The 69399-nt window shown below is 47.6% G+C and overlaps 5 protein-coding genes across 5 annotated transcripts in view; all 5 read left to right on the forward strand.

Annotated features, from left to right (window-relative positions):
• The first annotated feature begins 7916 nt into the window (after window positions 1-7916).
• On the forward strand, window positions 7917-11090 carry HOXC9 (homeobox C9). The gene is made up of 2 exons (XM_043967125.1): window positions 7917-8483; window positions 10447-11090. Exons 1-2 carry the CDS (start codon window positions 7946-7948, stop codon window positions 10689-10691), a joined length of 783 nt encoding a protein of 260 aa, XP_043823060.1. The 5' UTR covers window positions 7917-7945; the 3' UTR covers window positions 10692-11090.
• A 4794-nt stretch (window positions 11091-15884) lies between these two features.
• Window positions 15885-20675, forward strand: HOXC8 (homeobox C8). Its single transcript, XM_043967170.1, has 3 exons — window positions 15885-15910; window positions 18447-18886; window positions 20383-20675. Exons 2-3 carry the CDS (start codon window positions 18451-18453, stop codon window positions 20673-20675), a joined length of 729 nt encoding a protein of 242 aa, XP_043823105.1. The 5' UTR covers window positions 15885-15910; window positions 18447-18450.
• A 19066-nt stretch (window positions 20676-39741) lies between these two features.
• Window positions 39742-42134, forward strand: HOXC6 (homeobox C6). Its single transcript, XM_043968709.1, has 2 exons — window positions 39742-40141; window positions 40929-42134. Exons 1-2 carry the CDS (start codon window positions 39742-39744, stop codon window positions 41234-41236), a joined length of 708 nt encoding a protein of 235 aa, XP_043824644.1. The 3' UTR covers window positions 41237-42134.
• Window positions 42135-44637: 2503 nt separating this feature from the next.
• Window positions 44638-47385, forward strand: HOXC5 (homeobox C5). Its single transcript, XM_043968710.1, has 2 exons — window positions 44638-45210; window positions 45952-47385. The coding sequence occupies exons 1-2, from the start codon at window positions 44757-44759 to the stop codon at window positions 46164-46166; spliced, it is 669 nt and encodes a 222-aa protein (XP_043824645.1). The 5' UTR covers window positions 44638-44756; the 3' UTR covers window positions 46167-47385.
• A 21180-nt stretch (window positions 47386-68565) lies between these two features.
• HOXC4 (homeobox C4) overlaps window positions 68566-69399 on the forward strand; it is a 1834-nt gene continuing 1000 nt past the window's right edge. The window contains exon 1 of the mRNA XM_043967004.1: window positions 68566-69067. Within this exon, the coding sequence (XP_043822939.1) occupies window positions 68629-69067 (439 nt within the window). The 5' untranslated portion in view covers window positions 68566-68628. The remainder of the gene's footprint in view (window positions 69068-69399) is intronic.

A 69399-nucleotide genomic window follows, 5' to 3' on the forward strand; every position in this document is an offset into this window, starting at 1 on the left:
TTGAAACTCCTCAGAAACCAAATGGAAGCTGGAAAGGAAAATGAAAGTCTCTCCTTTCACGGGCTGAGCTTGTCTGTCCGTCCTTCTGTCTGTCTGTCTGTCTGTCTGTCTCCTCTTCCTGCCCAGGAATCCCGCTTCCCTTTTTGGGATTGGGGGATCACCCCTGACATTTGGATGGATCCCTGTGAAGGAAGTGGGGGCAGGGAGGAATTCTGGAAAGTGAACAGAGGCCCGCCTCAGCCTGGGGAGAAGCAAGGGGCTCTCCTGGCCTGGGAGTTTTGCTTGCTGACTTTGCTAGTTCTCTCAATCCTATTGCTAGTTCGTTTGGCTGTGATATTGGGTTGAGAAATGGGCAGAAGATGGGCAGTCTCTAGTTCCTCAGAAGTACAGACCCTGTGTATTTTCCTGGCAGAGGGCCCCAACCCCGTGCTGCAACTAGAATGAGATTTTCCCAGATGGACCGAAATGCTCAAACGACTTGCTTGGTTTCTGGCCTTGGGACTCCCCATTTCTCAGGTCCTTCTCTCGGGACCAGGGAAGGGGTGGCTATGGGGGTGAGCTATGGGTCTGTCTCCCCCAGCATCCCTAGAAAATATCCTGGAGAAGTTCCAGGGCCCAGACGAGGGCCAAGTTTCGCCTCCTGAGTTGGTGGCTCTCTGGCCCTGGTTCTGGAGGTATTCTCTAAGATGGTGATTATTATTTATTCGCTTCGCTCGAAGGGAGTCTTGCGAAAGAACAGCGTGAAGAGGAGGAAAAAAAAATTATCTCTCTCGTCTGCGGATATTAAGATGGATTTTTATTTCTTAAAGGACCCTCCCCGCCGAGAGCGCATAAGCGTAAACTTAATATATGCTCCTCAGCCCAACTCCAGAAATCGCAATAAAAGTTAAAACCTCCCCTACTGGTTTTTTTTAATTATGATATGGGAAAGAGGAGCCAGGATTTATAGAGCTGAACTCTCCGCGTGTGTGTTTGAGACTTGCGGGGGGGAAGGAGGCAAGGAGAGAGGGAGAGGGAGAGAGAGGCTTGGTCATAGACACACAGCCAGCCACAGTGGGCTCGCTTCTGCTCCGGACCCTTCCTATCTAAATTGGCGCTTCCCCTCTGGCCTCTGGTGGGCCCCGACTCTGGTACCCTCGCCTCGTCTCTATCTCTTGGGATTGACAGACGATCTCTTGAACAGGTGAAAACGGCAGTGCAGGCTATAATAGGGAGGGGGAGGTGAGGATGAGAATGGGAGTGAAAGAGAAACTAGGGCTGGGGTCTTTGTGGGGCTTTTTTGTGGGTTAGAGGTTAGGGTCCTTAGAAGGATTGCCCAGGGGGTAGGGGGAACTGCAGAGGCTGATAGTGGAGCAGAAGCTGAAGGGAAGGAGAGGCAAAGGACCACTGGTACACAAGTGGTCTAAGGAGAAGGTGAGCACAGCTTTCCTTTTTGCACACAGGTAAGGCTCCCCTCTATGAGATGGGGAGAAGAGCCGACCTTCCTATTTGTCTAAGGGAACTTTCGGTCAATTTAGTGAATGGTGGAAAATTAGGGGATAAAGAGTCAAGTGTAGATCTATTTGTGCTTGCGCATTTATATGTATATATATATGTATTTATATGTGCTTTGCTTATTTAATATGTGATATATAGCATAGCATATGCTCTAGACTTCTCCCCCTTGTGAATGTTGGCTGAAAATCTTGTGCTCTGATGACTGGGTAATTTCCAGGAGGTTCTACCGATATGGACCAATGGCCTGAGAATGGAAAATAAATAAAAGTTAGGGTTTTCTTTCTTCCTTTTTTAAAGGGCCAGTTTTTTTTTCTAGTTGGAGCTACCTGGACAGGGTCCAGAGCAGGTCGCCCGCGGGAGGGCCCAGAGAGGAGCGGGAGGGAGGGGAGGGAGGGAGGGAGGGAGGCTGCGGCTTGCTGGGGGCTTCTCCTCTCCCCGGCGGCGGGCGGGGAGGGGAGCCGCCTCTGGAGGAGCCGACCCGGCAGCTGCGGCCGCCGCAGGGAGACAGACCAGCAGGTAAAGAAGGCTCTTCCTAGAGGCAAAATGGGCCCATGGAAGGAGAACCATGGCGTCCGGGTCCTTGGCATAGGAGGCCACAGAAAAAGAAGAAAAGGTAGGGAAATGTGTCTGCGGCGTCAGAAGGCCCCATATAATGTTGAACCTGTATTTGATTTTATACACACAGATGAGTGTGTGTGTGTCTGAGTGCTTAATGTCTCTGTTGATGTAAGGTCCACCACCGACACAGTCATCGCTGTCGGCTTTAAATCGCTTTGCAAAATCTCCGGAATGCAAGATGAAATTTCTTTTTCTTTTGTACTGTTCAGGATTGAACCTAAATATAAGAAGTTTGAGGGCTTCTTGTTTTTGTTTTTGTTTTTTTTCTTCCTTTCCGTGGTGATCGAGGGTCCTCTGTTGGGCTTGGGGCTTCTATGTCGCCTGGAGATTTCGGGCTTGCAGGCAAGCTTCCATCCAGGGGAGGGGGTGGGGTAGGTGTAGGCGGGGAGGGAGGGGGAGAGAACAGCAGCTCAGGCTCCTTAATTGTACTTCGGGTTGGTTGTATTGTCTCTCCTCTCGCCACCTCGACTTCCTAGTCTAGAATCCAAAGTCACTGCAAAATCCTTTGCAACACAAACACGACACAAAGAGGCAGGTAACACAACTCGATATGAGGGTTGTAGAGTAGGCGGGGGCGGACAGATGCCTCCAGCCCTGGGTCTAGCTCCCCAGTTCTTTCCCTCTGTTTCAGGTCCCCCACCCCACCCCCAGCCCGTGCTCAGCTTCCATGGAAAACAGGCCCTATGTGGGGACCTTGGAACAAGTTCCTTAGAATCTTAGACTCTTGGGCTGACTGGGAAATGTCTCTTGATAGGAAGGCAACCCGAGCGGTTTGCTTTGCTCTGTGTGTGTGTGTGTGTGTGTGTGTGTGTGTGATGTTGTGTTTGTGTATGTTTGATAGTGCTGGTGTGCATTTTCCTCCATTTTCTCATTGGAGACCCGAATTCTTGTATTGATGGATCATAGATACTGACCTGAGGAGGACAAACCAGTTTCCTGAGTGCAGCCAGGACGCCTGGGTTCCCTCCCTAGTCAGACCTGCTGCTCCAGACTCAGTTTCTTCTTCCAAACCAGGCTTTAGAACGAACCTTTCCTCTGGAAACAAAGAGGGAGACAGGAGAGAGAAGGGGCGAAGGTGGAGGGGAAGCATGAAAGGGGATAGGAAAAGGTAGGGGGAAAGAACGTACTCGAGTACGTTAAAAGAGCCTGCATCTGGAGCAAAGAAGAATGAAAGCAGATGGACCGAGGACAGGAAGGGAGAGTCTGGGCTGGGTAGTGGGTGGGAGGGGAGCTCCGGGCGGAGTGAGGGAGACGGGCTGAGGGCGCCCGCCGCTAGGGAGAAGAGGAGGGCAGGGAGGGGCCGATAGGGCTGACGGTAGAGAAAAGTCTATTTTACTTTTAATCCGAACTTGACGGTGTGGATTGAACTGGACTAAATTCAAAGCATGAGGGAAGAAGTGGGGGGGGTAGAGAGCAAGAATTGGGGAGGGGGACGACAACTCTCTTGCCTGTCTGTCTGTCGGTCCCCCAGAGCTGGCTTGGTCGCAGCTGCCCAGGCCGGCGTGGGTGGGGGAGTGGTAAGGAATGATCGTCTCCTCCTTCTCCAAGACCTCCAGCGATTTGGGGGTGTGCATCATATTCCTGGAGAAGAATTATTGGGGGAGAGAGACCCTTAGGTAGAAGAGAGAAGGCCAGAGAAAAAAATTAAAAACAAAACAAACTGGTGAATGTTTCCCCCTCCTTGCGTGAGGATTCTCCGTGGCCTCAGATTCATCCAGCTGTATGCTGTGTCTGTCCTCTTCAGATCTCACTCAGAGCGAAACTGAAAGGAAGGGTGGTGGGCGCAGAATCTAGCAGGAAATCCGAATAACTAAGCACAAGCCAAGAAAATGATCTAGTCCTTTAAAGTGATCCTCTCCCCTTCTTCCTCTGTGCTCTTCTGGCCTCTGAAGGCTAGCTTGTTTCTGAAGAAGAATCTCTGTTCCATCTCCCTGGCCTTCCACTCCACCCCAAAACACGGGACCTCAGAGGTTGGGGGCGGGCAACAAAATCAATGGGAAGTTGCTGGAAGAAAGAGACAAGCATTGTAGGGGAAGGTTCTGTGAGACAAAACTTGGACTCAGTAGGTTTGCACCCTATACACTCCTTCCAGTCCTCAAAGAGGTATCTCTCAGCAGAGACTTTAAGGAGCTAAATATGCCATTTAAAAACTAAGGTGTGTGTGGTGGTGGGAGACTGCCTCCTCCACTTGTTTGGAAGCGGAGGAGGAAGTGCCCAAGTTAAAACCCCCAAAGAAGGAGGCGAAAATCCCCTCTCAGTTTCATGGGGGATTTAGCTCCTGAAGAAACTCGGAGGCCAGAAGAGAAGTCAGGGGACTTGGACTGTCATGGAATAATTGGAAGAGTAAGGAGATTGGAAGACAGCTGTATGAAGTTGAAAAGGGATAGTGGGTGTCTAGAGGGGCAAGAGGGATGAAGGAGATGGCAGTTTATAAAAACAATTTATATTTCAGGGAGACTCTCCCCCCTTACAGCAACTCCCCCTCCCAATAGAGAAGAAAGCTTCAGGATATTCTTTTTCCCTGCGAAAAACCCTGAGGGAAGGGTACCAGTAAGTCTGAGACTGAGGGCTGAGGTAGACTCGACTTGAGACTGACTGGGATGTAGGACTGGGTGGGAATGGGGTTTGGGGGAGGTGGTGTTCAATTTTTTCCTTTCCTCCATATTCTTCTTGAATAGAAAGTGGGTTGGATCCTAACTGGCCTCTCCAGGCTTTCAGGAGGGGTATGTTGTATTCACTTGCTCCCCACTCCTCAATTTGGTTTGCAGTAGCCGCTCAGACAAGAGCAGGGCACCCCTCGGCCTGAGCAGAGAGGAAGCCCCCTATCCGCCGTTCCCTCCTTTGTGTCCTTCCATCCGGATGGAATTATACGCCCTGCATCCGGGGAGGGGGCCGGGCCGGGCCGGGCGGCCAACAAGCCAGGTCCCTGCCGGCTGCGGGGCTGGACATGCCTGTCTGCACAATGGCATTTCTCCTCGGAGCAGCTCTTCCGCGATTCTAGCCCATCCTTCTTTTCTTCTCCAGGCTGCGCTCTTCTGTATTTCTCTTCTTTCCTTTCTTTCTTCCTCTTATTCTCTTCCCCCTCTTCCTCTCTTCCTGCTTCCGATCTATTCTTCCTCCCTTCCTTCTCCCCTCTTCCTTCCCTCTTTTCTTTTCCTCCCTCCTTATTCCCGCCTATGTCTCTGAGTCTGTTCCCAGGCCGCCCCCCTTCTCTGTAGCTGCTTCCTAGTTCCCCCATTGTAAAGGACATTTTCATATCCCATTGCTGCTGTCACCACTCTCGGGACAGAGCCAGGGTTGTCGACCTGCTCCCCACCGAGGCTGGGGCCAATCGCCAGGGCGAAGTTGTTGGATAGCATGGAATTTTGAGGAAGCCGCTGCCTAAGGGGCCAATATCTGGTCTTTTCCTTGAACTAGCCGGTGGATATTTTTGATTGACAGCTAAACACCACACTCCACCAAGGCCAAAGGGATATTTATATTTCTTACTGAGATTTTTCCGATTCTCCACTCCCCACCGCCACTCTCCTACCGAGATTCATTTTCATCCACCCCACTAGAAGGGAAAGGGAACGAGAGCCGAGAGATCGCGGTCGGACTGAGGTACTCGGCCGCATACCCTGTATGAGAGCTCATTCTATCCCCCCATGCGTCGAAAATCAAGCCCCGCTCCACCGAAATTGAGAACTCCTCGGAATTGGGGGGAAGTTGGAGGAAAGAGGCAGAGTAGCAGAGAGTGGGCCTACAGACCTGGGGGCCCTTCTAAGGTCTTCTCTTCCCTTCTTTCTCTGTCCCCACTAACTTTCTTGTCCCCCCAACACTCTTTCCCCTCTCTTCTCTCTCTCCTCCTCCCCCTTCTCTCTCTCTCTCTCTCTCTCTCTCTCTCTCTCTCTCTCTCTCTCTCTCTCTCTCTCTCTCTCTCTCCTTTTCCTCCCTTCCCTTTCCCCCTTCTTCCTCCCTCTCCTGGACACATTTCCCCCGTCATTACCAACACAGAGGGGGTCAACAAAAAGAAAACCATCTCCTTTCCCTGTTTGGTACTATCCTGTGGGAGACGGAGGAGAGACAGTGTGAAATGTTACTCTGTTTTGGGAATCCCACTTTCCCCATCTCTACTCAGAGACTCATCAAACTCAATCTCTTTTGCTCCCTTCCCCTCCCCCCCTCCAATAGATCCTGGGTCTCCTCCACCGTGACCCTGAAATGTTACCCTCCTTTCTCTCCTAAGTCGTTCTATATCATTTTCTCTGCGCCAGATCCGATTTGCTCTTGGGGGCATTGCTCCAACCCCAGACTTCCCTCCCTTCCCCCTTCTTCCATCCCTGGTTCCCTACACATCGAATTTTCTATGCTTGTCTAGATCTCCCCTTACCTATTTCTTTCAACAGGCAGACTGACAGAAGGACAGACATACCGACAGACACACAGAAGTAGCATGCAGAAGGGTCGTGAGGTAGTGGAGATGAGCATCTAGTTCAAAACATAAGAGAAAGGGGAATGGGGAAAATCAACTTCTCCATTGGATGTAAATAAAGTTGCCTACCTTTCCCACGCAACCATATTACCCCCTCTCCTGGACTTCTGTTTATACCCCTTGAAGAAATTGCCTTCTCCCAACACAGCATTGCCTTTTTCTCGTTCCAAAAACAGCCTACACTTTTATTTAATGAAAGACACATTTATGAACAATCAAATGATCCTCATAAAATTTTTATTGACGGACGTAAAAACAAGCTACTTGCCGACGACCAAGGGCTCTCTCCGTGTATCTCTCTGTCTTCCTGTGTGCAGACAGACAGAATGACTTTTCGGGGGGGGGGGGAGAGGTTAAGGAGAAAGAAAACAGAACAGAAATGCTGGATTAGGCGAATGCACTCAAGTTATGTAGGCTTCTCCTCCACTTCTTGAAGCTGGGAAAGAAAGATAGATACAGACAATAAATTAAAAATAAAGACTCTTTTATCTATGGCAAAGGCAAAGGATTTCCGAGGCTACACAATCAAGACTGATAAAGCTGGATGCATAGTTTCTACCCCTCTCCATTGCTGTACCCCCTTCTCTCTCCTCCCTTCTGCCACAGTTTTGGGGTGTGCAGCTCGGGCTAGGAAAAGATCCCTTTACTTCCTGTTCCATCTCACTAGGTCTCCTCACTCCCCCTTACAATGATGATAATATTGAAATAGACACAGATGTATATGCTATTAAAAAAAACATGTTTAAAACCCCACGTTAAGAACTGACAATCGCCTGATCTCTGCTCGCACACAGACTGCGGGAGCTTTGGAGCCGACAGAGATAGATTACGTCAAGAAATAGTTCCTCAGTCTTACCTCTCCCATCTCCTCCCCCTTCAGGGCACCCCTATTCTCCGCCTGGGGCGGGGAAGGGACTGGGATGAACTGACTCGGGGGAGATAGTGAAAATTTTTCACCTGGGTAAAAATTGTGGGGGGATAGGACCACTTAGGGGGTGGCCTTGAAGAAGTGGTGGGGTATCTCTAACGAGATGCGAGCTATCTTGGAGAAGAGAATGAGGGGGGGAAGCCCGTTATTTCTAGAGGTTTTTTCCCCCCTCAGTAAAACGCAGGTCCCGGGGATCAGCTGAGGGCGGGGGGTGGGTAGGAGAGGGGGGAAAAGCAGGGGAAAAAAAGCCCCTGCGCATTGATCCGCGCCGTATTTTTGGGTAAATACGATCACGTGGGGGTCGAAGAGCCAATAGGATGCGGGGAAAAGGCTGGAAAAATAATTACCTGCCTTGATTGTTCTGTGAGCAGATAAAAAGTACATATACAGTTCATACAATAATCTTATGTATGTAAAACCCTCTAACGATGTCGGCGACGGGACCCATCAGTAACTATTACGTGGACTCCCTGATCAGCCACGAGAATGAAGATCTCCTAGCGTCCAGGTTCCCTGCCACTGGGGCTCACCCCGCAGCCGCCAGACCCACCGGCTTGGTCCCGGACTGTAGCGATTTTCCGTCCTGTAGCTTTGCCCCCAAGCCGGCAGTGTTCACCACGTCCTGGGCTCCGGTCCACTCCCAGTCGTCTGTCGTCTACCACCCCTACACCCACCAGCCCCACCTTGGAGCGGACACGCGGTATATGCGGACTTGGCTGGAGCCCCTGTCCGGGGCCGTCTCCTTTCCCAGCTTTCCAGCTGGGGGCCGCCACTACGCCCTCAAACCCGACGCCTACCCGGGCCGCCGGGCGGACTGTGGCCCGGGGGACGGGCGGAGTTACCCAGACTACATGTATGGCTCTCCCGGGGAGCTTCGGGACCGGACCCCGCAGGCTCTCCCCTCCCCGGAGTCGGACGCGCTGGCCAGCAGCAAGCACAAAGAGGAAAAGACAGAACTGGACCCGAGTAAGTTGGGAGGAATTTTCCTTTACAACCGGCACAGGAGGGGAGGGGGTGGGAAGGAAGAGCAAGATTACAACCTCTGGGAGTGGGGGGGGGGGGGGAGAGGACTCAATAAAAGCGAATTACCTTGGGGGGGGGGTGCTTTCAAGGACCGGAATGTCTGGGGAAATGTGGGGAGACAGACTAGGGTGAGTGTAGGAGAGGGGAGAAGGGGCAACTCCTCACTTGCTTTGGCTTTCATGAAAGTCTTTCCCTGACCACCACTTCCTTCTCATCCCAAGCTTTTTGGCTCCATCTTCACTTTCCAAGAAACAGAGTCAGGGCCAAAGATTGGGGCGAGGGCAAGGTTCGTTTTCTAGTTTGAAGTAGGGAGGGGGAAGAGGTGAGGAGGATGGAGTGAGGTGATAGCAAAACCCCCAAGGGAAAAAAACCAAAGCCTCCCTCCCACCCCAGTCACCCCTGGGTTCCTTTCTTCACATGAGGTTCATAAAACAGAAAATTGTATTTACTTCCTTACCACCACCATCACCACTAAGCGAAACAGAGATAAGGGATCTGAAATGGGATGGGGGGTGGGGAAGAATAGGAAGTTGGAGGTGTCAGGGTAGCCAGAGTTGTGAAACAGGAGATAGAAGGAGCAGGGATCTATGCCACCTTAGCCTTGAAGAAGTGTGGGCTGAGGGAAAGCTGAGGGAGACGGAAACTAGGGGGTTCGTTGATGAAAAAGCATCTCTCTGTGTTAGTGGATTGACTACCCCCTCCTCAGTTAGGGATAGTTTGGCTATTGGAAGTACAGAATGAGGTGGAAGGACAAACTGGGTTTGGGGTTGGAGAGGGACAAGCAAGAAAAACAGGGCCAAAGTGGGGAGAATGAATGAATTCAGTGACTGAGGAAGGAGTAGTAAGATTATCCAAATTGTCCCTGGGGTAGGAGCAGCATGTGGGGAAGTATGGGAAGGAGGCAGCAGGACTCTCTTTCTACAGACTCACAGAGGGTTAGTGATGGCTCCAAACTAGGGCCTAATTATAGCTCTGAAACATTTCCCCTTGTACCTCCCCCAGCTACCTCAATAAACCTGAAATTGGAGGCAACCCTTTCTGAAAGCTTGTCTTGGGGTTAGAAAAGAGGAGGTGGGGAAGATGATGAAACCAAAATTGGGGAAGAGAGTAAAATTGGGCTGCCTCTTTCCCCTCCTCAGCCAGGGTACTCTCCAGGAATGTTCCTGAGTTCTGCCTCCCTAGCATCATCCTGAGAATTCGCCTCAGCAGGGTTCAGATCGGAGCCAGAGCAGGGAACTGGGAGTGAGGAGGAGAGCTGGGAGTTGACTGGGGCTAGGACTGGAACTGAGGCTGGAGCTGAGACTGGTAGCCCTACTAGGCTAAGGACTACTCAGGGTCAGGAAAACAGAGCTGCTGAAATTTCAGGACTTGGTCGAGGACTGGGAGGATGGGAGGGGGGAGGGGGGATATGGGGAGGAGAGAGACCTCGCTATAAAAATAAAAAACAAGAGAGAAGCGTTTATGGGCCTATGAAATGGTTGGGAATTTGGACTTTTTATGAGGATATTCTCGAATTACTCCTTCTGGAGCTGGGGGGCGGGAGGGGGGGAGGACTATGGGCTTCGATAGCTTGGGATTTCCTATAGCTTTAGGTGCGAGATCTTAGAAGGAAAGGACTAGGGAAAACCGAGAACAGCCCCCCCAAAAGTAACAAAAATGTGATCAAATTCAGGTTCAATTATATATATGTGTGTGTGTGTGTATGCATGTATGTATATATAATATATGAATATACACACACATATATATATATATATATATGAATGTATGTATGTTATGTATTAAAGGGCCTGCAGCCTTTTGATCTGGGACTAGGCTTGGACCTCAGGACATGGAGGTGGGCTGGGGGTGGAGGGAAGTGAGCTGGAAGGAGACCCTGACCCTGCTTTGTGCCTGGCCCCCCTAGGTAACCCAGTAGCAAACTGGATCCATGCTCGATCTACGAGGAAGAAGCGATGTCCCTACACCAAATACCAGACACTGGAACTGGAGAAGGAGTTTCTGTTCAATATGTATTTAACCAGGGACCGTCGGTACGAGGTGGCCCGGGTCCTCAACCTTACCGAGCGTCAGGTCAAAATCTGGTTTCAAAACCGGAGGATGAAGATGAAAAAGATGAACAAGGAGAAAACCGACAAGGAGCAATCCTAAGAGCCAGCGACCCAGCGGCAGCCGAAGACGGCAGCACCGCCACCAACAAAACAACAACAACAACAACAACAAAATCCCCCACACACATACAAAAATACCCCAACCGGGGCGGGAGTGAGATCGAGAGAGCGGGCAATCGAGAAAGGGAGAGCGAGCGAGAGAGCGAGCAAAAAAAAATGCAAACCACCTTAAAAAACAAAAAATCAAAAACAAAAAACCCAAAAAACAAACAAAAAAACCTAAACAAAAACAAAAAAAACACAAAGAAAGAAAAATGTGATTTGGGGGAATTTCAGTGTTGAAAATTTGGTGTTTAGAGTTAGTTCGCCCCAGCGACAAAGTGGCGGGGAGGAGGGAAACAGTGTTCTCTCCTCCAGCTCAACGGCATAGCTCACACACACGCACACACACACACACAAACACACACATGTGATTTTTCTTCCTCCTTTCTTCAGAGAAGCCAGTACTTGAATCTCTATATCTCTATTATTATTATTAATATTATTATTGTTATTATTATTTTAGTATCTTATTTTGTTTGTCTCTCCTCCCCCTGGTCTGGGGCGCCCTGCGTGCAGATTTTGTATAACAACCAAAAAAAAAAAAAGGAAGGAAAGGAAAGACACAAAAGAAAAAAGAAAGAAAAAGAGAGGCCACGCAGACAGCGGCCTCGCAGCACCAGCGGCCTGGGCTTGAGCTGCAGTGGAAACCAAGCAGGGCTCCCTCCCTCTCTCCCTTTCTCCTTTCCTCCCTCCCTCTTTCCCTTCCTCCACCCTTCCATGGAGCCAGGGCTAGGGCCCGAGCCAGAGCCGGAGCCAAGGCCCGGAGCTGGCTCGCTGGCCGCCAGGCGGCTTTGGGGGCTTGTACATATTCGTGGGTTCCCTTTTAGTCACACAAAAGTCCTGTATTGTCGTTCTGTTTGTTATGGTAGAACAGCTCTGTGTTAATATATCGAAGTCACTTAAAAAACAAGACATTCAAACGCATCCAGACCTCTTTATTTCTTCTTCCTCTGACCCCCGCTTTGGAACTCGTAGGCAAACCTACTCATTTCTTTTTTTGTGGGGGAGGGGGGCAGAGAGAAGGGAAGATGAAAATGGAGAGGGTAAAGACGGTCTGACTGGGAAGAGCAAGTGACTAGTTTTGTTGGAATGGGGGGAGGAGGGGGCAGGCAGGGAGACCAAAAAGGAGGCCAGTCTCTTCTACTACTTCTAGCCCGCTTTGGCTGGGGCACGGGGGTGGGCGTGGGGTGGGGGTGGGGAGACATGCCGTAGAATGTTTGCCCTTGGCGTAATGAATTGTAATAATTTATGACTACATGAGATCGGAGGGGGGTGATAGGTGAAGATGAAAGTTGGGTGCTGGGAGAAATCCCAACCTGGATCCTTGCCTAGGAGAGCGCCGGCACTTCGAGGAATAGTTGAACGAAAAGCAGGGAAAGAAGAGGAGAGGAGAAGGGAGGGGGCAGTTTCAGGTTCAGTCCTTGGGTATGGGGGTGATGAGAGAAGATGTGAGGGAATTGGGGGATGACAAGGAGAGAGGGAAAGGCAAGCCGAGGTAGGAAAAGAGGGGAGGAGAGGAAAAGAGGCTGAGGTACAGGGTGAGGTGCAAGTAAAAGTGAATTTCATTTCGATTTTCTTCCGTATGTACCACTGTAATTTTATAATGCTCTTTTTTATCCCTGTGAATTTCACTTTACACTGTTGTTCCCAAAGGGGTTGGGCCCCAGGAGGTGGTGGGAAGGTGCCTAGCATGAATTCCTCTGGGATGGGGAGTGGTGGGAGAGCATCTCCTGAAGTGTCGAGGGTCAACGAGGTCTTTTTATAGGGGTTTTCATCGGGTCAGGTGAACTCAGAGTGTCTGTCTGCAGGGACCCCCAATATAGAATTTGTAACTGCCAGAGGACATGTTCTGGGGGCACCTTACTGTTAGGAGCTCCTTCCCTTAAAGGAAAAGAGTGTTCATCCAGCTAATCAGAAGCAGTTCTGAGCAGGCAGGGACAAGCCTTGGTCTCCAGCTCAGCTCCCCTTTTCTTGGAAATCCCCCAATCTGGAAACTATTAAACTCAGCTTGTGTGAAATATGGCCCTTTAATATCTCAAGCTGTCCCATTCTGGTAAGGGTGGTGGTAGTGGTGGAGTTGTCTTGATATGTCCCTAGGCCAAAAATTTAATATAATCTGAGAACTTTTTGTCTTCCCCCCGAAACCAATCTTATCACTTGAAATGGAGACAGACATGACTTGGGGCACCTCTAGCTTCTCTATATCCCAACCCACCCCTCCAAAAACACAGTTCTAGTTCAGGCAGAGTGCAGAATGTTAAAAAGTCATAAAGGTTTTAATGCACAAAGTTTGAGGAGTAAAATCTGACTCCACAAATTTATCATTCACACTAGGGCTTCTCTACTCCACCCTCAAACAGCTTAGCTTCCCAATTTTCTGAAGCCTTTTTTTCTTAATCCTGTGAAGGGTGCTTTGCTCCCCTCTTCTCTCTCCTTTCTCCACCCCAGCTCCACCATCACCACCTTGTCCAACTTCCCTGCCCTTGTTCCTTGTCTAGGATCCAGTTTCATCCTTTATCCTACCATAAAACTTCATTGGAAGAAAGACTGGTCCTTGATCTCCATCTTTCCTTCCTCTTTCCCCCACCCCACTCCCCTAGGCCCAGAAGAGATATGTGTTCCCCTACAATCCTCCCTACAAAGTAGCCACTAATCTTGTCGCATTTCCCTCATTCCCCAGGGCCCACTCCAACCCCTGAACTGCATTTCTGCACCCGCCTCTCTTCTCTGCATCTTCCACTTCAGTGTGGCTCCAGCCTGGAGCTGGCTTCCCTGCTCCCTCCCAAGAAGGAGAGAGGAAGAGAGGCTGGGGTAACAGTAACTGGTTCCTGCAAGACCCGGTTCGAACTCAGTAGTGCCGTGTCTCATAATAACGCTCCCCTTAGTCCTTCCTGGGGTTTCTAAGCTCAATTCTGTGATTTGATTTACTGTAATTTATGGGTTTTTAAAATCATCTGTGGGAGGTGAAGGGAAGGAAGGGAGAGTGGGGGTAGCAAACTCCCTCCTTCTCTAACCTTTCCCCCCTCCCACATCTTCCCCTGTTCCTTTGTATGGCTAACAAAACCCTGAAGGTTGTTCGACTTCGGGAAGCAACTGATAGGTACATTTCCGCAGCTCCAAAATGCCACTTTTATGACGCTGTTTGTCTCCCTGAGCTGGGTCCTGAATAGGACTGAACAAAACAGCATCGCTGAGCTGGCTAGACGTCTGGGCTTAATTGTTTTATGGTTTAAATAAGGTGGACGCTCTTTCCTTTGAAATCGGATTATAGGAGTGTTTTGTCTACGGGCCACAGAGAACAGGACCTCACTGGCTGGAAGTAATGGGGGGTGGGGTGGGGGTAGATTAAAAACAAGGAGGGGGGACACCACAGAGGATTCAGTGTCCCACCTTAGAGCCAAGCCTTTGGAGGAATGGGACATGAAAAGAGGGTAAGAAGCGGGATGTGGGGGGAAGACGTCCTAGTGTGCATGTGGCTGCCTGAAATGGGAGATGGCTTAAAAAAACCCAACAACCCTCAATTCACACTGAACTAAGCTCAGAGAGAAAGGTTTGAAGGGGAGAAAGTAAAAAAAAAATAACAAACATTGAATTTTTATTAGAGATATTTATTTTTAAGTGCTTAGAGATCGGATACGGAGAAATCCGGAAGCTCCATTTCCGACTTAACTTCCCCAATTCCCTCACACTATTTTTGAGACTTCTTACCCCTAACCTTTCTACACTATTTCTAACCTGAACCTAGCCCGAAGTCTTTTTTCAACCGTCCCCCCAACCCCGACTGTGTGCATCGATGCAATTGAACGCTAGGTGGCGCTGTTGCTCAATGTTAGAATTCACTTCGCCTGGTTTTTCGGCCCTGAGCTAGCTACACTTTAGGACTGTTGTGGGGGATTGGGGGAAGGGAGGGGGAAGCGGAATCAATCTTACCACCAACACACAAATCTAAACAAATATGTATAAATTCTCTCACCTATGATTTGTAAATTAATATCTAATGCAAGCTGGAGAGCGAGGGCCCTCGGCCTGTCAGGGAGCCCTCGCAGCTCTGTCTCAAAGGGAAAATAATCTGTTTCCACCAGGAGATAAGAAATAAAATAGACTGCATAATTAAAACACAAACCCAGGATGACCCGGACAAATAGACATAAATTCGTGGTACCAAAGGCGGGGTGGGGGGTGGAGGACGGGAGAGAAAAGCATGGAGAGGAGTGACGTCCAAATATTTCCTTTATTACTAGTCTAGGATATCCATAGGATCAAACTAAATGCTCTCTCTATTTTAAAGGAGAGAAATCACAAAGACCACAGGTCCATTAGAACCCGGTGCCGACCCATGGCACTCGAGCCCACACGAACACACATGAACACACATGAACATACACACACACATACACACACACACACACAGACCTTTGCTAGCGGGAACCTTCTAGCTCACCACCCACCCTCGGGGGATCCAGTCGCATTCCAAGACACAAAGCCGGAGAAGAATGCGTTTATAGCGGTGATTTCTCTGGACCATAAAATGTCGAGTGAGATATTCTCCCCCCCCCAAAAGATAAGGCAAAGAGTCTAAGAGCTGATTAGGTTGGCCTGGTCTCCCATGGGGCAGGAAGGTAAAGTATTTATGACATTTCCCTGGAACATTGTCGTTCTCCCCCCCCCACCCCCTGAAAACTGTGGAATTCGAGAAATGTCTCATTTTGGGGAACCTGCTCTAAGAGATCTCGAGAGGGAGAGTACCCACCTATGACCTACTCCTCCCCCACATGCACCAGCCTTTTCTCTTCACCCTAACAACTTCAGTAATCACACCTTTTAATCATCTCTCCTTTCTTCCACCATCCCAAGGCTGGGGATAGGTGTGGAGAAGTAAGGAATCCTATAAACTCCCTCAAAAGAGGCACCTTTCAGAGTATTTCCTCTCCGCCGTTCTCGCTCCTCAAATGTGCTCTTTTGGGTTGCTGTGTGTTGTGTGGGAGGGAGAAATGTTAGTGCTGGTAGGAACCAGGCTTAATCAGTTTAGTTTTGAGTATAATGGGGAAGGGGTCGCAGAAAATACCTGGAGTGAGTTTCTGATGGAGATTTTCTGTGGAGATAGCACAGATTTTTTTCAGAGAAAAGCTATTTTCTAAATCCTTCCTTTTCAAGCCAATAGAATTTCACATTTTCGGGGGTTTGCTGACACCGTAATCCCTGAAGAACATTGTAAAAATGGAACGAATCTGGGAGCTCCGAAGGAATTTCTTCAGCCGTCTTTTTCTATCAATTGGGCACTTCCTACCGATTTCTCCATTCTGAGATTCTGCTTTTGGGGAGTGGGCAAAAAAAAAAAAGTCAAGATTTCCAATGCTTCCTCATATAATCCTAAATCTATGTGGGGTGGAAAATAGGAAAACAAATTTCTTTGAATTGCAAAGGTTTAAAGGTGGCTCTCTGTATTGTCGTAAGGTGGGTGTATATATTTGTGTATATTAATGTATATTTGTACATATATAACATGTGCACGGATGCAAACCGCAAGAATATGTATATACAGTATGCATGCTGACCGTTCATATGCATAGCTGTATAGTGTTTACATATGCTATGAACATACATATAGAAAACGAGTGAATATATGTACATAAAGATGCCTATCTGGTTAAATTCATATAGGCTGTGCAATATGCATTTATACATATATAAAAAGAGTGTGTCTCTATAAGTTTTATAACTTCACATGCAAAGGTACAAAGTAGAAGAAAGCCCTTTCTTGTTCTTTACCTCGCTATGTGTACACAAAGCCCACAAGTATGTTTCTTGCTGATTCTCTGTGCATAGCTATCTCTTCATATAGATGTCTCTCCAGCCAGATGCTAAGTGGATTGTAGTTCTCTTTTCAATGGAATTAACTTGAATTTGTTTGGGGCCATGGGGGAAGTAGAAAGAATTCCCTAGGGAAAATGTTGGTAAATATATACAGAGGTTCTATTAAACAGTTCTCCATTCCATGTCCATGGTTGTGTGGACAGGCCTAGAATGGGGAAGGACTGAAGAAGAAGAAAGGAAAGGAATGAGTCTCCTTTCCAAAATCAGATAGTTCCTGTTTTACTGGGGGAGGAGATTATCAAAAAATGGATGCTAGTTCCTATCCTGGAGTCCCTTTCACCTCCCCAAAAGAAAAGAAGTCTCCAAAGAGCAGACCTTTGGGGAGTAGCTTTAGGGATGAGGTTTTAAAGTTGAGAAAAAGGCCGAGAGATGAGAGATGGTGGGGGAGGGGGAGGGGCAGAGGACACAAGGTAGGCCTCTTGCCCCCTTAAAAAAGAATTGCAAGGGCAGCAGCAACAAACCACCTGCAACGAGGCATCAGAGAACAGCCCAGTATCCTAGCTTATTCTCTGCCATTTCTTCTTTTCAGTGTTGTTCATGCATCTGTGTGCATGATTGGGGGTGGGGGTGGCAGCTATACTATACATGCTATCTATCTACCCACTGTCTCTGCTTCCTTTGGTTTTTCCCTGGACAACATTTCTTTTGAGAGAGGAGAGTTCAGAATAAGTTGGTTTTTTTTTTTCTATAAACATAAACAAAGCAAAAAACCCAACCAAACAAAAAAAACCCCCAACAACCACCCAGCACTCCTTATGGTCAGGAAAAAGGATTTCTGTGTCTCAGCCTTGGAAAAAGTCTTAAACACCCGAGTCTCACTGACCTTCCCTTTGCTCAGGGTCCCAGCCCTTTGGGAGAGAGGAAAGAGTTTGCCATTGCACATGACCAGGGATGCAGGGTGTGTGCGTGTGTGTGAAGGGTACAGATTATTGAATGTTGTAGCCACTGCTTTCTCCCCACAGTTACCCTGTTTAGGGGATTCCCTTTTTGGTGGTGCTCTTGGGGGGTTGGCCTCTATCTCCTGGAGACCCGTTCAGCCCCTTCCAAGGCTTTTGTACCTGTTGAGGTAACCTAAGCTGACCTGGTGACATATATTTATCTCTCTTTCCCGGTGAAGAGACTAAAGGGAGAGGAGAAGGGGTGGAGGGAAAGGCACCTTCAAATAGGAAATCGCACCTTGAAGCATCAGCCCCTCGCTGCTAGCTCTGGTTTGCTCCCCCCCAACACACACACACACACACACACACACACACACGTCTCCCCATCCCTCCTCCACCCCTCCCTTCCTCCCTCCCCTTCCTCCTTCTAGGTCCCCCCCAACCACGAACCCCCAACTCTCTCTCTCTCTCTCTCTCTCTCTCTCTCTCTCTCTCTCTCTCTCTCTCTCTCTCTCTCTCTCTCTCTCTCTCTCTCTCGCCTGTCTTCATGTCGTGGATTGATGAACGCGAATCGCGTGTAAGCGCCGCCACCGCCGGGAGTCTGAGGAATTCGCCTGGGCTGTTAAAGGAAAGAGCGAAGTGAGAGAGAGCGAGAGCTCTACCTACCGACAGTAAGGAGAGACGCCGGCAGCAGCCAGCCAGCCTAGCTCGTCGCCTTGCTCGCCCCCTTAGCCTATGGAGCTGCCCTGAACGAGGGCAGAAGCAGACAGAGACAGGCACCCAGGCGCGCCCCCAATCCACCCCTAACCTCCAGCCCAGCCTAGCCCAGCCCAGGGGAGCCAGTCAGCCTGGGGTTTGCTTCTGGGGGGGCGGTGATTCGGGGTATCTGGCGGGGGGTGTCAGGAGCCATAGGAGAGGGGGCCGTGGGGTTTTCATGCGCCCAGCATGAGCTCCTACTTTGTCAACCCCCTGTTCTCCAAATACAAAGGCGGTGAGTCCTTGGAGCCGGCGTATTACGACTGCCGGTTCCCTCAAAGTGTGGGTAGGAGCCATGCCTTAGTATACGGCCCGGGCAGCACGGCGCCCAGCTTTCAGCACGCCTCGCACCACGTCCAAGACTTCTTCCACCACGGGACTTCGAGCATCTCCAACTCCGGCTACCAGCAGAACCCATGTTCCCTCAGCTGCCACGGAGACGCCTCCAAATTCTATGGCTACGAGGCGCTCCCCAGACAGCCTCTTTATGGGGCTCAGCAAGAGGCGAGCGTTGTGCAATATCCCGACTGTAAATCCTCCGCCAACAGTAACAGTAACGAAGGACAAGGGCACCTAAATCAAAACTCGTCTCCCAGTCTCATGTTTCCATGGATGAGACCCCACGGTGAGAAGTCTTTTCTCTTTCCCTCTCTGTCCCTTTCTCCGTCTATCTCTGTCTCTTTCTGGGTCCCCCCCCCCACTTTCTTTTTGTTCGCACTCCTTTTTTTTCCTCTCGGTTTTGGGTCTTCCCCTAAAATCCTTTCCCTTCTCTCCACCTCGCCCTATTTGTTTGGGTGGGTGTTCGTTGTTTCTCTCTGGGCCTGGGAGCAGAGGGAGGTTGCTGGGAGGGTTTGGGGACGATGGAAGGGGGAGGAGTGGGGGAGGTGGTGTCTTGGCGAAAAGGGTTAAAAATCCCCCCCCTCCCCACCAATCTATAAAATAAAAGTTGGTTTTAAGGTAGAGTCCCTTTAGGGACTAAACTCCCAGGAGGTTATTAGCATTCAGAGAAGCCCTAGTTCTCTATACCGCTTAGGGCCCAACTCAGGACCGGAGAGACAGGGAGACCAACAGTGTTGTCTGAGAAAGGAGGTAAAGGGAAGTATCCTTCCAACACCGCCCCCACCCCCAGCCCAGAAGAGCTAGGGAGATCCCAATGGTAAAGATTTTGGCTTACTGAGTTCCCCTTCTCCCCCTCTCAGAAGGGTCTACAAAACCGACTTCTCTCAACTTTGCTCAACTTAATACAATTGGCAGGAGAAGAAGGGAAAAAGGGGCGTCCAGATAAAAATTTCACCTTAGGGGGATGTCTCCATCTCACCAAACACACAAGCAAGGAATCTGTCCAGCTCCTATTTCCCTGTATTTGTCCCGTGCCCCCACTCCCATTGGTGGGAAGCACTGTGCCATCCCTCCGACAAGGAAGAGCTGGAGAATGACCCTCAAAGTTATCTCAAGATTTTAGTTTTAAGCAGGGGTGAGTCTCATTCTTCCATTTCGAAGCAAAAGGAGAAAAGAGAGAAAAGTTATTGACAGGGAGAGGTGCTGGTCCCCACTTAGCAGTAATTTCGAGTCATAATACATTTTAGTAGATCAATTATTTTTCTTATTGGAAAAGCATTAGGTAAAAAGAGGAAGGAGGTGGGGAGGATGTTAGACAAACCTCGCCATCCCCCTCTGACTTCCCTTTAGCCCTCTGGTTTCCTTTCTTTTGGGGATGATTATCTCCCCAGTCCTCCCTTCCAAAAGCTAACATAGAACAACAAAGCCTCAGAGGTCAGAGGGAGACAGCTTGGAGGTAGTAGTGGTGGTGGAGAGAAACTTACCCAGTTCCCCTTTCTCTTAAAATCCCCAGTTATCAAATACTCGATCCCCCCTGGCCCTACTCCCCACCTCCGTCTCTGCCTTCCAAGTAAAAAGGAAATCAAACCAAATGAGACCAAAACAAAACAAAACCCCAAACTTTCCTTCTTCCTAGCTGCTTTTTCCCATTTCCTTTTCAAGTAGAGGGAGAGCAGCTGGGAGGATAAGAGGGGGAACCTTTTGAGAGTAATGGGAAAGAGACACCCATCCCCCTCCCTCCCGACTCCTAGAATAACAGGTTTGGGGTTTTGTTCTGTTCAGCTCCTGGGCGGCGCAGCGGACGACAAACTTACAGCCGGTATCAGACCTTGGAACTAGAAAAGGAGTTTCTCTTTAATCCGTATTTGACACGAAAGCGACGGATTGAGGTCTCTCACGCCCTGGGACTGACTGAAAGACAAGTGAAGATTTGGTTCCAGAACCGGAGGATGAAGTGGAAAAAGGAAAACAACAAGGATAAACTTCCTGGAGCCCGAGATGAGGAGAAAACAGAAGAAGAAGGGAACGAGGAAGAGGAGAAAGAAGAGGAAGAGAAAGAAGAGAACAAGGACTGAAAGGGGAAAAAGATTTTTTTTTTCTTTTAGCAACTCCCTTGAAGTTTCGTTTTATGGTAGAGGATAAATTGAGAAGTTTACGACTGTCATTCGCTTTTATAGAGAATAGAATGAGACTCACAACTGTAACTACCTGTCAAATACTTGTAACTCTGTTTTACGATCATTGGACTTCCCCCAAGCTTTATATTTTTGGGGGCTGGGGAGGAGAGATGAGGGTGCTGGGATGGTTAGTGCTGGGTGGAGGCGCGAGGAGGAATCTAGACACATAGAAAAGTTTTGGCTCCTGTCTCAACAGGCTCCCCACCACCCCTACACACACACACACACACACACACACACACACACACACACACACACACACACACGCTCCTCCAGCCTCTCTCCTTCCTTATATCTCAGATCTGCCCCTCTTCCTCTTTTCTCTCCCTTTGGATATAAACTACAGTCCCACCTCACTGCCTCTTTGCTATTTATTTTTATAGGGGAGCCCTCCCCCAAGCTCTGAAAGAGTTGAGGGGAGGGAGGGAAAGGGAATTCCTTGCTTTTTCTCCTGTGCTATGGTTATGTTATTGGATTTCCCTCTCTAATTCATTGTTCCTTTTGGGAGAGGGGGAAGATCCCTACTTAGAGTGACTCCCTTGGCTTTTCCTGGGACCTTAGGGAGACATGACTTTCTGCTGCCCCACATCCTTAGGAAGGAGATCAGTATGTAACTTCCCTCTAAAGAATTCCTTCCAGGCAGGCCACGGTCAGTCCCCCAGCCAGTGCTCTGTGCTTTCTGTTGTCCAAAGAGGCAGCAGCTCTGTGTCCAGCTTCCCCAGCCCCTATATGTGTTAGCTCTCTGAAATAATAATAATAATGATGATAATAATAAATCTTTAATGTACTACCTAAAGGGAACCTGCAATAATCTTGAAGGAAAAAAAAAAAGAAAAAATTCCCATCCCAGGAGGGAGGGGGAAAAAAAGGGGAAAAAGAAAAAAAAACTTAAAAAAAAAAAACACCGTTATAAGCCTCCAGCGTATTGTATCACTACCTATAGAAGGAAGCCCTGCTTTGAGAGTATTCGTATTGCGGTTTTGTTGTCGTTTGTCGCTGCTTATTTCATGAAGAAGGTGCCCAACAACTAAAACTGCCTAGCTCACCAGTACTGTGTGTTCCTTTATTGTGCTTTGATACCCAGTAGAGTAGGAACTAAATTGCACTGAATGTATAGTTAACTGTCTTGAACTATCTGTTTATGCAACGTGCTCGAAAGAAAAGGAAAAAAAAAGATAAAAAAATATATCTATAATAATAATTTCTGGTCATTCGTCTTTATGTCGAGCTATGAATGTAGATTTTGTGTGACCACAGCCCTGTTTCTGGTCCAAGTACTTTGTATTGTATACGTGAATCATAATAAAAAACAACAACAAACAAAGAAGAAAAGCAAAGCTTTGGAGCCCAGAATGACTCTCCTTCACTTCTCTGTCACGTTCTCTCTTCTTTCCATCTTCTACGATTTCTTTTCTCTCTCCAGACAGCATGGGGGTGGTGGTGGGGAGGTCTTGAAAGTTCTTCACGGGTATGGGTTATGGTGGGAATAAGGGTGTCAAACCAAGCACGTCTTTAGAGTTGGGAGACAGGGCTCTCGACTGAATCTGAAGAGGACAGGTGAAAGGGGGTGCCATGTGGGATAAGGGGACCCTCCCCTTGGGGGGTAGATAAGTTAACCTAATGTGTCTTCCCTTGGAAATAGGTAATAAATGATTCATTACCCGAGTCAGGACAAGCTCTTTCCTCAGGCCTTGTACCCAGATTCCACTTCCCCTTCATTCTCTGGCCTCCATCTCTATCTCTTCCCAAGGCAGATAAAAAGTCTTTCATGCACTTGTCCGATTTTTCTCGCTTTCCTAAATGGGTTAAGGGTAAGTTATCAGAGGGAAGAGGGACAGAAGGAGGGAAATGAAGGATTTTTGAGAACCCTTCTAAAGCACGTCTTCCCATAACCTCCCTCCCCATATTCTCTCGGATATAACTCTTTGACATCTGTTGGCATAAAGGATAGTTTCTTTAAGGTTTGATTTTTTAAGAAAGAGCTTTAAGGGCAGACGCAATCCTGATTCTATAAAAGGGGTATGAGATTTCTGGGGTGGGGCAGGGTGGGATGGGAGGAGAATTATCTAAATTGGTGAAAGTTGAAGGCAAGATGGGATATGGCTTTCTCATCATTTGATGATGAGAGTGGATGTCACATAATTTGTGGGGCTATTTCATCACAACTCCTTCTACTTCACCTTGGCAATTGGGCAGTCAAGCCCTGCCCCTACTTTAATGCCAGATCCTTGAAGGTCTAACCTTGATGGGGAAGTCTAACTCTATACCCAACTGTTTGTCATGAGCTTTCAGTCCTAGTCCTGAGTTGATTCCATGGAATTTGGGGCAAATCTCTTGCCCCCTCTTCAATTTCCTGAAGATAAAGGGGAGACAGAAGCAAGTCAAGAAAAAGAAGCAAAGGGAGGGGGGACATTCAAGGGTCTTGGATTGAGATTTCTGTTTATAACTAGAGACTTCTGGTCAAACAATCCCAAATTCCAGAGATACAACTAGTCTGACTCAGCTGGTACTCAGGGGGCAAGGGAGACTAGAACCTCCTGGCTTTAGAAACCAGACCCCAAACACTGAAATATTTCTAAGTTTTGGAATGGTTTTCTCTTTGTTTTTTTCTCCTCTTTTCTTTCTTCCTTTTCCTCCCTCTTTTCTCTCCTTCCCTCCCTCTTTCTTCCTCTCCCTCCTTTCCAACTTCCCTTCCTTCCTTCCTTCCTTCCTCCCTCCCTCCCTTCTTTCCTTCCTTCCTTCCTTCCTTCCTTCCTTCCTTCCTTCCTTCCTTCCTTCCTTCCTTCATTCCTTCCTTCTCTCTCTCTCTGTCCCTGTCCCTGTCCCTGTCTCTCTCTCAGATTGGTCCATTACTTTCCTCTATCTAGGCTCTGTGCAAATTTCTCAGGATAATTTCTGTCAAGGACCCTCCCTAGTCTCTGGTTTGGTGCGCAAAGCGCTTTGATCGGATGAGAGTTTTTGGATTCGTATTCAAAGGGTTTTGTTACTGTTATTGTTTTTGTTTATGTTTTTTGTTTGTCTTTTTTTTGTAATGATGATGTTGTTAGCATTAAGATCCGGCCGATTAGAAATGAGGGTGTAGTTCTTGGTTATGGGAAATGGGAGTGAGTAGAGTTTTATTATCTCAAAACGCACATCTCTCGAAAATCCCATTCATGCCCTCTTTCCTTCCTCGGAGTTCATGCCCGCACCGAGCCAGGTAATCAGCTCTTTGTGCTTTCGGGTGCATCTCTCAGAGGTCAGGAAAAGTACTTTCTCTAACCTTTGCTGTAACCCTTCCCCAAAGTCGGGTGCTCTTTCCAGAAGGCTAACGGGAGAGGCAGGATATTTGGTAAATTTTTTATAGTTATTTTTAACTGTAAGGATGATTTAAAATGTTAAGCACCCACAACGAAGTCAAGGGGGAAAAACCCGCATTAAATAGGCTTGGCCCTCGCTTACACGGCCTTTAGGAACGACTTTTTCTTTTCCAACATAATCTACAGTTATCGTCTCGGCCCAGGCATAGTCAGTCTCCCAGAGAGTGCCTTGGGCAGGCAGAGGACCCCATAGGGTGCCTGGTCCACGGCATCTTTTCCAGGGGGCCCCTGGGAATGAAGTACCCGCTCTCAGACTGTAACCAGGAGAACACCTCAGTTCAGTCTCCCTCCCTTTCACCTCCCCCCACTTTCTTGTAGGGAGATAAGAGAAATCGGATCCAGTTTTATGGGGGGAAAGTAATTGGGAGCGCAGTGCGCTCGCTGTCTTTAGCGCGCCGTCTCACAAACACTCATTGCCGTTGTATTACTGGAATGGGCACTATTCCGCCGCCTGGAGAAAGGACTCTCCCTCATCCTTTACTTTTTTATTAGCCAATCAAATTTGCTTCGGAGAGCTATTTGTGATTTGTGAAAAATAGTATCTTTCAAAATGCTGAGTTGTAGCATCTTGTTCATTTCGCCCGAAATTTATTATTCTAATCTCCGCTACCGAGACAGGATAATGCAGCTATTAAGTTGGGGGGAAATTCGTTTCTCTTGATTTTTTCGAAAACTCTCCCCTGATTTCTCTGTCTCTCTCGCCCCACTCAGGGAGGAAATTGCGTGGCAAGTGAATGTGTATGCGTGTGTGTTTTGTGGGGTGGGCGAGAAGGGGGTGAAGCTGGGGTGATGATAGAGGTGGGGGAGGGGAGAACGTTGGGGATGTAGAGCTGTACAATTTCGATCTCTGGGGTCGGTCTTCACATACGCCCCAGTGCGACTGCGATTCCCCTGTTCTGTGGCTCTCCCTCAGATAACCATCCTGGGGCTTTTCAAGCGCCTAAGCCTTTGCCCGTCTGGGACAGGTTCCCCTCCAGCCCCATCCCCCAAAAGGGAGAAGCAAAGAGACAGGTTGTGCCCTGGACTGAGGAGCGAAATTTCCGGTGAGCTCCGGGCATTGCTCCCCCATTCTTCGCTCTGTCTATTGTGAGAAGCTGGGCTGGCCGCTTCCTCCTCGTAACTTTTAACTACCTGTTATAAAATTTATGGGTGGGTTTGTAAAGCGAACAAGGTACCGCATCCGGCTGAAAGGGCTGATCGCCTACTAGGAAAAGAGTTTAGGGAGGCAGCCAACTCCTGAGCTTGGGGGAGCAACAGGAACCCTCTTTCTACTGAAGAGACAAGGGGAAACCAGGGAGGATCCTAAAGGGAAGGTCGCCTAAAGTACCCAAAGCCTGGCAAAATAGGGAAGAAAAAAATCTCCCCATTCCTCAAGCGGGAAAGATGTCGTTTAGATAGGGTAAAGAAAGATTAAAGAGGACTTTCCCCCTTTTTCTTTAAATTCGCTTTGCAATAAATGACGGGAATCAGGGCGAGAAAGGCATACATTTTTTAAAGAGCTGAGGTAGGCCTTACTTATCTTTGGCGTTCTCTTAAATAATGAAGGGCAGAAAATGTTTAGTGATAGAGGCAATAAATGGATGACTGGGTGAGACCGAGACACCGTGCCAGGTCCCTTTGAATCTCCAGGACTGGCGTAGGGAGGAAAAAAGGAAATGGAAAAGTCGGGCTCTATTGGTGAGAAGGAAGCCTTGGGGGGAAAAAGATATATAGAGAAAGAGATGAGTATGAGATTTGGGGAAGAAGGTCCGAGGCTTCGGGATGAGAGATGCTTTACATCAAGTGAAGATATGGAAAAATTAAGCACAGGGGGTTGGGGTGGGGGTTAGAGAAAAAAGGGGAGTGATAGAAGTTCTCTTTGTAGCGTTCAAATTCTTGGGATACTCTGGTAGCTTCTTCCCTACTCCCCCACCTCCCAATTATATGATCCCAGGACATATCGGGTACCTTTAGGAGTCTTCTTCGAAGGTTGTGACTGAGAACAGAATTAGACCAACGAGTCGGAAGGGCTAGGGGTTGGGCATTGGTGGGGTTGAGAAGGATCCAACCATTGACCTCTAATTTCAGGACTCTGAGTGAGGAGCGAACTTTTTTGGATGGATGGATGTGTGTGTGTGTGTGTGTGTGTGTGTAGGGGGGAGGGGGGTCGTTTTCCTTGGATCCCGCCAATGGATACCGTGAAGGGACTGAACCCTCAGTGGGTGTCCCTCTAGTTTTCTTTGGGAAGAAATGAGGGAGATAGGAAGTAGGAAGTTCGTCCCATTTTCTCTTTGTATGTGTTTGTGAATTCACGATCTTTCCAGTCAGTTTATTCTGCTCATCTTTTTAAATTAAGCACCCCCCCTCGTTTGTCTTAAAAATCACCCCCTTTTAAAATAGCATAAAGGAGGAAGAATATAATCCTGAGAGACCACCCTCCCCGGGTCCTCCTTCCCTCCTTTCCCCAGTTTCTCCCTCTTGTTCTTCCAGCTTTGTCGACTCTGGGGAGTGGGAGGTGGGTGAGGGTGGGGTGGGGTGGGGGGCTGGGGGATGCTCCCTCTTGGAGAGAACTGGGTAAACATGGCGACAGCGGCTCCCATTTGCACACGCTACACAAATGCATCGCATTCCCGGTTGTTTGCAGAAAATTTACAGCTGAGTAATAAAAGTTTACGATCGACTCACAAGTTGGATTGGCCACAAGAAGTCATGTGGATTCCATCCATGAACGTGAACTTTTTATTGTGGTTTGTCCGTACGGAGAGCTCCGCAGAAGAGTCCTCCCTTTAAGAGCCTAACCATTGCCAGTGAAACCAGAACTGGGCGCTCCCCCTTATTAATAGTATTTCTTTTATTAGCCTGATTATTCATTATTTTCTCCCCTACCCCCTTTTTTCCTCCCAGGTGGAGTTGCCAGAAGCTGGGGGCATCTGGGGAGGGGGTAGGGTAGGGTGGTGTGTAGGGGAGAGGCAAGAGCTGCCGGTACCTCTCTGCCCCCCTCCCTGCACCCCCTTCCCCCCAGGGGCATGGAGAAGCCAGGGAAAGAAGCAGTTATAAACTGAAAAATGCCAATGCCTCTGCCCCCCTCCCATCCCTTCCTGGCAACTCTCTCTGATTTTATTCGGCTCCTTTTTATTATTATTATTAGGATAATTTTTTTTTAATATTCTCGGGAGCTGAGACAGACTCTCAGCAGCGGCACAGAATGAGAGGGAAGACGAGAAAGAGAGAGAGGGAGAGAGAGAGGCAGAGAGAGAGGGAGAGAGAGAAAGGGAGAGTGGCAGCAACGCTGGGTAAGTGTTTCCTTATTGGTTCAAATGTGTAACTAATGATCCGTAGCTGGGTGACTGTTTAAGGATGAGGATATCACTAGATTCTCTTGACTAAAGAGGAACAGGGGGCTGGTTGGTTTGGTGGGTAGCTGTGGGGAGGGAAAGTGTGTGGGAGAGAGGAGGGGGGAGGTGGGGAGGAGGGAGGGAGAGAGGAAGAAGGGAGGGAGAGGGAAGGAGAGAGAGGGAGGGAAATGGGGAGATAAGATAAAGGGGAGGGGAAGAAATGAGGTTAATTTAGAGTTATGGGTAGGAAGGGGAAAGTATGCATTGTGATGTCACCGTCTCTGATGAAGTCTGATGTGTTGGAGAGATAAGGAAATGGAGGTCTTACAATTCGCTGGGCACGCCCGCGTTATAATGAGGTGGGAGCTGACGCGGCCTACCCCCTGATTTTGAATATTATCTGCTCATATACTTGTGCTTCATGGACTAATGGAACTAGAATGGAAAGGGTAATAGAGACTCAAACTCCATAGCAGGGGGGAAATATTCATTTATTAAGAAACAAACAAGCAAGCCAGCCAACCCCTCCTCCCCAAAACCCCAAACAAACTTTTCAGCGCCCCCCTCAGTTAAGTGAGCAGCCTGGAGAGGGTGCACATGCGCAGTGTGGGCGCTCGGTTCTCCTCCCAAGCAGGAAGCGAAATGCACAGAGTCGGCTGGTCCAAGTTAATTGGCAATTAGGGGGGAGACTGGTGGCTGGGTGCAAGTCAGCTGATGGGGGAGCTTCTTCCAGCCTCTTCTTCTCCATCCCCTCTCCCGTGTGAACAGAGAGCCAAGGGAGGGGTGGGGAGTGGGTGGAGAGAAAAGAGAAGATGGGGTCGGTAGGGGGAGGGGACTGTGTGATTCAGGCGGGGGTAGCATTGGATGGAAATAAAAATCATGAAATTAAATGAAAAGCCATTTTCCCCTTGGAAAACTTAAGTAGTTCCCCCCCTCCCCCGCCTTTCCCCCCTTCCCCAATAATCAAACGGTCTCCCCTGTTCCTCCGGGCGAAAACTGATCGTTTTATGGACACACAGGAGAAAATCCTGCTGCGTTGGCTCCCAGAAAGGGCAGGAGGGCTGGGGAGCATAACAGAAAGCTTCCCAGCGCCCCGGGGAGCCTTTCTGTTCGAACACGTCTCTGTTTTGGGCTGGCCTGGGCCGGCCCGAGCTAGGGTGAAAGGCCTGGCCCTATGGGGCTTAGGGGCCTGGGAGTAGCGTTGGAGCTCTTTTCCAGCGAGGATTTAGGGGGCTAGGATTTGAACATCTGGGTCTGTAGCTGTCGTTCTGTCGGTCAGGAAGTCCAAGGTAGTGTTGTCTGTCTCCTAATTCGAATGTTTGAGGCCTCCTGAAAAGGGACAGACAGGCTGGCTGACGGGGGTTCGGGGGATTGGGGAGGGGACTTGCCAAGCCAGCCAGAGGTACTTTGAATACTGCTAATAATTGGTGCTAATGGCGTGTCGTATAGTCTTTAACCTAACACATCTGGTTTCATAACGCAGAGGCTTAATTTCTTCCAAATGTCCATTCCCATGAAAGGGTTGAGATATGATACATGACATCTCCCCATGTTCCAAAGAAAAACTGGGATGTTGGTATAGACTGGCATTCTTATGGTTATGTGTGTGCCCATAAAAGCACTCATCCCCAAAGCTTAACTATTGGGGTACCTATATTTATTTGCTGGGATTTTTGGAGAGGCACTAAAACCTGGCAGGTTGGCACAGTCACAGGTCTCCAATTCAACTCCAAGGACTCCTTCCTCCTCCCCTTCCCCCAACCTTTCACCCCATGCATCCTCTCCCCAGGACCTGTACTGGGCTTTATGTCTTCAGGATGGGGTGGGGGAGGCGTGGCCCAACTACTTGTCTCTTTCTTGTTTCCTTACCTAGTGGTTAGTCCAATTTCAACCAAGGAGGGAAGGCCCAAAAGAGAAAAAAGCCTCCCTCTGCTTTTGGTAAAAAATTAAAAATATAAATGCAATTTAGTCTAATTCAATTTAAGCAATTTCTGTTGTCTTCCTTCTTGAAACTCCTTCCCCCAACCTCAAGTGATCTCTTCCCCTCCCACCCACCCCCCAAATATTCTCCATTCTGCACTAGACATAAAGGCCTTTATGGTGGTCTCTGGGGGGAAGAAATGGGATTTTCTCTCTTCCCCCTTCTCCCCTCCCCATAGGATTTGTGTGTCAGCAGAGGCGTCAGGGCTGAGGGGCTAATTTCGCGTTTCTTGTTTACGAGCTAGAAAAGGGCTAAGCTCTTTCCAAATGGGCCCGAGGCCGCAGCTCTGCTGCCTTCCCGGGCTCTTTCGCCCAGACTCAGGGTAAGAGAAGCTGGCCGCGCCCTGGGGACTCAGGCCGCGCCTTCTATTCCCTGTCCCCCCACCTCCCCCCTCGCTCCCCAAAGCCTTGGAGTCTTGGGGCTGGGGCTGCGAGTTGACAGACGATGGGAACCTGGAATGGCTAGCCGTGGTGGACAGAAAATGGGACTTTTTCAAGAATTAAAGTGGGAGCCGCGTTCCGGTGAGAAGTCTCTATTTTTCGCTTTCGTTTGTAATTATATGTAGGGGCTCCAAATTGAAGGGACTCTGAGCGGATGTCTTGTGGGACACGGGGATCACTACCTCCCTTTGTTTGGCAGAGAAGTAGTGTCTCCTCAAAACAGTGAGGACCTGAAGTCCTTTGGGTAAAATGGGAATTTACCTGGAAAATCAAACCAGAAAATTCCCATTTGAGGGGTGTCTGGGTGTGTGTATGTGTGCGTGCTTGTGAGTGTGCGTGTGTGTATTTCATTCCTTCTAGCTCTTGTGGACTTTATCTCCTTATCTTGCTATCTGGATGAATATGCTGAAGTTGTAGATGTGTGATTATAATAGATATGTCTTGGTTGGTGCCCTGATTGAGGGGCGTACCGAAGGACAGAAAGGATACCTAAAAGGCCGTGTGCAGTTTTCCCTCCATTGGCATAATGATCCCGAAATTCTTTTTGAATCCATTGATTTTCTTCTCTGTCCCTCCCTCCCTCGATCCCTCCTCTCCACCCTTTTACCGTAGCTCTGTTCTTCCCTCCCCCTCCCTATTTCGCAGCCATTCTTCAGACCACCCCCCCCCAGCCCCCACCAGACTGGGTGTGGGGAGGGAGGGAACTGGGAAATCGAGGCAACTGCGTCGATTGTTCGACCCTTGCTTTGGCCTCTGAACTAGGGGTATAAACTCGGGCCCAGCCGCGGACTAGAGAACGCCGCCACCGCTTTAGACCTTTTTTCCCCCCTACCAGCCCTTCTTTGCTCTCTTTTCTCATTATCCTCCACCCCTTAACACATGAACACTCAAATATCCGGACCCTGTGGTTTAAATGTCCTTCGTCGCCATAAAAAGAGTGAATACAGAGCACCCGTTTAGCGCATATATGTGTTTATCCTATCTCTTTGTATATACATACAGAGATATAATATCGATGCACAAATTATTAACTAGAAAATAGATCAATGGCAAATGTATGCTATCAAACGCTATACAGATGAAATCACACTGTTTGCGAATGAAACACCTTTTGTATAAATGTATGTAAAGACCTGTACTCATTTGTATGTTTCAGAGAATACGGTGCATTCTTTTATAGGCACCCATATATTCGGTTCTTTATAAACTGTTTGCATATGGTGATAGAAATCTAGTACTACAAGTAAGGCCTATCCTGGTATAGGTAGGTTGTCCAGGAACTACAGTCATTGTTATATTGGAATTTCATTTTCACTCGAATTTGTAAAACTTCTCTTTGGTGCAGAGTTGTTCAAAGAGCATTTTTTTTCTACAAAGAGAATATGATATTGTTATTCATATTTGTGATTGGATATTATTTTATATGTTGCTTTGTCCTGATCAGGGAGTACAATTATATATGAGCACAAATGCATGTCTCTCTCTCTATATATATATATATACACACACACACATATAGGAGAGATGCAGGTGTGTGTTTGTCCCAAGGATAATAATGAGTTTTGGTGCTTATATTATTGTGCTTTTGTTTTGAATTATGCTTGTACCTTATAGTTTGTGTTGTTATTTATATATAACCTTTGGACAGAATGTTTGGCATATGAGAGATGCTCACGTGTATTGTATAGATATGTGTTTATATGGCTAAACATATGCACACATAGAATAATATAGAGGTATGTCCAGATGTCCCACGCATATAGAAATACTTGGAACCCGTTCTGCTTCTCCAAACACTTTCTGGATTGTTTCCTGGCGCTGATATTATTTTCTAAGGAGAAACAGAATTAACTGGAGGGTTCCCTCACTCCTGGTGACCCCCATTCTGTCGTGAACCTCTTCTTTCCTCCTGGGTCGTTGTGCAATCTGGCTCGGCGAACAAGTGCTGGAGCGGGGGAGCTAGTTGGGCAAATATCCCAGCTTAACGGGGGGGTCCCAGCCTTTCGCACTTGGAGATCCCTGCTCCCTCCGTTGGAGGACTGGCAGTGGGGATGATGGTACTGGTGTTGCTGCTCGTGATGGTGTTGATGAGGGCAGTAAATACTACTCTGAATGGGACTTTAAGTCTGGGGTATTTGGGCTCTTTGGCTACCGGAACAAGTAGGCAGTGTCTTTGAATAGAAGTTGGAACAGGCAAGAAAGGCCGGTGAATAAGGAGGTAGCCAGTTGGTGGAAAGAAGGGAAGAAGTCTCCCTCTCCCTCCAGATTTGCTGCAGCAATGGGGAGGATTAGGGAGTTTATGGAGCTGGGCTGAAAGGCAAATATCTTGTTACTGCTGTGGATACCATTTTAATCCTCCATAGGACGCTGTGCCAGTGACAGGGCAAAAGGGGGAGAGGCCGGCTGCTAGAAAACGGGGGCTGGACTTGTCTCTCTCAAGAGACTGCCAGGATCCCGGGATGAAAGGGAGTTGAGGGATCTTGGGGGGGAGACCCTCCTTGGCAGAGTGCTGGGACACTGAGACGATCCCCTATTTTATTTTTTGTCTAACGGAGACTGGGCGGGGGGGGGGAGCTCGGGTAGGAAATTATACATTTCGCTTAAACACACACACACACACACACACACACTCACACACTCACACACTCCAAACATCAAGGCGCAGTTTAGTTGAAGGGGGAGGATTTTTCTCCCCCAGCTTCCTGGGAAATCCTGTTTCTCCCTCTGGCTATCGTGTTGAGACACGTTTTAGGAGCTCCCTTCAGAGTAAGGAGTTTCCTCTACCGAGAAAGAGCGAACGAGAGAGACCTGACTGATTTTCAGGCCTTGCTTCGCTGAGGAACTCGGGGGACCCTGGCTAAGAAAGACTCCCCTCTCCATGGTCCCTACCCCAAACCGGGTCGCCACTGAGAGCTGCCTCGCCTCCCCTGCTGTTGGCAGCCGCCCGGTTTTTATTGTGTCTGTGTTGTTTATTTGTTTGGTCTACTGCCACCCTGTGTTAGAAACCCGCCAAACCAGCGGCTAGCTCGGAAGAACCTTTGTGCCGCAGTGACCCTCACCCCCATCAGGGCCCAGGCTGGCCCAGTTCCTTCCTTCGAGTGGGTGAGACCACAGGAGCCCTAAAAGCTGTAGCTGTTTATAGGATTGAGGGAATTATTGGGACACAATAAACCTCCGAGTATACAGGACCTGGAGGGAATAGGGAATAAAGCCTCCACTAGTCACCACCCCCTATCTCCACTTTCTTTCCTCTTCCTTAGTAACGAACCCTGGAACAGGATCGAATCATTGAGAAAGTCTTATATCTCTACCCCCCCCCCATTCCCCCATTACTTTTGGCAGGAATTTTCCCTGAGATGCAGGTTGTTGAGTTTTAAATCAGGGTAATGTCGGAGGATTCATAAAGCTAGATAAAGCGTATCGTTCTCCCCTCCCTTCCCTCTTTACCCAGCCCCCCAAAATAGCAGTGAATTTAAGCAAATCCTACAAAATTAAATTGCCCCTTCGCTAAAGATCCTATAAATCTCCAATCTCGCCAGGTGTGGAGTCGGAGAGCCCGCTCCTCGCCTTTAATTTTGCTCCTAGCTATCAAATCTAAAAGAGCATCATCGAAGTAAGTAATATTCTCGTTTCTGGAATTAATTTCCCCCCTTTCCCATCTCTCTCCCCCTTTTGCCAGCGCAGATTAAATGGTTCTTTCAGGTCTGCAAACAATAAAGGATAAAATTATTTATAGGGAAATGAAGACGATGCTTCATTGTTGGCTTATCGTTCCAGAACATAATAACATTTTATTTTCGAGCAGCGAAACTTAGACCAAAGAAAAGAGAAGGAGGTGGGGGGAGTAGGAGGAGGAAGGGAGGGAACACACACACAAAACTCCCGCTGTATATAACTTTTACGACATTTACAATTTCCTCATGACAACTCACTGTGACGTCATAAACGCCGGGTTCTTGAATTTTACAATTCCCATAAACCCTCCTGAAATGGGCACAAGCGACATTTGGATTCGAGGGAAGTCGTGAAAGTCACGGGGACGGAGGAAGAATACCGAGATGGGGGTAGTGGTGGTAGTCGTGAGACAGAGGGGAAGTTGGCAAAGAGCAGAATTAGAATTACCTAGCTCCCCAATTTCTCTCCACATTTGAATGACCGCTCTCAGCTTCGGGTATAGAAATACCCAGTGATTTTCCCCTTCTGTGGCTAGGATGGAAAGGCCATTTTCCCTGATGCTACATAGCAATTCCACTGCCTCCGAGCTGTCCTCCCTCCCCCCAAACAGGAAGCAGAGTCTCATGATGAGGTTTCCTATTTGTAGATTCAATCAATTGCCCTCCCCCCATATTGAGAAATATTAGGCAAAGAAGAAGAGAGGAGGAAGCAGAGCTATTGGGGAAGTGAGTTGAGGCTTCTAGGATTTGGGAGTGTAAAATGTGTGTGAGAAGAAAGGGGTGAAGAGTCTCTGCTCTATTATATTGTTCAACTTAAGCCAGAGAACTAAAAATGTTCAAGAAAATAGGATTCTGGGTTTTGGATTGGGGGGAGGGATTATGGGGAGCTATGGAGAGAGAGGGGAAACCTGGACAGAGAGGAGATTGGGGTGGGGGAGCAGGCAGGGGAAATTTTATATACTATGAGAGGTCCTTCATTAAACCCTACTCTGTTTAATTGCAAATAAAGCGAAAACAGCTCCAAGACTGCTCCTTCTCCCTCTCCTTTGCCCGAAATAAGGAGTAAATTAACGAGGGCCACGGAGGTGTTTCCCGATTTCCTGTGTATTCTGACAGGATCCAGAATCCAGCCTCTACCTCTACCCCCTCTCCTCCAAGTTCCAGGAGATCCTCATCTCACATATTGAGGGGATATGAGGAATTGAATTGGATAATATCACTAAAGAAAAGGCTCTATTTCTAGTTTAGAGATGTCAAAGTTTGACCACTGTTTACCTTTTCATAAGAAAAGGACAATTTTAATTCCCCAAACTGGACATGGGCGAGCTGAGGGGTTGGAATGGTCTCCTTTTATTTCACTCCTCTACTCTAAAACTCCCTGAAGTCTAAGATGTAGGGACCAGGACGCCAAGGTCCGGATTTTGTCCCCTTCCTGTTCAGATTCCTGATTCCCAGCTTTGGCCTCAAGATCTTTTCGATCTTTCTCTGAGTGCTCTGCCCGGGTGAAAGGGATTTCTGTACAGAACTCAGGGCACTTGGGTTGGCTTTCTCTCCACCCCCTTTTTCTAAAATCACATCATATTCAAATGGAGTAAACTCTCCAGGAGAGCCAAGAATAGCAGAGCCTTACGCAAATAATTAAATGCTGAGATGGGCCTGAGCAGTTATTGATCCAGGCGTTCTCTAGAAGAGGGATTTTAGCTCCAACCCTGTGGCACAAAAATAGACGTGGCTCGTTGCTCCTGAAGCCCTAACAAGAGGGGATTTTGTGGTGGGGCTCAGCCCGGGGGTTAGGAGAGGGGCACCTTCCTGTTTGGCACCAGGGATGAAAAGCAGAGAGGCTGACACCCCCAACCCCCATTACTGCAGCAAGTGTCGAGAGAGACACAATACAGTTTTGCAGAGGCTCTGAGGCTACGGCAGGAGGCCCTCGGAGGAGGGGAGTGTGTGTGTGCGTCTGTCTGTCTGCTTGCCTGTGCTTAGGGAATTTACAGTCTCAAAGATTGTTCCATAGTTTCGGGACGGGTCGAGGGAAGCTATAAAATACAGACTCCAGAGTTTATCTTGAGAAGATTCTCGTTCCTCCCTCTCCTAAAGAGCCCTTAAGCCTCAGCACCTCTTAGCTCCATAGTTCCTAAGAAGCTGAAGGCAAACGGTTAGGGGAAACTAGAAAGGAGATACAGTTTGAACCAAGTCCGCTGCCTAGGACCTTCTGGCCCCTAAAAGGCTGATGGTCGTGTCTCCAGCCTCTTCTCTGCGGCAGATCTAAAGTTAAGGAGAAGCTCAGCACTATTAACTACCTTTCTGTTGGGCAGATCTGGGCAGAGTAGATAGAATTGGAGTGCGCTTGAACGCAGCCCCGAAAGACACCCCTAGCTCTCAATAACATCCACATTTACCTATCTGCATAAAGTTCAGCCTGAGAGAGACTTGCTTTCCAATCTCCAGGCCCAGGCTTCTGAAGTTAGCTTCTCTCCTATAATTAGTGATCATAGAAAGCATGTGGTTTGGGGGTTGAGGGGGAGGATGGGGGGAAGTGAGAGATTTTTGTCTCTCTTTTCCCTTTTCTGGGTTTTTTGAACTCAGCTCATCAATCCGCTAATTACCGCGGGGAGAAGGAGTCAGTTTTGAATGTGCTCTACTCCGCACGTATTTCCTCAGTGAACGCCTTTTTGGGAGAAGCAGGATAGAGGGGAGAACAAGGGAGAGAAAGGGGATCCTTTCTGGTGAAGGTTATTTGAAAATTTCTCCCAGTCTGGTTTGTAGTAACAAAGAGCAAATTCCCACCCCCACCATCGCCAATTCCAACACCCCCCCCCCCCGCCTTGTGCCCACCCCTCTCTTTCCGGGACTTCTGCATATTTACAGAGCTGAGCTGCAGTTTTAATAAAACATCTGTTCTTGCTTCTGCTGATGAGTTTCCATAATTGTTTTCAGACAAATTTAACGGGGAAAAAATAAATATGGAGAGAAAAACTCAAAATCCCAGCTCTCCCCCCATTGACAGGTTTTCTTTTGCCAGACAATTAGAAATGGAATAGGAAAAAAAAAGAAAAATCAGATTGGGGAGAACATCCACTCAGGTCAAACCCTCTCCCTCTCTGAGTGAATCCCTCCAGCAAAATGCCTCGTTCTAATTAGAGATGTAATTGGAAGGGGGAGACTCGGTCCCTCAGGAAGCCTAGGTGAGGAAGGTATGGGCTTTTAAATTAATATTCCTGCGAGTGTTAAGTGGTTAGGAATTTATTTGTATTTATTTAAATTTCTCCTTCCTCTATCCCCCCTTCCAACATGTTTGCCTCTCTCCACTCCCCCCACCCCCCAGCAGCTGCTTTCTGTTCATTATAAATCCACCAGACCTTTAAGTCTTTGCCCTCTGTTTAGGGATGTAATAAAACACTTAACTTTCCACGACTGAGACTTACATTCTTATCGCTCAGGTCTTCTACCCTTGCCGGCCAGCACCTAGGGCCCAAAGAGTCTTCTTTACTATGCAGAGATTCCCCCACTCCCTCTTTAGACCTGGGTGAAGTCTAGAGTTGGGTGGGGGCTGAGGAGACCTAGGCATCCGGGCTGGGAGGTTCACTTCGGAGCTCCCCCAGAAGCCCTTTCAAGGTTCGAGGATTTCCTCCCCCGCCCCCATCCATAAAAGGAGAAGATTTTTAAAAATACATTAAAAAAATCAAGACCCATTGAAAACGAAACCTCATTAAAACATCCAATCTTATATCATTCAATTTGTTGTACATTGCAACAATTTAATATCTTGAATAAATCATTGACATGATTTATCTCTGTTAGCAATCACTCTCTGGAATGGGGAAGAATTTACTCTCTCTTCCGGCCACTTCTACTTGTTACACTGCTGCTCTTCAAGTAGAAGGGAGGGGGGACCCACCAAGTGTGGCCCTACATTCTGGGGGTTCGAAGATACGTTTCCTGCCGCATCACTAGTTTACCCCCCCCCCTTACCTCCCTCCCCCCCTTCTCTCTCTCTCTCTGATCTTTCCTACCCTAACAGGAGCCTGGAGACCCAGCCAGCTGTTGCAAACCACTGTTTAGGCATGCCATGAATTCGGGGGCAGCTGTACACTAGAGAGAGGAACACAATACACGCGTGTGTGCTGGTGTGTTATTAAAAATGAGATAACGCATGTCAAAATTTCTTTCTTAATTTATAATCCTTCCCCCACCCCCTCCTTTCTCCTCCACCTCTGTGGAGAGAAAGCAAGAAGGCCACGAGGACATCCCCAAACAATTGAAGAGTTTTTCCCCTTCTAAATTCTAGTCAATCGTCTGTCTGTACTATTTGGAATGGGAATGCATTTTTTTTTAATAGGCAACCCAAGTTACTTCACAGGAAGACGCGTCAATCGAATAACGAGGTACATATGTTAACTAACATGTTCCCTCCTTTAGCTACTATACACTGTCTCCTTTTTGGTTACAAACTTTATTTTTCCCCCCAGCGACACACCAGGGAAACCTTAATGTTATAGAAGATGAATTAACGAGTTTTTTTTTTCCCAGTGTAGTCCCGTTTATGGCTTTATTGCTACCCATTGATTACTTCGCTTTGTTACACAGAAGGAAAAGATCATAAAATCCTTCGACATCCGGGTTCTTGTTATAGCCAAAAAGAGAGAGAAAAATATGGGCTATTTTCCCCAACCCACCTCCTGCCTCAGCCCCCCCTTTTGTCAAATCAAAGGATCTCTGGGTTATGTCGCCGACATTGAATTAAGTTTTACTTCAACAGAAGAAAAACCTCATCACGACACCTTCCGCTATGCATGTTCTACTCCTGTTCCTTCTGAAGCCTTCGAGTCCTTTCCTTTCCTTCCTTTGCCCAATGCACTAAGTTGGAAAGAAAATAGGGGGATAGATGGGGGGGGTGAAGGTTGCTGAGAGGGTTCATGGGTCCAAGTGCCACATTTTTCAGGTATTGGAGTGGGGAGTATTTTCTATTCGATTGTATTCCAAACCCTCGAAACTAGAGTTTGGGTGCTTATCTACTGACAAGCTGCAGGTCCAGAGTGGGACTTAGAGCTTCAGGTTTGGGGACGGAGAGCCCTTAGCCCCAGCAGATCTTATATTCTTCCAGAACATTCTTCCTAGCTGATTTTCGGTGAGTTACCCCACCAGTCCCAACCCTCTCTATATCATAAATTCTCTCCAACATAAACACAGTTGATGTCTCCAGAAAGCTCCTCAGAAAGAGTTCTCTCTCTCTCTCTCTCTCCCCCTCCCTCCTTCCCTCCCTCTCTCCTTCCCTCAGTCTCTTCTTAAAAAACAAAAACAAAACCCCCATAAACAAATTTCTCCCTTTTAGGAAAAATGATCTCAAGATCCCCAAGAGGAGACCCCCAGGAGAAGGCTGGGGAAGCAGAGGAGAGGCACACGCCAGCTCCCCTTTACCCCAACTAGGCTCTATAACTTCTCACTTTCCCTGTGAAGTTGAGGGCTCTCTTAGTCTCTTACTTGGGCTTTGAATTGCTTCCCCAAATGCACTCCACTCTCCTTCTACTGGCCAATGTATTTAATAAAATTCCTTTCTAACCCTGAGGTGCTTTTACTTTTTAATCAGTAGGAAAACACACCGAATTCTGTCTGAACCCCCACTCAGAGCGAGCGGAAAAATAGGATTGGGTGCTTTAGTGTTCCCTGTCATGGACTGAGGGGCTCTTCCTTGAGTTGGGCAGGGACAATTTTAGAGACAGAGGTGCAACCATACATATAACACAATCAGATAGAAATGCATTGATTTCTTCAGGCCAGTTTCTGGGCATATCTAATCTGGGTTAGCACTGGATGTGGGATTTTCCTGAAGGGACTTTTTCCCTCTCTAGCTGGCTGGAGGGCCTACCTTGCCCCTCCTCCCCCTCCCTCTGTTCCCCAAACCTGGTTTCCTATATCAATATATGTTATATATGAATATAATATGTATTAAAAGAAATCCAAGTCTTACTTTGAATGCACACACTTAGTCTCAACTAGGGAATCAACAGAAGCAGGAGCGATTTTTTTCCCCCTTCTTGACATCTAGCTTCCGATTGGCTCCGAGGGGGTCAGCTGACTTTGTCATTTTGTCTGTCCTGGATTGGAGCCGTCCCTATAACCATCTAGTTCCGAGTACAAACTGGAGACAGAAATAAATATTAAAGAAATCATAGCCCGACCAGGTAAAGGCGAAGGGATGAATTCCTATTTCACTAACCCGTCCTTATCGTGCCATCTCGCCGGGGGTCAGGACGTTCTCCCCAACGTCGCCCTCAATTCCACCGCCTATGATCCAGTGAGACATTTCTCGACCTATGGAGCGGCGGTGGCACAGAACCGGATCTACTCGTCTCCCTTTTATTCGCCACAAGAGAATGTCGTGTTCAGTTCGAGCCGGGGGCCGTATGACTATGGATCTAATTCCTTTTACCAGGAAAAAGACATGCTCTCAAATTGCAGGCAGAACACCTTAGCACACAACACACAGACCTCAATGGCCCAGGACTTTAGCTCTGAGCAAAGCAGGACTGCTCCCCAAGACCAGAAAACCAGTATCCAGATCTACCCCTGGATGCAGCGAATGAATTCGCACAGTGGTGAGTTTTACAGCTCCAAGATATAAATTAAATAAAGTGAACTGGCGTTATGAGCAGCTTCCCTAGAAGAACAGGCGGAGAGAGTTTTTTTTATAGCACCATAAAAACAATCACGTTCCTCTCCTCGCCGGCGTCGAGACAGGGCCCCCTCTTCTCCTCCTTTTTCCCCCTCCTCCTTCCCTTTCCCTAGCTCCCTCTCCCCTGATGGATTGGAGGGGTCGCAGGCGAGCTAAGGGGGAGGTGAGGCTAGGGATGGGAACGAGGACTGGGAAGGACTGGGGGAACCCCAGAAAGTGGAGTCAGGCAGAGTGGAAGAGTGAAGGGGGAGGGGAGAGACAAGAGAGGGGAGAAGTTTCTAAATGGCAGGAGAGGGAACGAAGCAGAGGGAACCTGAGAAAGTAGGGAAAATCAAGTTAAATGCACTTCTAGGGGGTTCTTCTCTCTCCCCCCTCCCCTAAGTAATTGGGGTTTCCCCCTCTTCAAACTGAGATTTCAGACTTTCTCCTTCAGTCTGATATCACTTCACCCTCTTCTTAATCCCCTCACCTCCAGGACAATACCTATCCTCTACATTGGGGACCTAGGAGGAAGTTGGGGTCCAAGTCCCCCCCCCCGTGAGGCTTCGAGGAATAAAGGTGGGGGTGGGGCAGAGGCGAAGAGAGAGGGGTGCAATAGGGTGTTGAGGGAGTTGGGCGGGACAGAAACACTTTTTTTTTCCTTGTTTAAATTATTGGGATTATTCCCCTTTACTAATTGTTTTTAGTTTGCTTTGTGTCCGGATCTCTAGGGGTCGGCTATGGGGCGGACAGGAGACGCGGCCGGCAGATCTACTCTCGATACCAGACCTTGGAGCTGGAAAAAGAATTTCACTTCAACCGTTACCTAACCCGGCGCCGGCGGATCGAGATCGCCAATGCGCTCTGCCTGACCGAGAGACAGATCAAAATTTGGTTCCAGAACCGCCGGATGAAATGGAAAAAGGAATCTAATCTCACTTCCACGCTGTCGGGGGGCGGCGGAGGGGCCGCGGCCGACAGCCTAGGCGGCAAGGAGGAGAAGCGGGAAGAGACAGAAGAAGAAAAACAGAAAGAGTGAAAACTGTCTCGCCTCCCCCCCACCTTCCCCCACTACCCAGTTCACTCCTCTTCCTCCCTAGACCTTCTGCTCCCCGCCTTTCTCACATACCCTGTATTTATCACTGGCACAATTTATATTTTGACTCCCTCAGGAAGAATAGGGAGTCAAATGTGGACCTTCAAGTCAGATCTCGCCCCTGCTCCCTCTCCCCAAACACCCCCTGCTCCCTCCCTCTCTCCCTTTCTTTCTTCGGCCTCCTCTCCCTTTACCTCCCTGATCCCGCCGGCCTTGGGGGCCTAGGTCTCTGAACCTCGATTCGGATACCATTGGGCTCACTTTGAATAAGGACTGGATCCTCCTCCCTCCTCCACCCCAAGCCCCACTCTAGGGCCCAGCAGCAAAGAGCCGACCCACAAGGCGCCTATTTCCCATTCAGCCTCCCCAGGGGCGAGAAGGGCTCTAAAGCCGAGTGAGTCAGCGAGGCCCTACTTAGCGACACTGCTAAAGGGTCTAAAACAACCCATGGGGCTGTTGGAGTGGGCAGGAAGCTTCCCCCCTCTTTCAACCCCTGCTGGTCCCAGTTCCAATCCCAGTACCCCAGCTCAGTCCCCCCGAAGCTCCGACATATTTTCCAGCATAGCCCAATCGTATTTAAAGAATCCTCGGGGGTCATTATGGCATATAACAAACTGTGACAGTTTCTGTGTGAATATTTTTAGCTGTATTTGTGGTCTCTGTATTTATATTTATGTTTAGCGCCGTCAATGTTCCAATCCCAAATTTAAAAAGAAAAGGGGTGGGGGGTGGGAAACTGAAAGGAAACAATATGAATGAAGTTTGTTTAGCCAGTAGGAAAAAAAGAGAAAAAATACAAAAAAGAAAAAATGCCCCTTGTGTTACCCTCCTGTATAAATCCGTCTCCCAGACCGGTCCTCGAGTATTTAATAAAACTGATATTATTTTTAAAAGTTTATATCCTGATTTCTGCTCATTCGCTCGCCCCATCTCCTGCACATCGTGGGCGAAAGTTGGTGTTGGCGCCGTCTTTGCTGCGTCTCTATGCCTCCCCTGGCGGCTGCTTCTCTCCCCCAGCCCCAGTTCCAGCCCCTGCACACTCCCATTCCCTTCTGGTTTCCTGTCAGAAACTCCGGGAGCAAGAGCCCCGAAACATTCTCCCTCTGCTTCCTCTTTGTCCTCCTCTTCTGAGCTGAGAAAAGCTCCTTTCCATCCCTTCCCCGGGAAAAGGCAGTTTTCAGTTCCCACCCTCCCCCCCACACACACACACAAGAAAAAAAAATCTAATTTCTCATTGGAAAAATCCCTTCCAAAAGCTAATAGTTCAGGTTGGAATCGAATTCCACACGTAGAGTTTCCTTAAAGACTCCAAACCTTGAAGATTTGCCTCCTGATCCCCACCTTTCCCCAAAAAAAATAAAATCCAGGAAAGAAAAGAAGTTCCCTCTAGGCGCAGAGCTCACAGAAGAGAGAAAAAGCTGGCAAGCTGACCCCTGAACCAGGGGCCGGCTGAGGCGAAATGTGTCGGAGGCAGCGAAAGGTGAAGAAAAGATTGGGAGTCATTTCGCAGAGGATTTGGCGATTCAAGCACGCTTAGAAAAATAAAGACGGGAAATTCAATTCTCTCTTCTGCTGGGACTCAGACACAAGGGCAAAAATACACCTTTCTTCACTTGCCCCTGATCAGCACCCTGGTCCTCCTTCTCCCTCAGATTCCCCTTCATGCTCCCAAATCTGGTTGAAGAGCAAAGTTCACCCTGGTCTTATCCCCCTGTTCTGGGCCTTCTCTTTCTCTCCTGCTTTGCTTAGAAGCCCTGATCCAAACTGGGGAGGAAACCCTTTCCCCAGTGAATTGGAATGTTGAGATGGGGTCTTCAAGAGGAACGAAGAGCCAAGATTTCCTCAACCTCACACATCCCAGGCAGCTGCCAAAGCTTGATGTTTCTCAATCCAGGGGTGGAGATTTCCCCGGGAAGGAAGGAAGGAAGGAAGGGAAGAATGTGATTTGGAATTGGGGAGAAAAGGAATGGAAAGCAAGAGACATCCTAATGGGATCTCCTTCAACTGGGAAACCATGTCCTGCTCTTCCTGATCTGGGACCTCTTCTGGCTGGCTGCCCCCTCCTCTCAGACCTCTCCTCTCTGCTCCCCAAAGTCTTCTCTCTTTTCTGTCATGTCCCCCCCCCTTCCCCGCCCTTCTCCAAAGAAACTCACATACTCTATAAAGAGTTTGACTTTTAGGAACCTAAGCCAGAAGACCTTAGGCCTTAGAAAGTGCCTGCGTGCAAACACCTGCCCCAAAGGGTGGGAAATATGCATTTATGGGAACTTTTACAAATCCCATTTTCCTGTGACTTCACATATTTTCTATGCATATAAATCCATATTGAATACATGTGTGTTACATACACACTAATACCACTTTCTCCATTCAAACCACATTTGTTTACAGGTCTTTGTGTCTGACTTCTCATAAAACACCCATCACCTATACTATCACCACTAAATTATTCTAATTCCTACTGTGGGGTTGGATATGAGTGCATGTGGAGTGAGATCTAGTCAAAATTATTTCCTCCTCCCCTCCAAGCCCTTCTTAGACATCCCCTCAGTCTACTTTTGCCTCCACAACATCCACCTCAGCTTCCCCAACTCTTGTAGATCCAGGCATTCCCCTTCCCCAAACACCCCTGAGTGGCTGGACTCCCCTTTCCAAGTCGAGTCGTTTTGGAAACCTAATCGTTTCTATTTGTTCCTACCCCTCCCCCAAGGCACGGGATTTAGGTTGTTTTAATTAGGAAACGAGGAAATAGACCCACTCCCAGTCACCATAAATGAAGGGTTTAGCATCTACTCCCCCTTCAATTCTCCCCCGACCCCTCTCCAACACACGCACAAATTCCTGTAAACTAGCTCATTCCAGCGATCCTAGAAGGCCCTGGGGGAGGGAGGGGCGACGATCTATTCAGAAAAGTCCCTCTGCGCATCCTAAATGAGGCCCCATCTTTCCTTAAAATTAAATACAATTTAAAAGGCCAACTCAGGGGGGTTTGTATAGGAAACAGCACTGCTTCTCTTCGCTAGGGTAAAAAAATCCACCCTTGAGAGGCGAGGATGACAAGCCAGGGTGCAATACTACAGAGCCTACGCCAGGTGTCGCTGTGGACTCGTTGTCCCCGCTACCGCCTAATTCCAACAACCATTTTTTTTTTCTCCCCCTTCTTCTCTCCCTTTCTCTCGATCCCTCTCCCCTCGGTTGGGCTGTGCCAACATATCAAGATGCGTTTCGCCGGCTTCCATCACTAACCTCCCGGAGGTCATCAAGCCAAATTTATGAGTGGCCGCCCGAGTCACGTGACTCTATTTAAGGATCCCTTATTTGGAAAGCGCGCATAGGATAAAGAAAGAGATATCTCCACCTATAAATTGTGCACTTTGGAGAACAAAAAACCCCTCAACTTCAAAGAGTCACAAATCACCCTTAATCAAAAAGGGTGCAGAAATTTTTTTCGTCCCTCCCCGCCATGAGCTCCTACGTAGCCAATTCATTCTATAAGCAAAGCCCTAATATTCCTGCCTATAGCATGCAAACTTGTGGGAACTATGGATCTGTCTCAGAGGTGCAGCCATCCAGGTACTGCTACAGTGGATTGGACTTAAGCATCACTTTCCCACCGCCTGCTCCTTCCAACTCTCTCCACGGGTTAGACATGGCTGCCACTCCTAGACCTCACCCAGACCGACCCGCCTGTACCACGGTGGCAGCTCCGGGACACGCTCTGGGCAGAGACGAACCGGCTCCTCTAAACCCCGGGATGTACAATCAGAAGGCGGCTCGCCCGGCGCTGGAGGACAGATCTAAGGGGAGTGGGGAGATCAAGGAAGAACAGGCTCAGACTGGGCAGCCCGCAGGACTGAGCCAGCCACCGGCCCCGCCACAAATATACCCGTGGATGACCAAACTCCACATGAGCCACGGTAAACTTTAGGGCTTCATTTTGTGCGCTCGGGTCCGCCTGGGTTTTATAGGCCATACGGGGCAAATAAAAAGAAAAAACCTGCGGCCATAAATTTTACGGTGCAGGCATCAATTGCTCGTAAAACTGTCCACTAAAAGGCTTAGAGGCTGTATGCGCCCAAATTTACGACGACATAATTGGATCATAGGAACAAAACGTGTATAAAAGGCAATATTCAATTTTTTGGGGGGGAGGGAGGGAGTTAAAAAAATAGAGGGATCTGAGGGGTAAGGCACACTGGCCTTACAGAGAAGGGATCCCCCCTTCCCCATCACCCCCATTATTAGGGAAATGATTCTCATTTGGGGGGATCGAGGAGGCTTTCCAGCCAGAAGGGAGGGAGGGAGGAAGCAGGGGAGGATAAGGGAGGGGGATCCCCTTGTGTACGGGTCTGGAGGTCTCATTGTCTCGCTGGAGTCTGGGTCTCCCTCCCCATCCCCCTCGACCCCCTCTGGGTAAGTGAGTGTCGGAGCGGAAAGTTTCCCTAGCACAGAGCCAAGTGTCGCCTCTCCCTAGGGCAAGGGGCTGCTTTCGTTCCCTCCCTTGCCCCTTTTGCCCCCCTGCCTCGTTCTCTAGTCAGCTGGGTCTAGTTCTGAGACCGATCTTAGGGTGGGGGTGGGGGTGGGGTAGGGAGACGGTGGGACTTTTAAAAAACTATTCACCCGTTCCTGCACTTGCTGGGGTGGGGTTTATATTCCAGAGACAGACGGCAAGCGATCCAGAACCAGTTACACGCGCTACCAGACTTTGGAATTAGAGAAAGAATTTCACTTTAACCGCTACCTCACCCGCCGAAGGCGAATTGAGATCGCCAACAACTTGTGTCTCAACGAGAGACAGATCAAGATCTGGTTCCAGAACCGAAGGATGAAATGGAAGAAGGATTCCAAATTAAAAAGCAAAGATGCTCTTTAAAGGGAAGAGGGGGATGTGGGATATGGCAGTCCCTTCAAATAGTTCCTCTAGTTGGCTTGAATCTACCTTGGGGAAACTTTTCGTTTTCTTTTTCTTTTCTTTTTCTTTGATTTTTGGTTTATGTGTGTGTGAAAAATTTTTAGGGGGTGGGGGCAGAGGTGTTGTGTGCGTGTGTGTGTTGGAGCTGGGGGGATTTGTCACGGACTCTCCCAACCCTGCAGACAAAAGCGGTTTTCGATTAGCATTCAGCTTTTCCAACCGCAGCTTGGCTCAGAGTGTGCTGTTGTGTTCAGACACTTCTTCAGTCTGTCTCCCTAAACCCTCCTGGCGACCCAATAACCCAGTGAAACCCTGTCGGGGGGGGGGGCTTACTAAAATGATCTAGACACCGGGACTCCCTGATGGGCCAGGTGTGGGGAGGGAGAGAGCTCTTGGCCTTCAAAATCCTCCTCCCGAACCTCGCCGCTACCAGTCGAGGCAGCAGCCCACAAACCCCCTAGCCCCAGTCTCTTGTTCCCTTCATCTCTGCCTACGGTTCCTGAAGAAGGCCAGCACTGGTCTATTCAGGGCTGGGGTGGTTTGGACCCCGCCCCTGCAACCCTCTTTGGGCAGAGCCACCACCTTTGGGCTCGAAATGTGTGTAACTCCCCCTTTCAGCCGACCTTCAGCCTTTCTTTGTTCGAGGGGGCCCTGCTACAGAGCTGGCGATTTAGGACCAGGCCCAGACCGGGTATCTTTTCCTCAGTTCTATGGTGGGATTCTGTAGGTGTGGGTGATGGTCTGTCTGACTGTGTGCGTGAGTGGGTTAATTTGGGGAGGGGTGGTGTTTTGTTTGTTAAACTAGATTTTCATTATTTTTTTATGATTTACATATGAAAGGGGAAAAAATTGAATGAACTCTGGACACCTTCCGGGCCCTCTTGATATCCCTAAGCATTCCTCCTCTTTTCAGTTTTGGGGGAAAATGTCACCCCAAACCAGTTCCCCGCATGCCGAGGGCCGGCTCCCCGGAGTCCCTGCACTGTTTGTATGTATTGGGGTCTACCTTCATGTGATGTGCTCTCTGACTCCAGTAACCAACTCCAGGTGACCATGTAGTCCCTTTCTTGCAACTTTCTTTGGGGGAAAATTCCCCCCACCACTGTCACTCACGTATTTATTGACTCCGGGTCCATTATGAAACTATATTTTGTCATATTGAATAAAGAACAATAGACATAAAGTCCGAAGGCAGCCACTGAATCCTCTCTTTCTTGATGGGGAAGGGAGAGGGATGATGGGTGGGCTTCTCTAAACTTTTTTAGAGGCTTCACGAGGGGTCTCCTTTACTTTGGGGAGTCATTCCTAAAGAGGGGCTTTTAAAACTAGATTTGGGGGTACCCAGGTTGGCTGGCAATGCAAGAAAAGGAATCTTAGATTGCTAGGCCTTGGGAGTTGGAGAGGAAGGAGAAAGTACCTTCAACTTGGCTTTGTTGGGGGCATACATTCGAACAGAAAAAGATACAACTGAACTGGCTTATGTATATGTTCTTTATGCATATATGATATAATCTCTGTGTTTATCTAATCTGTATAAGGGGGTCACTCATCCCCAGACCCTGTTGAATTTCTGAGCTCTGCCAAAAAACAACTGAAGATTTGTGGTTCCGTTAGTCAGGGCTGACCCTCTCAGTTGGAGAGTCTCTTTGGGGACTGGATGGCAGGTTTCCTTCCTTGGGTCCCTTGACACAGACTGTTAGGGGTGGGGGAAGGGAGATAGGAAGATCTGGATCCAGGAAAGGCTGAATCTGTCCATAAAGGGACTCAGATTCCACTCCAAGTGGTATCTCCTGAGCTGAAGGGGCACACTCTCAGCATTTTTGTGGTAACCGAGGGGGAAAAGAGGTAATGACATCTGACTTTCCCTCTAAAATCTTCTTGGGGAGAACTATATGAAATTGTGTATGTATGAAGATAGGCAGGGGACAGAGATGGGGTGGTCTGCATTGTGTCTGTGTAGTATAAAGTCAGTCTGTTAGGTCTGTCTCTCCACTTTGCTGAGCAAAGGGCTATGCAGGCATGCTAATTATCTGGGTAAATTCGAGTAGTACAGGCGAGCCTTCCTGGTTTAAACCTATTTTGTGTTTATTGATGTACATATTGATGCATGTCCTTTAAGGTCCATTTAGGGGAAAGGAGGAGGCAAAATTCCCTCAGTAGTGGTGACAAACACACTGTGGATTCTCCTCACTGGACAGTAGGGACAGGAGAAAGCAATGTACAGTAGAGATAAATGTAGCAGCAGTCTAAGGTCCCATAAAAGTTTATAGCATTTCCTCTCCACCTTCTACAATGGGGGTAATTTCCTGAGTTTGAGCCTGATGCCATCCCACCCTTCCCCACCTTCCAGAACTGCCTGGGATGGCAGGGGGAGGGGAAATCCCAGGACCTGGGCCTCAACTTGCTAAAGGTCCCAAGGAAAAAGACCCAAGGGAGTGGATGCCAGTAGCAGAGAAGGGGTTGGGGAGGAGAGAAGGTGAGGAAGATATTTTTGAGTATTAATGATGAAGCTTTGGGCATGTATTGCAGTCTTCTGCATTGACTCTTCCTCTCAGCACAGCCTTTCCTGATTTTGTTTTTGTTTTTCATTTCTGTGGAGGAATCTAAGGTGTCCTTTCCCCTTATGTATTCCCCCATGTCCCCTTCCAGGCCATTTAACTGTCTGAACACCCAGTTCTAAATGAAGGTTTGCCTGGTGTTGTGACTCCTTCCTTTGGGGTTCCTAGACCTGCATTCCCTGCTTGTGATCCCTCAAATTATCTGTCTCGCTAGCTTGCTTTCGCTCTGAAATAAAATGTATAATTTTCTTCAGGGAGTTATTTTAATTTTTTCTCCATGCTGAGTAAAACTATTGGGCGATCGCTGAAGCAAGGAAAATCACTGTTATCTCCTGATGGGTAGCAGTTAACTAAGAAAGAGGACGCGGCGCTTGCTTCTCCAGCCCCTGTCTGTCCAGCGGGGGCCTCCCTAGCTGCCTGGACTCAGGTTCATCCAGGGGAGTGGGAGATGTAGCTCTCCATAGGACCCCAGGGGACCTGTAAAGACTGAAAGCCAAAAACTTCCTCCTCCCAAGTGGTTATCCCTTCTCTCCTTGAAAGAGCCAGAGTCCTGCCTCTATTTGAACCAGTTCCAGAATCTCCTTTTGCTCTCAGTTTTTTTGTCATGGTAGCCTTGGGCCTTCCCTCCTCCTAACACACCAATCTCTGTTTCTTCCTTTCCCAGACCAAAATCGTCAAAGCTTCCTTCTCTCTTTCTCTGCTCCTTCCTCTGCTTGCTCTGGGAGGAGATTTGGCTAGCAAGGGCGACGACTGATCCCCTACCTACACCCCCTCACCCTTCCCACGGCTAGGGACTAGGATATTTTGTCAGCTATAGACAACATCTAAATATTTGGCTTTTGCTTTTCTCTGGAGAGTTGTTTGGAGGTGAGGGGGGATGCATATGAGTCCCAAACGGAGACCACAGATCACTTCTCTCCCCTGCCCCCTCCCTTCTCCCTGGAGCCCAACCCTTCTGGCAGCAAGAAAAAAAGGGGAAGAAGCATGACTTACCTTCCCGAGGGAGTGGGGAGGGGGGGGCACGGGCCCATTCTGAGGAATAAGAGGATAGAGGAGGAAAAAAAAGGAAGAAAAAAATCACGCGACCATGGAAGGCGACAGGTCCTTATGAAAATAAGTCAGTAACTAAGTAAGTAAGTAAATAAATAAGGACCCACCCTCCCCTCCCCTCCCCCCCACGATGCAAGGGGGTGCGGGGTGGGGGAAAGGGAGGAAGCAAAGAGGGCTTTTTAAGTGTAAGTGAGCATTCGAGAAATAACGCATGGCTTCTATGTGAATTTAGGAGTTTGAAACTTTTGGAGGTTATTTATGTGAATGGCCCGAAGGCAGGCCCGTGAGTGGCTCTTGGGGGACCACGTGATGTCATTAAACCAAGTTTTATGGTGTAGGGAGAGCTGACAAACCCACAATATATTTACATCATATATAATCTTAACTGTCCAGCAACGCAGCTGCTGGTGAGGTTTAATGCTAGGACAGAGAGCCAGGCAGTTAGAGGGGATTACGGCGGCTGGGGATGATGTTAAGAGAGGTTACATCTTCGCAAATGAATCTCAGGCGAACGCTGTAAGTTAATTCTCTCTCTCTCTCTCTCTCTCTCTCTCTCTCTCTCTCTCTCTCTCTCTCTCTCTCTCTCTCTCTCTCTCTCTCTCTCTCTCTCTCTCTCTCTCTCTCTCTCTCTCTCTCTCTCTCCCTCTTTGCCCTCTTTCTCCGTTTTACCCACAAAACTTGTGAGCACAGTTAAAGGGAGAGAAAAGGGAAGAGGTCCCCTGAAAAGAAAAGAAAGGAAAGGAAGGCTGGGGTTAGGGTTGGGTGGGGAGAGCTGTTGTACTTGCAGAGTGGTAAGATAAGGCTTGGGGAGAGTTAACTGATCTCTCCCTCTTGCCCCTCCACTTCACTCTCTCTCAATCACAAGTTATTCTTATAAGGGACTTCAGGAAGAGAGGATTTAGTTCAGTAAAGAATTTACCTCCCTTCCCTAGCCTTCCCAGTCTGAGAAGACTGAAAAATCTAGTTGGGGACAGAGTTGTGTTGGCTGCTTGTTGGAATCCTTATATTGTGAGTGCAAACTTCCCTCTTCTCCCATCCCTACCCTTCTCCCTCTTTCCCCTACCCACTTTCACCACCCTTGCCCTTGGTTATAATTAGTTGACTTCAAAACTTTGTTGTATTGGACTGTCTTGAAGACACGAACACTGGTTGGATTGAGAGGTATGCAGGAGGGAAGAATGGGGGAGTATCTGATTTTTCCTTCCCCTGGTGGAGCTGGGAGTCCCCTGGGAGTGTGCTTTTCTGCTGTCTTCACCTTCAAGGGAGAGCTTCTGAGGGGACTTCTGAACTCCCAGGGTGGGCCAAGGAAAAGGAGACCTTAGTTGAAGGTAGGTTGGTCCCAGGACTCAGGGAAATAACCCTGAACCTCACTCGTCCTTTCCTCTGCACTCTTTAGGCCAAACCAGGGGTTTAGGTGGAAGAGGAAGGAGCTGTCTTCTCCTGACCCTCAGAATTCAATGTCATAGTAGAGTCTGAGAGAAGAAGGAGGTATTCTCAGCTATTCCCTCAAGCTGCTTAATAGATTCTCCCTTCCCTTCTTAGCTTGTAGGGTGGTCAGGCCCCAGGAGCCTGGGGAAACTAGGATAGTTCAATGGAAAGTTTGGTTTGTTTTTTTTTTTCTTGTGGGCCCTGTGAATCTGGAAGGAACGGGTTTGAGCAGGGAGAAAAAAAAATCTTCTGCCAGGAACGCCCCGCTCCGATGTCGATGTCCTGTAGTTCAAAGAGAATGGTCTCTAGCGCTTGGAGTTCTGACCCTGCTATACCCTAAAGTCTGACTTAGTACTGGAGGAGGTGAAAGACAGGAGTGTGCAAATCTAGGTGTAAGAGGCACGTGTCCCCACACACCTGAGAGCACATGCTCTCCCCTCCCCCCATTATGCGTCACAATATGCTACGTAGCGAAAGCGTGCACTCGTAGAGTCTAGGTGAGTTTGTGCCCTGGAGGAGTCTCCATCTCAGAGAGACTGGGGTGGTTCGGAACAGCTTATAGATAAAAACTAACTTCCCCAAATGGACCAGCAGAACAGGGAACCAGAAGGGTGAAGGGAAAGGGAAGTAAGAAGGGAAAGACACGACACCAAGCTATTAGAAGACAAGAGGCTAGGATACCTGTATTGTCAAAGCAATGCTGGAGGTGGGGGAAGGGCAGAAGGGGGATGTGTCAGCGTCAATTTAGAGTAAATCAAAAGCCTGAAGTGGGGAGAGAAATAGATAACAGAGACCCAGAAACACAAAAGGAGTGACCCAGAGAGGGTAAAGGAGAGAGAGTAGAAATAGAGGCAGAGAGGTAGAGAGCCAAAAAGAGTTACTTAGGGAATAACTCTGTCTTAAGTCTATTCTTCCTACACTAAATGGGTGCAACAGGAATGTATATTGTAAGAATACCTATTCTCTGCTTCATCCCCATCACACTGCTCCAGTTTAGCACTGAGACCTGACCAATAAAAGCCTCAGATTGGGATCTCTGGGTTAACTATCAGGCAATCCATTCTTTGATATTACCCCTTGGCTAATCTTGCTATTAATAACCATTTATTCATGATCATTTATGCATTTATTAATTATCTTCAGATGCCCCTTCCTTTTCCTAATCCTCCCAAGCTTTCTGCCCACTCATTGTCTCCTTCCTCGCAACTAAGTATACTTCTTCCTCTCCCATTTATACCTTCTACTCTTCTCTTACTCTAATTCCCATATTTTGGAGGATTTCCCGAAACTCGAAAGCGGTGGGTTGCGCGGAGGTCTCTCTGGAGCGTTGGGCTAGAATCTAGACTTTGGGTATATTAACTATCACTTCTCCCTCATCGGACTCCTCTAGCTTTTTTGCTTATCTCCACGGCTTTGATGGAAGTGACAGTTAAGTTTCTTTCCGAGGAAAGCATGGAGTCAGGAGATCTGGGAGTAAGACAAACGTGGACATACAAACGACATCAGTACAAAGAATTGAAAGCTCACGTACACACTCAGCCATAAACATGACACGCAAACATGTCTATGTGCGTGTGTTTTACACACAAATCCAAGGGAAGATTCTCTTCTAACTCACTTGGGTTCTTTCTCTCTTACCTGAGCACAATAGTCCCATTTAACTTCCCTGCCCCCACTCCTTCCCTCCTGCACTTTGTATTAGTCAGTTTCACTGTTTTGTCCTTTTCGCCAGGGAAACAGGAAGGTGCTAATAGGGACTGTTTCTTGGTCTTTCTATCGCCCTGGGACACCTCTGCACTAACTTGGCTCCTTTCTGGAGAGGAGGAGGGGCATTTAATACCGCTTGTCGTTTCATCAGGTGCCAAGGTATTCTCACTGCAGCAGGAGGGAATACTTGTATTTTTGTTCCTAGGTCTCTAACCCAGGGAGAGGTCAAGCAACCAATCAGGCATGCGCTAAGCAGGGTCACATGCCCCCCGCCAGCCAATCAACAAAAAGTTCTTGGGTCTCTTTCTCTGTTCCCTCCCCGCCTTATGTCTTTCCTTAGTCCCCCATACTACCCCCCCCCGCCAACCCCCAACATTAATCTACCCTCACCAACGGGCAACACTGGGAGCCATATTACTCCGTGAATAGTGCTGGCTTTCTCTTTCTGACTCTTCCATTTGCCCCCATCCTATCTTGGGGAATCCTGAGCTCCACTGACCTGGTTTTGGGAACGATGGGGTCTCTGATCCAAATCTGATTTCTAAAAGTCCAAAGTCAAAGGGTTATTGAGGGTAAAGGATGAGATGGGTGGGGATTGTCCGAATGATTTCTAGTGTGGACCTGACCCCTTTGTGTTGGACTGTGTGAGCTTTCATGGATTCCATTTTACCAGCAAGAATAGATCTGAAGCCTTCACTTCCCTTGATTTAAATGCAGACTTTTAAAGACTAATCTCACAAATCTAAATTTCCCTCAAGTTTTCACTTTTGTTAGTGGCCCAGGATAGAAGCTAGAGTTGTTGTTCTGTGTGGTGACAGTGGGGGTAAAGAGATACTCTAATAACTTAACTTTTAAGTAAGTCTCTGATGGCCTTCCTGGATAAAGTATCCTCAAAGACGAGGCAACGGTTTGTGGTAGAAATGAGTAAGACTTTAAGTGTGGAAATAAATGTTTAAAGTGAGAAGGGGAAGGGTGAAAATTTTGTAAAGGTGGAATTTGGTAGGTCCATTTTTGGGAAGAAGCCTAAAATTAATTGGGAATGGGGGAAGCAAACAGGCCAGAAAGTCCAGAAAGAGACAATAGCTAAGTAGATATCCCTTCCCTAAACCCTCTGATGTAAACCATATATCTGTTCGAGTTGCTAATTCTCCCCTCTTTTTCTCTTTAAAAAAAATGATTCGATTTAAAGTTAATTTATCCAGAGAAGAATTTAGATCAATAGAAAAGAAAATGTGTGTGTGTGCAAATTTAACAGGGTGCATGTGCATGTGTATAGACCCTGTCTCTGCATATCAGTATTAATGATGGTGCATCAATGTGTCTAAGTGTGTGGAGTATGAGTGCCCTATTTAAGAGTGTAGGTATAAACAAGCATCCATGTCGGTGTGTGTCTGTGAGAGAATCTATGAGGGGCAAGGAAAGTGATAGAGTCAGTTTACAAGATACCTGTAGTCAAACCCCAGGGGGATACAGAGAGACCTAGGTCCTGGATTCTTTGCCTCAAAGTTCAAACTCCACTTCTCAGAACTTTGTTTACAGGAACATTTTCTCTTTTGGGACTCCCATGAGGGCCAGTAGGAAAGGAGAACTGCTACTCCTCTCCTTTGCTTGTAACCCCTCATTTCCCACCCACCCCCACTTCAGATATATCATAAAACCTCAAGTGATTTTATTCAATTTCCTGCTGGAAGGAATTTTTTCCCCTTCTTAAAGTTGGGCTCTGGAAGGGGGAGGATTCCTAATTGGGTAAATGGGGAGAAAGTTGGAGTGTCTATTGTTTCATTCCCTGCCTTGTTCCATGTATTTATTTGCTTTTCTAAATGAGGGAATTGGGAGGACAAATACCCACCTGGACAGGACCTCTGAGGTCAGGTAAAAAGATTAGCTGGAAAAAAAAAACTGGACGTAAGGAGGAGGGAGGGTGAATGGAGAGATTGAATCTTTAATCCAAAACCTATCCTTTGCAGATCCCCTAATCACCAACCAGATACTTCCCTCTTTACTATTAAGTAGGTTTTGGTTTTGGAGTTTGGGTTTTTTGGTTTTTGTTTTTTTGACAGGAGGAAATATCTTGAGAACTGGTTTCTCAATATCCAGCATCACCAGATTGGATTTCAGATAGCTGAAGTCACGAAATCTGTGAGGGGTGGGGGATAGAGGAAGAATACAGTAATCATGTTAATCTGGTCACAGGAAAATGTTTTATCTGGAGAATTTCAGTCCAGTAAAGATAGGCCCTGGGGATTGTTTAAATTAAACCAACTTTCACTCTCCACCAGGATTGGTAGATTTGAAGTGAGAGAGGTAGGGGTGAGACTTTTGTTTGCTTGAAGGCTTTAGTTTATTGGCTTTTGTTATGCCGGCATAGACACCACCTTGGAGTGTCTTTCTTCCAGAGAAAGGCTCTGAATTCAACACCTTGGTTATGGCAGAGGCGGGGAGGGGGGGGGGATATCTAGTTTTGAAATGAGGACTTTGAGGAACCTCTTGAGAAAGTGGTTTTATTGAGGTGTCAAGGGAGGGAGATTGGATGGAAAGGAGATAGCCTTCTTTAGTTCCCTTCCTCTTTTTTATGAAGCCTATATGTCTGGAATGTTTGCTCAGGAGCTTTTCCTTTCTGTATGTTATGTCAATGGTAAGGCTCTGGGTGGGTCTTCAGCTCTTGGGGGCAGAGAATGTTTGTTATAGATTGGAATGTGAGGGACACATTGAGAGGTTATATGAAACTGCTTTGTGCTTCCCTATTCCTTTAGGGATCCAGCTCTTCCTTTTCCCAAGGTTCCCTGGGGAATGAAGAAGGAAACCTGGTTAGAAAGAGAATATGATAGAGTGGAAAGATTTGGAATCAAATGACATGAATTCAAATCCCAGTGCTGGTACTATATGTCCTACTACATGTTTGTTCCCTCTGGCCCTCAGTTTCTTCATAAATTTAAATTGGATTAGATTCTCTCCCAAAGCCCTTCAGAATATCCATCTAATGCATTGCAAAACTTGCCAGATTAACATGTTTCCCAATGTGTGCTGGATGGGTTTGGATCTGCTCTGCACTGCTGCTGTCCCAAGGTCTCCCCCCCCCCTTTTTTTTATAGCATCCGTATACCCTGGGAAGAACTCAATACCAGGTTCAACATCTGACTCAGAACATACTTTAGGAATTCCAGGATAAGGAATCCCAGGTGTAACTGGAGATATCAAACATAACATCTGGTCTGTAATGTAATATATTGCATACAATGTTGGTGTGTTCCTGTGTGTAGGGGGATGTGTTTATTTATACTCCAAGCCCACAGATGTGTAGAGATATTCCCAGCAAGTAACACTGTATGCTTAAATAAAAATGGCTGTATATATCACATATAACTATAAATCTCTTTGTAGCTCTACATTTGTGGTTGTGTATATAAACATCTACATGTTTGTGCCTGTAGATTTGTGTAGGTATCAAAGATTCCAATTTCTCCAATGGGCAGGAAGTTAGGCGTTCTCCCCCCAACCACTTAAACCAGCCTTCTTTTCCCACCTTTTCTCTCTTCACCCTCTCATCTATCTCTATTCCTCTGCTAATTCCCAGTCCTTCCTAATTCTATGCCTCAGAAACCCAAACCCACCAAGCAGACCCCACTGGTAACAGATCCTTCCTCTCGGCGACCTTTGGTGTTTATTTCTGTCCCGGCCAGGATTATAGTGGCTAAATGGCAAAAGGGAAGCCTTTATCTTCCTTTGCTCTCCTCTTCCTTCTCCCCACTGCCTGGGGGGGCTGGCCCATTGGAATATCTGTTGCTTAAATCCCCCCTGGACTTGCACAGACATTGAAGAATATCTTTTCAGTAAGTACTTTTAAAAAGAAGAATAGGTAATAATTTTCTAACCAGTTGGAAAGTCAGGGGTGAGGGAGGGGTGGGAAGAGTGGTCTATGCCGTTTTGAATGGGGCTTTCTTGGGTGGGGGTGGGGTGGGAGTGGGTAGGGTGTAAGCTGAAGTTTTATTGAAGGCGCTTTTCCGCCGGGAGGAGAGACAGGGTCATAAACGCCAAGAGGAGGTTGTTTTGATCTGATCTCTTCCCAGGAAATGGCATCTGAGGCTTTGCTTTGTAAATGCTCCCCAGCCTGCTATCTAAAAGCATTTCACTCCCCAAGTCCCCATCATTGTCCCTCTCCGCCAAACACCCCCCCCCAATAAAGCCCAATTAAAGAGGAGGCAAGAAGGAAACCCTGGGTTTTGATTCTCAGCGCCCCACCCCTACCCCCCCACCCCCCGCCCCAGCGCACCTAGACGGGAAGAACTCGCTCTCTGTGTCTCCGTGTCTCTGTCTCTCTTTGGTGCTCATTTTGCCACTTCGTGGCCTACCTTACAGGGAGAATTAGAACAGTTCTGCAGGTCGTCTTCCAGTCTCCTTTGGCCCCCTAATCTTTTACTTTTCTGTGGAGAAAGAAAAAAAAAAAAAGATTGTGTTCATTTTTCCCCTCAAGGGAATTCCTGCTCCAACTTTTCATCGTTTTTTGACTGTGTAGACACGGGTCTATCTTGCCTCTCCCCATCCCTTTACCTCCAAAAGACACCCAAACTCCACAGACCTCAAGGCAGTCTCCCCAAATGACACCGAATACGGGGGGGGGGGGAGGGAAGGGAGGCAGCCATTGGTGCTAGAAATCTGAATGTGTTGGGATGGACCAGGAACAAGGCATACACATCGCTAAGGTTTCCTTTTTCAAGGGACTTCTCGCCTCCATTTGACCCCTTCCTCCAAATATCAAGTCGGATCCCCCAGATATAGGATTTCTGAGGTTTACGTAAGACCTTGTGTGATCAAACGAGGAAAATCACTGTGGGGGTGAGAGGGGGAGGGGAAATGCAAGCTCCTAGACGATCCAAGCTAGTGCTCTGGGGCTGCGGTGCAGAGTAATTAAGAGCTGTGTGTGCGTGTGTGAGAGGGAACGAGAGAGTAAGTGTATGTAGCCCTCTTTCCTAGGCGGTTTCGCGCCGTACACGCCTGATGTCTCCTCTCTGTGGAGCTGCCTCCAAACAAAATCATATTTTATCCAAATGACCCCATTTCGTAATGTTAACGAGCCTTCCCCTCGTGACACCCGGAGCCCCCCGCTGCCTCTGAGCCTGCCTGAGGAGTCTCTGAGTCCCACGTCGGAAGAGCTTTTCCCTTGATCTTGCGGTGAGGGGGTGGGAGTGGCTGGGGGAGGAGAGGGAGAGGGAGAGAGAGGGAGAGAGAGGGAGAGAGAGAGAGAGAGAGAGAGAGACAGGGAGAGACAGGGAGAGACAGGGAGAGACAGGGAGAGACAGGGGGAGAAGGGAGAGGGGAGAGAGGAGAAAGAGAGAGAAGGGAGGGAGGTAAGGGATAGAGCCAAATGAATCCCCCCACCTGCGGCCTCAGTTTCACCTCCACCAGAGGTAATACCATGCTTTCCCCCACCCCCGGACTTGAGAGTTAATATCCCTCTCAAGAAAAATGCCCCATGTGCTATAAATGAGGGTATATTTCTCTTTTTCTGGGGTCTTTGTATGTCGGTCAAACCCAGTGTCTCTTTCTTGTCTTGGAGATGTGTCTGCATTTGATACCTATAGACGTCATAGACACATTAACTTGGACATCCGTGTCCAGAAAAAAAAAATGTGCCTTTCTAGAGAGAGTTCTGTATATATAGTTGTGTATTTAAAGATCCTCCTCTGGGTATATAGCCAGAAACTATTTTACATACTTCCTCAGCATAGCTTTAAATGCATGTTGATGGATCTTTCACTAGGGGCTAGATATTTCTCTCTACTATACCTGAGTGTACATCATAGCCCTTTCTTGGGTGGGTGTACAACTGGGTGCATATTTGTACACCTCATTAAATCCAAATCCATACTGATATCCCATTGCTAATGTATGGATTGTATATACAAATTAATTTGCTGGTGTGTATTTATTAACTTCCTTCTATAAACTTAAATGAATATTTAGTGATCTAATGAAGAAAACTAGTATTTATAGATGTTTGTTCTGTTATGAAACTGGTTGGTTTAAAATATTGTTCTTTATTATACCTCTACTTACTTGGCCTTCTTCATAGTATGACTGCATTTAGACTTATTTAGAGACGATCCCTAACTAAGCATAGCCGCCTATTGGGGGTGGGGTGGGGGTGATCTCTTTTCTTCTCCATTTTGGTCTCTGCTATGAAGAGTATGAGGGGAAGCATTTTTTTTCTGGAGCATTTACTCATTTCACTAAATTGCTCCCTGGCCACTTTGAAGTGTGACCTAACCTAGTCTTTGCTCTCCTGCCCTACAACCCCCAGATTGAGTGCGGGAGCCCAAATGAGAAGAGGGTAATGGTTATATCCCTCAGACTGCCGGTCCTATGGACTTAGCCAGACACTTTACCATTCCTGCTAATTCCCTGCTCATCCTTGGCCTGAGTCTCATCTCACCCAATTGCCCTCTGACAACTCCTTGGAGCCCTTCACCCTAGCTGCCTTTTCTAAAATGAAGGAATGGCATGAAGGAAAATCCCGATATGTTAGCAAAATGATAGCATCCTAAAACTTTCTTCCTTCCCCTCTCTTCTTAGCTTCTATCCAAAGCTAATCTGGACTCCTGGCTATGCGGTGGGAGTACCTTTCTTTTCTTCTTGCCTCTTGATCTCGGGGTGTTTGGAGATGCGGTTAAAGGTGTCCTCGAACCTACGCGGTTTTCACTGGGGGACCAGAAAAAAAGGTGCAATGTCTATCTTGTGGGGCTTTGAAACACTCCCTTCCTCCTCCCCAATTATGAAAGGTACCCAGAGCCCAATTAAATACCCTCCCCCCCCCAGCTCCCAGCAGCCCCGCTCTTATCGGCCTGAATTGATGCTCCAGCCGGCTCCTGTATATCATTTCCAAGATTTCTTCTGTCCAACTCCTCAGTTCCTTTGGCTTCCGCGGGTTTGACTAATGATCACTACACATGCCAACGTCTTCAGAATTCTAATAACCAAGAGCAGGCGAACTCTTATTTACCCTGCAACATTTCTGCTCTGGGAAGCGGACTGGGGGATTCAGTCTTGGGGGAGGGAAAGGGGGACAGTGTACTATGTGAAGTTTCGCTAAAGTTTTTCTCTAGCCAAAAAGCCAGGCGCCCCACCCCCACCCCCCAGGGCTCGGGAAAAGAGTCTCATAAAAATACCAATAATAGTAACTAATGGCTGCGGTGTTGGAAGGGATCGGAGAATGAAAAGGACGTGAGGGAATAAGTGAGAAGCGTTTATTAGGTGTAAACAGATGAGAAATTAAACAGGAAAAATACGATGATGGCCGATCAAATAGTTTGTCTGTAGGACGAAAGATAGAAAGTCAGTGCAGAAAAAGGTTATCTCCATTCCCTATTTGGTACTCTTTCCCACCCTCCAAAAGAATACAGTTCTCTTCCACCTTGGATTTCTCCCCCTCTTTTAAATCCCCCTTTACCTGGACTGGGTAGATTCAATGACTTCAGGTATTTGGTTCTGCTGGGGGACCACGATTTACGGGGAGAGGTGGGGCACAGTGAGAGAAAGATCTCTCCTCGGTTTTCCTGAGCAGGTATGAGTGCACCTTGAAAAAATCAGAGGACCGCATACGGGGGGGGGGGGGAGGGGAATCAAACCCAGATTACCGTCTATATGTGTTTATCCATACCCGCGCCATAATCGGTCAAGTTATGACTGTGTTTCTTTACACCCAAGTCTTGCCATTAGCCATAGATAGTGGGGAGGGCACATCTATTTGGAAGGGGTTTTATCTTCTCTGCAGAGGTGTGTGTCTGCATTTGTGCCTGCAGAGGTCATAACTGGAGACCTTTTTACTGAAGACCCAACTCGAGCGTGTGCTAATGTACTCGCTAAACTGCATAGACCACAGGGGTAAACAATGTGTAGGAAAATAACAGACTTATGACAATTCTACAGAGGAAGAATCCACAGAGAGGTGCCTGTATGGATGTCTATCTCATCTTTTTCCGTATATGCGTCTAAATATCAGAATGGATTTCTATACACCAGTACATAAAATGTGGGTATCTCTATTTCTTACACAGACGCAAAGAGATGCATCTATATTTGCATACGATTTCTAGGTGACAGAATAATATAATATAAAACACAGTTATGGTCAAACCAGGAATAGAGTAGAGGGGTATTTTAATAGGAACACAATCTGAGATAACATAGGATACCCAAAGAAAAGACAATATGGATTTTTTTTTGGACGATAGAACAAAATGGACTAATACGGGTAGAGGACAGCGAATTGTATTGAAGCGAAAATAGCATCGTGTGGAAACAGGAGTGATACTAAGTAAATGAAATATTTCAGAGCAGAGACGAAAATAATAAAGGCAAGTGGGGAAATCTAAACAGAGACATACTAGACGAAAAATAATTTTAACATCAAGAATTAATCCCTTTCTTAACATGGGAGGGAATCCCCAGTGTCTTCTGGCAAGGGTTTGGTTGTTTTTTGTTTTGTTTTGTTTTGTTTTTGTATGTTCCCAGAGCAGGGAGTTTTCGGGTTCCGAAAACGAGTGGGAGAACACATGAGGCAGATTTGAATTCTCTAGCTTTCTGGGTGAGAGGTGCGCACAGCCCAGGCAGAGACGGAAACAGGGAACCTAGAGGATTTCTATCAAGTTGATTAACCGATCGCTATTGATTCATTTCTCCGCCTGGCCGGAGAAGACATAGGATGTCTTTTCTCAGAAGTCCGGCTTGCTTCAGGCCTTGGTCTCTACCATTGCTATCCCTTCCCCTTGTTTTGGTTGTTTTTGTTTGGTTCTAGCGGGCCTGAGTCTCGGGAACTGGGGTACTGATCCCCGGAGACTACTGAGGGGACATTGGTTTGTCTATGGTCTAAGTCGAGCCGGATCAACCTCATCTGGGGTACTGGGGGAGGGGGCTGGGGTCTTAGGTCCCACGGAGAAAGCGCCTAGATCCGTCCATCTGTCCTCTTTTTGAAGAATGGGAAATATAGAGATTTGTAGTGACTGGGATTAGCTGAGGGTGGGTAAGAGGGTTATGAACGCTCTGATGACATATTTAAAAACAGGGGACCCCAAGGCTTGGGGAGCTGGCCTAGAGGATCTGTTTGTTTTCCTTTGGCAAGGAAGAAAAAAATACTGCTTGAAAAAGAGAAAAAAATGTGAAGGGAAAACCAGGGTGCTCTGACCTGCCGATAGAAAAATGCTTTTATTGCTGTTATTACCATTAATAATAATGCTGATAGAGATGTAAATTGATGAGGCTCTGGGCCATCTGTGAGGGACATAGACCTAAAGAGAGCTTAGATTGCAGTCTCCTATGCACTACCTTTTCTCCAGCTATATTTCTGCAGGGAGCCAAGGACTTTCCCCACCAACTTTCCTATTTTCTAATTTTAGGGGAAGCTGAAGCCCTCCTTTTCCCTGAGGGAAATCTTATGCAAAAACCAGATCCTCTCCTGAGACCCCATTCATTTCTCTAGGTCCCTTTTGCACCAGTCTTATTGATCCTACTAAATTTCACCTTTTCCTGGGCTTCAAGGATTCCCCAGGAGAATGCAGTGATGGCTAAGGAGAGACAAAGTCCAACAAATGGGTGACCCCTGGCCAGTTCCCAGTCAGCAAGTCACTGGAGGGAGTCATTTTGGCACTGTGGCCTTGAAAAGAAGCCGGTTTCCCTCCCTTCCAACGCCTCCTTTAAAATACTTCCCACCCCCAGAACCCATCGGTTTTTCCCCATCAGAAGTGGGGCCAAAGCTGAGCCTGCCTCACAGTTTCTGCCATATTTAATGTCTTAGAAAAAAGACCTCAGAGAGCTTGCTACATTTTTCTGCCTAGCTCTAAGAGCAGCAAAGGTAGCACTTGCACTAAGCCCTTCTAAAGCTAGGCTTTTCTCAGGCCTTTAAAAGACACAACAGTACCCCCCCCCCTTTAAAAAGTAAAAGTCTTTCCCATTCCAAGAACAAAAGTTTGGGTTACAGACCTCCAGTAGGTTCAGCTTCCTCCTTCCAAGTGTCGGAGATTGTAAAAGTAAAAATGAAATTAAAAAAAAGGGGGGGGGAGTGGTGTCAAGAGCAGAAGCTAAGTTTAAAAGGGGGATAGAATTCAGTTAGACCCGCTTGGGGGGGGGGGATTGACAAGGAAGGTGTGGGGGGGGGGGATTCGAGAACCAAAACCCAAACTAACAATTTCTCCAGCATAAAAATGAAACATCAAATTCGTTAGCCCAGGGCCTTCATTTTTCCCCTTCCACATTATAACTAGTTATTGAACTCACTGGAAGATCTAAAGGCCATTTGCGAAGAGACAAATTTCAATGGAGTTTCCCCATCAATAACTCTATGGCAGTGACCTATTGGAACAAGTCAAACAACCGAGGTGAAATGCGGGTCACTCTGTCTAACCAATATTAAAATGCGTCCACTTTTTAAAAAGCCACTTTAAACGAGATTTGAAGAAAATTGAATTCCAGGGAAAGGAAGGGGAAGGGGGGGGAGCTAGAAGAGGACCTTGTCCATGATCTCCGAACAAACAAGAGAAATTCATCTTTAATATTTTAAAAGAGGGGAAATGAACGGGTCCATAATTGGTTTTTTTGAGACTATAGGCGATTGTGGGGGGTGGGGAAGGTTGAGCATTTTCTAGTGACACGTCCGGGTTATTAAAATCATTTTAGACCAATTCATTACTTTTACTGACAAGAGATTTAAGAAAAAATCAATTAAGCATTTGCATATTCCTTTGCATACATTAGTCCTGTCTGCCAGGCGTCATAGTCATAAAGGAACAAAACCAGAAGGGGACCTCGATTCAGTTTGGAGCTTTCAAGTTGTTGAGGGGTGGGGGGCGGGGGGGAGAAATTAAAATGGAATTAATTACTTGTCATCTAGAAGTCAACTTATTTGGAAAGGAAAAAGAGGGAGGGCTGTGGAAGTCTCTTTTCTTTCAAAAAATCCTGCAGTTTGTGGGGTGGGGGAGGGGACGACCATGATCTTCTCTACCATTCTTTCCCTCCAACCAAAAAGACAAAAAAAAATTCTTCTAATCCAAATTGAAATACACCCCCTCCGCCCCCACATACACACACTTTCTCCCTTGGAAAAGGAGGGAGTGGGTCTAGTCTACGGACTGAGTTTTTTAAAGCATCACAAAGTCTCAAGAGCTACTTATGTTCTCGGGCCGCAGATTGTTAATGGGAGGGGGGAGAGAATATAGGTTATCCAACGGTCAATATGGTAATGCCGGACACAATAACGCCACACACACAATGAACACTTATTTTTCTTCAGTACTGTCAGAAGGGAAGCGCTTTGTACTGAAACACATTTCCGAAAAGAGAAACCAGATCTAGACGTAGAGAAAGGCGACAGGAGATTGGGGAGTGGAGGTGAGGGTAGAGGGTGTGTGGTACAAACTGTAAATACAGAGGAAAAATGCAGCAAATGTAAAACTAAAATTAGGAGAGAGAAGGATGTGTGCATGTATGGCTGGGGTGAGAGATGGCTGGCTAGGATAAGGCAAGGGGGAGGAGGATGGACCTAGCTGGCCATGGGGGTGGGAAGGCAGAGTGGGGAATACAAAAGGAATGAGGAGGTTAGTACAGAAGTGTTTTTCACACGCCATGGAAGCCCCAGTGGCTCTTCTAAGCACACAGGAAATCTATGGAAGGGAACAAATTGGGGTATGTAGAATATTCTATAGGTGAAATGTATATGGCCATCAGTGGTGGAGGGCATATGTATGTGCTTGCTCGCAAATAGCTTTCAAACTATAGGGAAAGTGTATGTGAGTCTATTTAAATACACATGCACAGAGTCCTATCGATGTCCAAGTGTGTGGGTATAAACACAGAGATTCTTCTTCACTTTCAAAAATTCAATGAGATGTACAAATATGGTATTAAATCCCTGTGTGTGTGTGTGTACATCTTTATGGAGCACATGCTGGCATTTAGCATTATGCTTGTGTGTATATTGTTAGCTAACAATGTCATTAATATTAGCTAAATGCAGAGTTAAATTTAATCCCTGGCCCTTGTGTTCAGCATAGTCTCTATAGCACAAACTTACCTGCATAAACAGAAGGCTTTGGGGTATGCATATGTGTGGTCCTTCGTGCAGATAATCAATTGAGTTTATTGGAGGCTAGGCTTTGGAAACAGGAAAGAAAGTCTGAGGAGTTTGGAGGGTAAAGGGCTGGGGCTAGAAAGAGAAAACGATACAGATTTCTCAAGAAAATCTAAGTAGATAAGTTATCTATGATGAAAGTCATTCCCTCTGATATGTACATATCTCTTCTCTGCATTTGTGAAGGAGTTTCCTCACGGGGAAGCTCTGTTCATGGATGAAATCGCAGGTGAAGGGGGAAAATATATACACACATATATGTACTTATGTATATAGATATCCATTATTCCAGACACATATAATCTAGCTATATATGCAAAGACACACATGTGTATGCATGTTTGTATACATGCACGTATCCATGCATGTATCCAGAACACTGACAAAGATCAGAGAGGAAGACCCCTCCAGCATCAGGCCTAGGAAGGAGAACCTGCAAATTTGTGGACAGCTTCACCTTCACTTTTCCCTCAGTCCCACCTGATATCGTCCTGCCTGCCTTTTCAGTGTCCCAGTGGAGAAAACTGATTTCCAGCCCACGATTAGCCATTGATTCTCTCCCCTAGCCTGGAATTGCACTGCTTACCTCCTCCTTCCCGAACTGCCAGCTCTAAATCAACAGGATCTTCCTTTCCCCAATTAACCTACACTACCTCCCAGCTCAGGCTTAGGCAGCTCAGTCCAGCCTCCTTCTCCCTCCCACCAGTCCCCCCAGCTCGTTTTCGACCAAGTTTGGAAGCTCAGGCTCTGATTGCCCTGAATGGATTTTCCAATGTTCCAGGGGATTCAAACATTCCACCCCGATCCCATTGAGGGTGTGTGTGTGTGTGTGTGTGTGTGTGTGTGTGTGTGTGTGTGTTCACGAGAAGGGTGCTTTCTCTCCCCATGAGGGAGAAGGAATGTGCCCCCTTTCCACCCAAGCATAAGCAAAGCTTCTTTTCTATACTAGGGACAGCCTTAGAACTGAAGACTATAGATTTAGTCGTGGTGAGGAGGTTTGGTAGAGATAGATCACAAAACTAAATCTGAAGTTACAGACTAGACTAAGAAGAAATAAAAAGAGGAAAGCACTTGGGAAAAAAAGAATAAACTTGGTTGGCAAGAAGAATAGAGCACTAGATAGCTGCAATTCACAGGTTTATTTGGTCTCTTCTTATTCTCCCCCCCCCCTTTCCCTTTCCCTTTTCTCTTCAATTCCTTAATAAGAGGAAGGGGGCTAAATGGTGGAGGGGGGCTTTTCACCTTCCCCCCACCCAAGTTCTAGTAGCAGAAAGGATGAGCCCTGAGTCTCCCTGCTCTAGTCTCTTCCCTCTCTCTCAGTTCCTCTCTTCCCTTTCCCCTTCCCATTCCCTTAATTGCAGATGTTCTAATTAAACCCTCAAATAGTTGTTATGCTGTTTTAAAAGGTACTAATTCAAGTGTCAACCAGGCCGGGAGGGGAGGGGAGGCAGCGGTAGTGGCGGTGGCAGCGCAGGGTGGCGAATTAAAGGTAGATTGACTAATCACGGCGGCGATCATAATAATAAAATCAGAGGGGGAAAAAAATCACATTATGACTTTTCGTGGAAAGAAGGGAGCAGGCAGCGACCGCCAGCAGCACGCCTCCTCCGACACAAAGAGCCTCGGCGATTCCCCTAGACTGATTTATGACGTTTTACAACCCTATAAAAGCTGCAGCGACGAGGCAAACGTTCCTACCACCGCTGGCAGATTTAGTCTAATAAATAAAACATAAACAGTTAACTTTATGTGTCACTTTTATTGTTATCAAGTAAAATATAGCTGGGCCCGGCAAGCTATGATTTTAAACTATAATTGTTATCAAGTACAACAAGGGGACCCGGCTCCCTCCCTTCCTCTCTCCTCTACTCTCCCCTCCCTTGTCACCCCGCCCCCCCCCCCCCAGCAAACTATGACTTATCCAGGGGCAGTTAATTGGAATCTATGTCATGAAGTGGCTTCCTCAGCTCTGGCCAAGGTGTGTTGTATTGGGCCTTCGTTTCCCCCACCGTGGTGAGGTTTCCACTTATCTCAACCCTTCCCCCTTCTGAAAGCCTACAGGGGAGTCCAATTTGGGGGGAATGGGGATGGATAAGGATATCCGTAGGAATCTACTCAGGCCCTTCTCCCATCTTCCAATGCCCCTCTCCCTTCTCTCTTCCATCTTATTCCCTTGCCTCCCCCCAGGCCCAGCTGAATCAGAACCTAGTGTTGGAAGAACAGAATCTTCACCTGTCCCGTTTTGCAATGCACACTCGCCGAAGGACTCCATCCCTCTACTCCCCCTTCTCCCCCAAACTCTGGCTGCTGGGAGGACTGGGGGAAGTTTTGCTCTTATAACTTAGCCTTGAGCAAAGGGTGTTCTCGGATGCATGTGTAAGTGTGTTTACACACGTGTACCATAGATACTGACTGTCTCACACCTAACAGTCAGGTATACACATAAAATCACACCCATGGTGGGCACAGATAAGCTTTCTATCACACTAAAATGTATGTATTTATCTCTCTGCATAGAGATATTCACATCCACTTGGATGATAGCTATAGACATAGGTCAGCTGTAGAGATATGGTCAATATTGATAGAGTTCTATAAATGTTATCAGTTTTTTCCTTCCAAAATCCCAGATGCAGTCTTTTAAAATGATTTTCAAGAATTGGAAAGCCAAGGTAGGTGGGATGTTGGAAAAGTCCCAACAGTGAGAATATAAAGGTCAAGCTCTGGTTCTAGTGGGGAGATGCTGTGAGAATGAGGAGTCGAAGAGAAAGAGTTCTGAATTCTGCCTTTTTCCAAAGACATAGCATCTCTCCAACCAAGTTAAGGGCATCCAGACCTTCAGGCATGACAGTCATTGGCATGCAGCCAGCTCTACCTGACAGGTAAAATTCTTTACCTCACCTTCTCTCCCAACAGTCGGAGGGGAGGTTTGGGGGGAGGGGATGTTTGGGTGAGTGTGGTTTAGTGGGCCAGAGAGGGGCACGGGTTCTGGTCTTCTTAGACTTGTGGTACACCAGTGTCTTGCTCAGCCTGGTGCCCTCTCCCACCCAACCTCTGCTCCAACTTCACACTCTTCACTGGTTCTCGACCTAGACAGACTGAGACATACAACCATTAATGGATTCATTTGGAAAAAAATACATACAAACAAGGAGACACAACACGACTGGGATTTGGGGCTCTCTCACACAACCTTCCAACGCCCCAAATCAGATTCCACTTCTCTTTGAGTGGGACTGGGGGGGGTACCCTTGCCTTCTTGGACTAGGGGAAAACAAACTGACCCAGGGGTTGAAGGAAGACACCCTAGCTCCAGTCAGTCAGGGTCTAGTCTCCCCCTCACAAAGCCCCCCACTCACCCCCACACCACCACCACCAGGAAAAAAATTGGATACATTTTGAATAAAGCGATTCTGTTCCTTATCCGGGGACTAGGTTGCTTGGCGTGATTGGCCGGCGGAGTCACATGGTGAAAGTAACTTTACAGGGTCGCTAGCTAGTAGGAGGGCTTTATGGAGCAGAAAAACGACAAAGCGAGAAAAATTATTTTCCACTCCAGAAATTAATGATCATGAGCTCCTATTTGATGGACTCTAACTACATCGATCCGAAATTTCCTCCATGCGAGGAATATTCGCAAAATAGCTACATCCCTGAGCATAGTCCGGAATATTACGGCCGGACCAGGGAATCAGGATTTCAGCATCACCATCAAGAGCTGTACCCACCACCACCTCCACGGTCTAGCTATCCCGAGCGCCAATATAGCTGTACCAGTCTCCAGGGACCGGGCAATCCGAGAGGCCACGGGCCGGCTCAGGCGGGGCACCATCACCCCGAGAAATCGCAGCCGCTCTGCGAGCCAGCTCCTCTCTCCGGCTCCTCCAGTTCCCCCTCCCCAGCCCCGCCAGCCTGCAGCCAGCCAGCCCCAGACCATCCCTCCAGCGCCGCATCCAAGCAGCCCATAGTGTATCCATGGATGAAAAAAATCCACGTTAGCACGGGTAGGCAACTTTGCTTTTTTGCTCTCCTCCTCCCTCCCCTCTTCCCTTACACTTCCCACCCTCCCCAGTCCCCCTCCGGCTCCCGTCCTCCTTTCTCTCCTTCCCCCTCTCTCTCTCCAGGAGCGTCTCTGGGTTAGCACAATTGAACTGGATTTACGAGCGAGAATGGGTAATTACATCCCCCATAAATTTTATGGCTTAGCTACTCTGGGCAGTCCGAGCCATGTGCTAGGATCTGTTATGTATGTGAGAAAACTCTGCTCGCTTTCTAAGGGCGCATAAATAATTCAGTGGCGTTACAATGAGGATCCCCCCTTATTAGACTACGAAGT

The sequence above is a fragment of the Dromiciops gliroides genome, chromosome 5, assembly GCF_019393635.1.
Source record: "Dromiciops gliroides isolate mDroGli1 chromosome 5, mDroGli1.pri, whole genome shotgun sequence".
Lineage (NCBI taxonomy): Eukaryota > Metazoa > Chordata > Mammalia > Microbiotheria > Microbiotheriidae > Dromiciops > Dromiciops gliroides.

Coding starts and splice junctions, on each gene's coding strand:
- HOXC9 (XM_043967125.1), top strand. CDS start 7,946: ATGTCGGCGACGGGACCCATCAGTAACTATTACGTGGACTCCCTGATC. Junction 8,484..10,446: donor AAAGACAGAACTGGACCCGA/GTAAGTTGGGAG, acceptor TGGCCCCCCTAG/GTAACCCAGTAGCAAACTGG.
- HOXC8 (XM_043967170.1), top strand. CDS start 18,451: ATGAGCTCCTACTTTGTCAACCCCCTGTTCTCCAAATACAAAGGCGGT. Junction 18,887..20,382: donor TCCATGGATGAGACCCCACG/GTGAGAAGTCTT, acceptor TGTTCTGTTCAG/CTCCTGGGCGGCGCAGCGGA.
- HOXC6 (XM_043968709.1), top strand. CDS start 39,742: ATGAATTCCTATTTCACTAACCCGTCCTTATCGTGCCATCTCGCCGGG. Junction 40,142..40,928: donor GCGAATGAATTCGCACAGTG/GTGAGTTTTACA, acceptor CCGGATCTCTAG/GGGTCGGCTATGGGGCGGAC.
- HOXC5 (XM_043968710.1), top strand. CDS start 44,757: ATGAGCTCCTACGTAGCCAATTCATTCTATAAGCAAAGCCCTAATATT. Junction 45,211..45,951: donor CAAACTCCACATGAGCCACG/GTAAACTTTAGG, acceptor TTTATATTCCAG/AGACAGACGGCAAGCGATCC.